Source organism: Nicotiana tomentosiformis, chromosome 6, assembly GCF_000390325.3.
Source record: "Nicotiana tomentosiformis chromosome 6, ASM39032v3, whole genome shotgun sequence".
Classification (NCBI taxonomy): Eukaryota; Viridiplantae; Streptophyta; class Magnoliopsida; order Solanales; family Solanaceae; genus Nicotiana; species Nicotiana tomentosiformis.
In genome coordinates this window covers 104,071,045-104,143,133 of record NC_090817.1, presented here as the reverse complement: position 1 = coordinate 104,143,133, position 72,089 = coordinate 104,071,045, and the positions used below count along the sequence as shown (strand labels likewise).

General features: G+C 35.8%; 3 protein-coding genes and 1 pseudogene across 5 annotated transcripts; 3 read left to right on the top strand and 1 right to left on the bottom strand.

Moving 5' to 3' along the window:
• The first annotated feature begins 24,787 nt into the window (after positions 1-24,787).
• Positions 24,788-34,083, top strand: LOC104085040 (sm-like protein LSM7). 3 transcript variants are annotated; one of them, XM_070177654.1, is made up of 6 exons: positions 24,788-24,940; positions 27,751-27,825; positions 28,178-28,259; positions 28,949-29,020; positions 33,005-33,057; positions 33,680-34,083. In XM_070177654.1, exons 2-6 carry the CDS (start codon positions 27,823-27,825, stop codon positions 33,767-33,769), a joined length of 300 nt encoding a protein of 99 aa, XP_070033755.1. In that variant the 5' UTR covers positions 24,788-24,940; positions 27,751-27,822; the 3' UTR covers positions 33,770-34,083. The 3 variants fall into 3 exon arrangements, with proteins under 3 accessions (XP_070033755.1, XP_070033757.1, XP_070033756.1); XM_070177656.1 differs by lacking the exon at positions 24,788-24,940 and adding an exon at positions 25,025-25,124; XM_070177655.1 differs by lacking the exon at positions 24,788-24,940 and adding an exon at positions 25,489-25,622.
• Positions 34,084-37,894: 3,811 nt separating this feature from the next.
• Positions 37,895-39,414, top strand: LOC138894520 (uncharacterized). The gene is made up of 3 exons (XM_070179221.1): positions 37,895-38,167; positions 38,300-39,153; positions 39,225-39,414. Exons 1-3 carry the CDS (start codon positions 37,895-37,897, stop codon positions 39,412-39,414), a joined length of 1,317 nt encoding a protein of 438 aa, XP_070035322.1.
• A 5,554-nt stretch (positions 39,415-44,968) lies between these two features.
• On the top strand, positions 44,969-60,947 carry LOC117279192 (TATA-box-binding protein-like; annotated as a pseudogene).
• A 1,144-nt stretch (positions 60,948-62,091) lies between these two features.
• LOC104098958 (2-oxoisovalerate dehydrogenase subunit beta 1, mitochondrial-like) lies at positions 62,092-68,104 on the bottom strand. Its single transcript, XM_009605814.4, has 13 exons — positions 67,778-68,104; positions 66,393-66,504; positions 66,130-66,165; positions 65,983-66,042; positions 65,851-65,908; positions 65,671-65,768; positions 64,223-64,312; positions 64,081-64,149; positions 63,897-63,983; positions 63,567-63,662; positions 63,403-63,480; positions 62,380-62,466; positions 62,092-62,297 (listed from the first exon to the last, which is right to left on the bottom strand). Exons 1-13 carry the CDS (start codon positions 67,966-67,968, stop codon positions 62,262-62,264), a joined length of 1,098 nt encoding a protein of 365 aa, XP_009604109.1. The 5' UTR covers positions 67,969-68,104; the 3' UTR covers positions 62,092-62,261.
• Between the last annotated feature and the right edge of the window lie 3,985 nt (positions 68,105-72,089).

Here is a 72,089-nt window from a genome sequence, read left to right as displayed (position 1 = left end):
TTTTGGGATGATTTTTCAATTCTTTGCTAAAGTCGTAGATTTATTAATTAAATTAGTTTCTTGTTGATTTTGGCTAGATTTGGGCCGTTCGGAGTCGGAAATTCGAGGAAAAGGCATTCTTATCGACTAATTGAGCGGGATTTGAGGTAAATGACTTGCCTAACCTTGTGTGGGATAAATCCCCTTAGGATTTGGTACTGTTATAACAATTTGTGATATGTGAGTATCGTGTATGTGAGGTGAAAAGTGCGTATACGGGCTAAATGTTGAAAATCTAATTCTTGTTGAGTAGTCTTCTTTTAGTTCTTTAACTGAGTTGCCTAGCATGTGTAGTTATCATGTTTAGCCTAATATCGCATGTCTACGTGTCTTAACTCTCACTTGAAATTTGTGCAACATTCTTAATTGAATTACCTGCTTCCTTAATTTTGTATTCAGTATTTAATTGTAGGGTTTCCTTGCTGTAAATTCGTTGTTCCATAAGTTATGAGTTATGTATTTACTTTTGGGACTATGAGGCAGTACCTCGGGAGCTCCCCATTGCATATTTACTTTTGAGACTGCGAGGCGGTACCTCGGGAACTCCTCTGTTATGTATTTACTTATAGGACTACGAAGCGGTACCTCGGGAGCTCCCTTGTCGCGTATTTACATTTGGGACTACGAGGCGATACCTCAGGAGTGCCCCATGTTGTTTATCTCTATTTGCTGTGTTGTTACCTTTCGGTAATTCCTCATTGTTAAATTCTCACTCGTTTCAGTATATTATTATATCCTCTGCCTTATTTCCTTTTTATTCCAGTAGGGCCGCAACCTGACCTCGTCACTACTTTACCGAGGTTAGGCTTGGCACTTACTGGGTACCGTTGTGGTGTACTCATGCTACTCTTCTGCACATCCTTTTTTGCAGATCCAAGTTCTTCCTATCAGGCCAGATACCAGTGAGATAGCCTGTACATGGAGATTTCAAGGTACATCTGCCAGCGTCCGCAGACCTCGGAGTCCCCTTCTATCCTTATTATGTTGTTTTTCCTTATTCTCTTTAGACTCTGATGTATAGAAACACTTAGTATTTTCTCATAGAAGCCTATGACTTATTTCTATCGGGTTTTGGGAGTTATAATTATTTGAATCGCAGTTCTCATTTATATTTCATGTGTTGAGGTTTGAGTTCAGTTTATATTCAGTTATTCAGCAAATGTTAGGCATACCTAGTCATAGAGACTAGGTGCCGTCATGATATCCTACAGAGGGAAATTTGGGTCATGACAAGCAGCACTATTTGTGGAGGAGGATAAAGAAAGACATAGTGGAGTTTGTAGCTCGGTGCTTGAATTGTCAGCAGGCGAAGTACGAGCATCAGAGGCCGGGCGATTTGCTTTAGAGGCATGAGATTCCATAGTGGAAATAGGAGCATATCACCATGGACTTCGTAGTTGGGCTCCCACAGACTTCGAGGAAGTTTGATGCTATTTGGGTGATTATAGACTGGTTGACTAAGTCCGCACATTTCATTCCAGTTGGGACTACCTACTCTTCAGAGCGGTTGGCTCAGATCTATATCTGCGAGATTGTTCACCTTCACGGTGTGCCTGTGTCCATTATTTCAGATCGGGGCACCCAATTCACATTGGAGTTTTGGAGAGCAGTGCAGCGAGAGTTAGGCACATGGGTTGAGTTGAGTACAACATTCCACCCTCAGTCGGACAGACAGTCCGAGCGTACAATTCAGATATTGGAGAATATGCTACGCGCTTGCGTCATGGATTTCGGGGGTTCTTGGGCTCCGTTTCTGCCGCTTGCATAGTTTGCCTACAACAACATCTACCAATCGAGTATTTAGATGGCTCCATATGAGGCTTTGTATGGGAGGCGATGTCGGTCTCCGATTGCTTGGTTTGAGCTGGGTAAGGCTAGGCTATTGGGTACTGACTTGGTTTAGGATGCTTTGGACAAGGTTAAGTTGATTCAGGATCGGTTTCACATGGATCAGTCTAGACAGAAGAGTTACGCCAATTGGAAGGTTCTTCATGTTGCTTACATGGTGGGAGAGAAGGTATTTCTCAGAGTTTCACCCATGAAGGGTGTTATGAGGTTTGGGAAGAAGGGGAATTTGAGCCCTCGGTATATTGGGCCTTTTGAGGTGCCTGAGAGGAGTGGAGATGTGGCTTACAAGCTTGCATTGCTACCTAGTCTATCAAGTGTTCATCCAGTGTTTCATATTTCCATGCTCCGGAAGTATTTCGGCAATCCGTCTCATGTTTTGGACTTCAGCATGGTTCAGTTAGATGGTGATTTGACTTATGATGTGGTGCATGTGGCCATTTTGGATCGGCAGGTTTGGAAGTTGAGGTCAAAGAATATAGCTTTGGTGAAGGTGCAGTGGAGAGGTCAGCTAGTTTAGGAGGCTACTTGGGAGACCGAGCGGAAGATGCGGAGCAGATATCCACACATATTTGAGACTCCAGATATGAATCTAGACCCGTTCAAGGGTGAATGGTTATTTAAGATGGGAGAATGTAACGACCCGGCCGATCGTTTTGAGTATTATAACCCCATTCCACCATTTATTGCTTATCCCATGCTCATTTATTGTTATGTGACTTGTCAGGGTGGTTGGTTCAGTTTCGGGGATGTTTCGAAGTGAGTTGGGATACTTAGTCCAAAGATTGGAAGCCTAAGTTGAAAGAGCTAATTAGATGTTGACATATATGTAAATGACTCCGGAATGGAGTTTTGATGGTTCTCATAGCTCCGTATGGTGATTTTGGACTTATGAATGTGTCAGAATATTGATTTAGAGGTCTGTAGGTTATTTTGGCTTGAATTGGCGAAGCTTGGAAAAGTTGAAGTTTGGAGAGTTGAGAAGTTTGATCGAGAGTTGACTTTGTAGATACCGAGCTTGGATTTTTGTTCCGGAAGTTAAAATAGGTAAGTTGTGTCATTTATGACTTGTGTGCAAAATTTGAGATCAATCGGAGTTGATTTGGTGTGTTTCGGCATTGGTTTTAGAAGTTAGAAGTTCAATAGTTCATTAGATTTTAATCGGGGTGCGATACGTGTTTTCGATGTTGTTTGAAGTGATTTGAGGGTTCGTATGTATGAAGTTTTAGGATGTGTTGGTCTATTTGGATGGGGTCCCGGGGGCCTCGGGTGAGATTCGGATTGATTATGGATTGAATTTTGCCTTGTTGAACTGTAGAAATTCTTATGTCTGGTTTCCTTGTTCGGGGAGGGTATCTGGGAGACATGTGAAGTTTGTTCTTCGTGTTCGCGAAGAAGGCCACACGTTCGTGAAGGTTTAAGGAGTTTGTTCATCGCAATCGCGATTGGGTGATCGCGTTCGTCTAGAATGATGAGGCAGGTGGGGAACCAGGCTTGTAAGCCTTCGCGTTCGCGGGAGAGGGGTCGTGTTCGTGTAGGCCTTGGTTCAGTGTTCAACGCGTTCGCGAAGGGTCTCTCGCATTTGCGTAAGAGGAATTTTGGCACGCTGGGTGTTTTTATGCTTCGCGAACGCGAGGCACTTTCCGCGTTCGTGAAGAAGGGCATCTAGGCAGCAAATATTTATTTCAAAATCGAGGGTTTGAACCCATTTTTCATATTTTGAGCTAGAGACCTCGGATTTGGGCGATTCTTGGAGGGATTTTCAAGGAATTGATTAGGGTAAGTGATTCTAACTGGGATTTGGTTGTTATACATGAATCTATCGTTATTTTTACCATTTAATTAGTGTTTTGGGTTTGAAAACTTGGGGAAGATTGTAGAAACTTCATAGAGTATAATTTGAGGATTTGAAGGTCGAATTGAGATGGGAATTAAGTGATTTTGGTATGGTTGGACTCGTTGTTGAATGGGTATTCGGATATAGTTAGTTTTTTCTGATTCCGAGACGTGACCTTGGGGTTGACTTTTTGACTTTTTCTAAAGAACCTAGTTTTATCATATGGAATTGATTCCTATAGCTTGTATTGATTGTATTAAGTTGTTTGTGACTAGATTCGAGTTGTTCGGAGGCCGATTCGTGAGGCAAGGGCTTGTTGGAGTAGAGATTTGCATGGTTTGAGGTAAGTAACACTTCTAAACTTAGTTCTGAGGGTTTGAATCCACGAAATACATGTTATGTGGTTTGTGTTGAGATGATGCACATGCTAGGTGACGGGTGTGTGGGCGTGCACCGTAGTAATAGTGACTCATTTGATTCCGTGGAGTTGTGTAGTCATCTAATCTTGCTATTATTCATGTTTATTCCATGTGTAGAGAATTTGAGTTGTGATTCATGTTAGAAATCATTTTTAGGTTATATGTTGGTACTGTTGGGACCCACAAAGGTCGTTCTTTTGCTGTTGAGTTATTTGTTTACATTGCAATTATATAATCAGTCACATTCATCATTTGCATATCATATCTCGGTCCCTGATACCATTTATGGTTACATCATGTATCACTGTTTTGGGCTGATTGGAATGAGTGTTGTGAGCCCGAGAGACTAGAGAGAGTGATGACCGAGTGAGGCCGAGGGCCTTTTGGTGAGTGATATTGATGGGATCGGGCTACGTGCCGCAGCGGGAATTATTGATTCATGATGGGATCGGGTTGCACGTCGCATTGGGTATTATTGATTCATGATGGGATCAGGCTGCATGTCGTAGCAGTTTTTATTAGCGCTAGGGTAGGATCCGCCCCTCCAGAGTCTGGCATACCAGCAGTGAGCGCAGGTATCGTACAGTGTTGAGTGACTGAGTGTGGTGAGTGAGAGTGGAGATAGTCAGATTGAGTACTCTGAGAGTGTGAGTACGTGAGGTTATCATTGTGATGCATTACATGTGGAATGCACTTTTGACATGTAGATATAGAGATGTAACATTCCTCATATCAGTCAACCTTGGCATATTTTATCCGTGTTGAGCTTAAACTGTTAATTACTTGAAAGCATGTCTACATTTCTGAATTGTCTACAAACTAATTATTGGATTTATTTTTGAGTTATTACTGTTATTATCTGGATTTGGACTATACCTTTCTGAGCTCGTCACTGCTTTTAGCCCAAGGTTAGTCTTGTTACTTATCGAGCATATTGGGTCGATTGTACTCATACTACACTCTGCACTTCGTTTGCAGATTTAGGTACTTCTGGACACAACGACTTCTACATTTGGAGTTGCATCTGTTTGGAGACTATTGAGGTAGCTTTCTTGGCATCCGCAGGACATCGACTCTCCTTCTTTTCTTTTATTTTAGCATTGTTCTATCTTTCTAGACAGTTGCTTTTAGCAGTTAGACTGTATTGTCATTTAGATGCTCATGTACTTAGCGACACCCGAATTTTGGGGGATTTTGTATTGAGTTGCGGTATTTTCATTATCAGTTAACTATGAGGGTTATTACTGTTAAACCCGTTTCACCTTTTTTTCAATTTAAAAATGCATAGTTATTTGTGGATGTTGGCTTGCCTAGTACCATGATAGGCGTCATCAGGACATGTTGAGTTTTGGGTTGTGACATTTAGTGCATTATGTTTCCTTGTTCAATGTAATTGATACTTAAGTATTTCCAAACTTTTAAATAATAAAATAAGTATTTTAAGGCATAGAATTAAACTTTAAAGTTTTAACTTTGAAATTTAAAATTTTAAAATTGAAATTAAGTGGTTACATAAAACTATTAAATAAGACCAATCTGTAAGGATCAAACTTCAAAGGCTTTCATTTCATATTTTCATTGCATAGTTATACTTCAAATTAACTTGTCTAATAAACTAACACATTAAGCTTAAATAAGTCTAACAAATTCAAAATAATACAAATTGTCTCAAATCAACTTAAATACAAATTTCTGGAGGATGCTCAAGACAGCCCTTGATATGCCTCCTTAAACCAGTTGTGCTCCCCCACTTTCGACGAACATTAAAGACTCGACTACAGTTCTTGCACTCTACTTTGCGTACTTTTTTTATTTTCTTCTACCACCTCAAAGTGTTCCCAAACATGTGAGCGTACTCTAGAAGCACGTGACATGATTTAACTTGAATCTAACAAAAATTGTAACCACACTTCACTAGATAATTATAATTTTCTAGTGGCTATCGTAAATAATTAATAAAACTTGAAATGCTAATTAATTGAAAACTTGAGAGCAATAAGCAACTCAATAATCAAGAGGGAATTGAGAGAAAATTAGAGTAGAAGAAGAGAGCAAGTTGTTGTGAGAAAAATATAAAGAAGAGGAGCGCTATTTATAGTTTTTAAAAAGCTAAAAATGTAATTTATTAATTATTATGGGTGGACGGATTATTTTAGTAAGGGGATAGGCCGAAATGGCTAAAAGTGCAAAAAATAATCATTTCCCAACAGTCATTTTTATTTTGACTGTTGGCAACAGTCAGAATTAAAAATAAATTACAACTTAAACCGGGCTGGACGGGCCGGAACACTGTTAAAATCCTTGAACAGGTTACTGAGCTAGTCGGGTTCCGGTGCACTGGTAGCCAAAAAAGGTCCGACCCTGTCCGGCACAACCCCTACCCTAGCCAACCCGTACCACCCCTTACCGGATCGGACCGGGCTGACCCGGGTCGAACGGGTTGTTAATTGGCCGACCCGGCCCGATTAACACCTTTACCCTACAGCACCTAAAAAGAAAATATTTATTAGTTGAACCATATTCCAATATAAGAAGTCCAATGAAAGCAATATTTGAAATGATAATTTATGGAAAAACTTACCAATACTAAAATCGACTAGAATGAGGTGATCACAAAAGGAATTACTGAATAACTAAAAAAGATAGATAGTACTAGTACAAATGATCCAATATTGAAAAATTAAGTATCTGTCATACATGTAATAAGATTCTCTTTCAAATAATAATTTTATCCCGTCTAGGAGCTTAAAGAGTTCATAAAAGGCCAGTGCATATTGCATACAAGTCCTACAATATTTCTAGCAACTTCTTCTCATGCTTCTTTCCTTCATTTTTTGGTTATCCCTAAATTCATACTTGACTAGGAATATTTAATTCATAATCCATAGCTACGATTAGTAGCACACACAAGACTTTCACCAAAGGTATCCAAAAGTGTTTTGCAGGTCTGAATTGGTACCTTAGCTCCTCCCACGACTACAACACCATAATCATAGGATAAGAATGGGTTACGGTGTCTAAACATTGGTTAGCTAGTGTTCGATTTTTTAACTATCTAGCTATCATCGTAAAAGAACAATAGATTATATGAATATGTCACGACCAAAATACATTATAGGTTGTGATGGCGTCCAATACTGCCGTTAGGCAAGCCAAAAATAAATCAACACGTCGATCGATAGTTCATAACACATTTTGAAACAAGTGACAGACTAAATAAACGGAATCGTTCCACTTTCATAGTAAAACACAGATATCATCTACAAGGTTTGAATATGAGCAACACATAAAATGAATGTCATAATAGAAAGGCAGCCATGAACAATGGCCTAAATCTCTAAAACCAGGTGTCACAAGTGTATGAGGAAATATACATTACTATTACAACAACTGTCTAGAATTAGAAATACACAGAATACAATAAATGAATGGTAAGGGGACTCTATCTGATGTGGATGTAACATAGAAGAGCTCACCGCAAAGTCTCCTCAGCAACTACGCCTATGCGCCTGTAAGACCACCAAATGTACATGTCTTAGTAACTGCACAATTAGTGCAGAAGTGTAGTATGAGTATGTAGATCAATGCGCACCTAGTAAGTATCTAGTCTAACCTCAAAAAAGTAGTAGCAAGGGGTCGACATCGACACTTACTAGTGATCCAATAATCAAAGTACATTAAAAATATATAGGTATGAAGCATAGAAAGTAGCAACGAAACAAATAAATGTGTATGACATGATCCTCAACAGAAGAATAAATACAAAATCATCAAATACCAAGTACTTCCTCAAATAAAATGCATTTGACCAATATCTGATGTAAATGTCAAATTCGAGTTAGGATACTCATATACGCATTGACTCCCTATCGAAATATTACGTACGATTCTACCGAGGAGAACGACTCGATCCCATAAGAATATTTTATAGTACTGCTGAGGCGAACGACCATATCCTATAAGAGTATTTCATAGTACTGTCGAGGCGAATGACCTGATTCATAAGAGTATTTCATAGTACTGCCAAGGCGAACGGCTTGATCCCATAGGAGTGGTGTTACATGATACTGTCAAAGTCGTACGGCCCGATCCATAAGTGTATTTCATAATATTGTCGAGGCGAATGGCTTGCTCCCATAAAATTAGTGCTAAGGCGATCAGCCTGATCCTATAAGAATGGTAAAACTTTCGACGGGTCATTAGTCCAACTCGCGATATACATATGAGTTAAGAAATCATGAAACTTCCAAAAAAATAATTATTACACGGTAGTAAATCCGTAAGAGAAGGTATAATTTCTGCGCTAATCAAGTAGCACACTAACTCTCTAGAATAGCAAAGCTCAGTACTATATACAAGTCTAGTCTCAGGCTAAAACATGAATTAAAGCATTTAAACAAGCAAGATTTAATTAAGTAGCACAACTAAAGCACGAAGAAAATCTAAGTCTACCCGGACATGTCAAAATATGGCATACGCACTCGTACATACGTAACTCCCATAAGACATAGCATGTAGCAAATATAGTACCTAGGGGGATAGGTTCCCTCTTACAAGGTTAGGCAAGAGACTGACCTTGCTCTAAAATCCAATGGTCGGCTTCAACATATCTCTAATACCTCAAACCAATGCGAAACGATCCAAAACTAGCAAAAGAACATATAGACCAATCAAAACCATACTCAAAATTCCCAATTTAACAATTAGAAATAATTTTCAATCCCACACGAAAAGTCAATAATGTCAACCTCCACGCCTATGTGTCTGGATTTCGAAATTCTAGAAAATAAATATTAACTATAGCACCATGAACTCAAATATACAATTCTTTTCAAATTCCATGTCCAATTTCTTGGTCAAAACTCAAAAATATCATTTTAGGTCAACTTCCAAATTTTCACATTTTTTACATCAAATCATGAATTTACAAGTCTAAATTCATATATGTTCATGAAATATAATCAAAAGTGTGTTAGAAACACTTATCCTCCATAGTTGGGTGAAATGGCCCTTCAAAGTCATCTCAGAATCGGCTCCAATTGACCCCAAATGAAAAATGAGAAGGAATCCCGGACATTACTCTTCGCGAACACAGCACGTACCTCGCGTTCGCGAAGCACAACTCTTCTTCGGCCAAAAATCCTCTTCGCAATCACATAGCACGGTTCACGAACGTGATGACTTACCAGGCTAGCACTACGCGAATGCAACCATGCCTTCGCGAACGCGAAGGCCAAAACTCCAGTCCAAGCTTCTTCTTCGTGAACATGACCTCCTTTTCATGAAAGCGTAGCACCATTTCCCTAATACTTAGTAAGTGCGTCTCACCCAGCATGATCGCGAAGCACAAGCTACCTCCAGCCCAAATCCTTCACTGCGAACACATGTTTCCCACCGCGTTCGCGAACATCAAAACTTGAACAAGCAACTAGCAGCAGCAAAATACTTCGACATGGTCTGAAACTACCCCAAAACATATCTGAGTCCCAATACCTTACCCAAACTTATCTAAGGGCTCGAAATGCCACGAATAACATCAAAACCAAGAGTTGGCGACCAAAATCATTCTCTTTCAAACTTTGACGAACGCATACTGCATCACACTTAGTCATTCTGGATTATGACTAAACTTCACACAAAAGCTCCAATCAACTAAATGGACAAATACAAGGTCCTGAAATGCCATTCGAATTTCGATAACACCAAAGTTAACTTCAATCAAACATAGCAATTTCAAAAATCTTCGAAATGCAAACTTTCAACATTAAGCGTCGAATCACTCTCGGGGTCACCCGATAATCAACTTGAGCATACGCTCAAGTCCAAAATTACCTTACGAACCTATAGGAATCTTCGAATCCCGATTCCGAGGTCGTTTACTCAAAAGTCAAACCTTGGCCAACTTCTACAACTTAAAGTTTCCAAATTGAGAATCACTATTCCAACTCAATCCCGAACTTCTCGAACATCGAAACTATCGATACACGTAAGTCCAGATGCATCATATGAAGCTACTCAAAGTATCAAACTACCGAACAAAAATACAAGAGTTCAAAATAACCAGTCAAGTCGTTACCGAATATGGCCAAATTGAATCTCTATATTATTTCATGACTAAATCATATAATCAATTGCATATGTTATAGTCATCAAACATGATTACGTTAGTATTGAGTTGAGCATGTGTTATATTTTAATGATTAATAAACCATGTCTGATTATGATAAAAGAACCACATTTAATAAGCTGGTTGGTATGCTACTGGACTGGTGTGCAGATATGATGAAGGTGATGCAAGAACTAGGTTCGTAGTAGATGAGTGCAGAATGCTAATCAGACGCAAATATCAGAATACCTAATGCAAGTTGAATTCCTCAAGAATTTTTGTCCGTACTCTATAAAGAAATTGTTAATTAGATGAGTTCATGGGCAAAAAGGATTTTGCAAATAAGGGAAAAAATTTGCATGAAAAGAAAATGTTGAAGAGTTCGAAACAAATAAGGAAACCAAATCAAAATAGAGAGGTTTTCCTTAACCAGAAATATTCTAGGTTTTGGAGCTTTAATTCAAGAGATTTTCAGCCAACTATGCAACTATATAAAGAGACTTTTTACTGAAATTCAAGGCAAATTCTATTGAGAGTAATACACTGAAAAAAATAGCTCCTAACAATAGCGATCACGGCAAGAAGGTACTCTTGGAGACTCAAGTTTCTCAACTAAAGAACTTGTTCCTGAAGACGAAGATGTTAAATTTCTTTAGTTGTTTAAGTTGAGTCAAGTGTTCGAAACTATAATATATTTGCTTTTAAGAAGTATAATCATAAGTTAGTATAGAAACTTTGAATTTTTGGCAGCTTCCTAGATTAGAGTTAGCTTGGGAAGGGGTAGCTTCAATTGAGTTGATTGTATGGATAGGGTACTAGAGTTAGTCCCCTTGGTTATAGAGCTGTAACCTAAAACAGCTCATTGAAGTTAAATAAAATTTGAGGTAAATCCTAGTGGGGTAGGTCGTAGTTTTTACTCTCTTGAGCAAGGAGATTTTTCACATAACAATTACTGTGTTATTTAATTTTTGCAATTTATTTTTGTTTGTGTCTATTTGCTTAAGTTCAAAGAACCAGGTTCTTTGAAATCGCGAAAATCGAGTAAGACACAATTCAATTCCTCCTTTTATATCTGGTTCAACTCTTAAATAACAATTGGTATTAGAGCATGTTCTTTCATAAGCGGCTAACTCCTTAAAAAATCTACAATGGTTGCTCCACCAGATTCTCAAGAAGGACAATCAACTGTTAGATCATCATTGTTTAATAGAAAATACTATGGCTGGTGGAAGGAAATGATGCGCGATTTTCTGGAAGGAAAAGAACTGGAGTTTTGAGATATTGTTGAAAAAGGACCAAAGATACCAATGTCGGTCGATGATAAAGATATCACCATTGAACCAAAGCTAAGATAAAAATATTCCAAAGAAAATGTTAAAAGAGTCCAAAAGAAAGCTAAAGCCAAGAAGATTTTGATTAACGGTATCGGTTCAGATGAATACAATAAAATATCAGTATGCAGAGATGAAAAACCAATATAGGATGCTTGCGGTATGCACATGAAGGTACGTCTCAAGTTAAACAGTTAAACAACATGTTAACTAGAAAATACGAATTGTTTAAGATAAAAGAGGGAGAAACAATTTTGGAGATGCATACAAGCCTTACATCAATCGTCAATGAGTTGATATATTTTGGAAATATTATCACACGAAGAAAATAGTGAAAAAGATATTGATCATATTGCCACCCTCATGGGATAGCAAGCTCATTGCAATTACTGAAGCAAGAAACTTTAATACAATGACCCTTGATGATCTTACTGGAAACCTGAAGACATTTGAGTTAAAGCTTAATCAAGATCGTCTAGATCGATAGTCTGCTAAAACTCATAAGGCCAAGAACCTAATTCTCAATATCACTCAGAAGCAGGCGTTGTAGAAGATGATATGGCACTGCTTACCAGACGTTTCCGACGAGCAATAAGGAAAGGTGAATTCCTTAAAAATGGTAGTTCATCCAAACCTAAGGCTATAGAGAAAAATAATAATCATGGATGCTACAAGTGTGGAATAAATATCACTTCATCAAGGACTGATTGTTATGGGAAATAGAGTAGAAAAAGAATAATCCTGAGAAGGTAAAACAATAGAAACGAGATCGGGAAATGGACGGAGGAAGACAAATAAGGCTATGGACAAAATTTTAAAAAAGGCTATGGTTCTTATACAATCATCTTCAACTGATGAGTGTGATGATGATGATGATAAAAGTGATAAATATGACAGTCAGTGATGGACAAGGAAGACAGTGATTCAAAACATGAAGATATCCTAGCATTAATAGCAAACTCAGATTTTGATGTTGACGAGGAAGAAGAACCCGGGGTAAGTTTTCAAGATATTAAAATTCATACTTACTCTAAAACAAAATTATTTTCCTTGTTTGGTATCTTGATTGATGCATATCAAAATATTTCTGCTGAAAGGAACAACTAATGAATGATTATGCATCATTTGGTTTGAGAACAAAGATCCTTGAAGCTTTCTTATTGATCTCAAGGACCAGGTTCTTGCTTTAGAAGATGAAAAGTCTGTCTTAGAAATTGATAACAAGAAATTGCTTAGTGCACCAACCAAAGGTAAAGACTTAGCCAATATATTCAAGAGAAACTAGAGAGTGAATCGAAGAAAGTTAATACAAACCTTCTAGTTGAATCTGAAAATACTAGGGTGCTTCAAGAAAATTTGGATAAGGCTAAATATGAGTCTGAACGAAATTTAAAATGGACCAGGTCTTCACATATGATGTTTACGCTGCATGAAAATCACAGTAGTAATAAAAAAGGTCTAAGACTCGCTAAGGTTAAAACCACATATAATCCATATAAGAAGTATGTTGACATCCCTAATAATCGCCTATGCACTCACTATGGTAATAATGGAACTTTAAGAAAATACGCACATCGAGGATCAAAGCAAATATGAAGAATGTTATATATGTTTAGAAAATAAAAATTAGTAAACCTGGTTCTTCGTGAAAAATGAAAGACTACCAGGATGGACTAAAAAGAGTATGATTCATCCTTTCACTCAAAGAAAGAGATCCAAGATTGTCTGGATTCCTAAAGCTAACCCTTGAATACTTTTGCAGGCTAAAGTGAGAGGAAGCAAGAACTGGTGGTATGTGGATAGTGCTTGCTCCCGCCATATGACTGGAAATAAAGACAGTTTCCTCCCACTGAGAGGATATCAAGGAGGGAGTATCGGCTTTGAAAATTGCAAAAAGGTAATACAATCGGCATAAGTAAGGTTAGTAAGTCTCACTCTCATGCAATTAAAAATGTATACTATGTTAAAAGTTTGAAGAACAGTTTGTTGAGTGTTTATCTCAAATGTGTGATAAAGGGAACCAAGGTTTGTTCACCTTTGGAAACTCCATGATTATGAATGAAAATCTGGAAACCTGGTTCTCAAAGAAAAAAGGTACAAAAATATTTACAAAGCTGATATTAGGTATTCACTGAAAATAAACTATCATGTCTTAGTATACTTGACATTGATTCCTTTCAATGATATAAGAGGCTAGGGCATGTAAGTTTTTCTATGTTGAACAAATTAATTACTAAGGTCCTAGTTTTGATTTGCCAAAATCAAAATTCAAAAAAGATAAAATTTGTGATGCTTGTGCTTAAGGAAAACATATCAGATTATCCTTCAAATAAGAGAAAGTGGTAGGTACCTCTCGACATCTGACACTGCTCCGCATGAACCTATGTGGACCCGTGAAGGTTCGGAGTAGAGGTGAAAAAAGGTATATATTTGTAACTGTTGATGACAACTATATATTTACTTGGATCATATTTCTTACGACTAAAAATGAAACATATAATATATGTGTAACCTTTGTAAAGAAATTACAAAAAAAAAGTGGATAGTCATGTAGCTAGCATTAGATCTGACCATGGAACTAAATTTAAAAGTGTAAACTTTATTGAGTTCTGTGTAAGTAATAGCATAGATCATAATTTCTTTGCACCTAGGACTCCACAACAAAATGGTGTTGTGGAAAAGAAAAATAGGATTTTAGAAGATATGTCAAGAACTATGTTCATTGCTAGTGGACTTCCTAAATGTTTTTGGGTTGAAGCTGTGAATACTGCATGTAATATTATCAATAGATGCATGATTAGGCCAATAATTGAAAAGACTCCCTATAAATTACTTAAGGGCAAAAAATCCAACATAACTCACCTAAGAGCCTTTGGTAGAGAGTGTTTTGTCCATAATAATGGTAAAGAGGCTCTAGGGAAGTTTGATGCTAAAAGTGGTGAGGGTTTTATTAGGTTACTCTCCACATAGAAAAGCTTACAAAGTGTATAATAAAAGAACCATGTGTGTTGAAGAAAGTATACATGTAATTTTTTATGAAACTAACTATGTGACTGAGAAAGGTATACAGGCTGACGATGATGGAGAATTTGGACCCACACAGACCAATGAAGAACAATCAAACCAAGGACATCCGGAGGATACTGGAGAATAGGTATAAGAACCGGGTCCTCTAGAAGTCGATCATGATATACAATATGCAGGGGGAACCGACCAAGGAAATAATGCATATATAAATGAACCTGGTGGAAGCAATGAGCTAGGGTCTTCAAGTGAGAGCTTGGAAGCATCATAGTACCCATCCACTTACCAATGCTCTAACACTGGTGGACTCTGGGATAGTAACAAGATCAAAATTCAAAAATATGATTGCGTTTACAACCTATATATGTATGGTTGAGCCAAAGAATATCAAAGAAGAACTTGAAGATGTAGACTATATAGTGGCTATGCAGGAGGAACTCAATAAGTTTGAAAGAAATAAGGTATGACACCTAGTTCCTATCTAGAAGATAGAATAGTCACTGCAACCAGATGGGTGTTTAGGAAGATGATCAAGGAAACATCACCAGAAATAAAGCAAGGTTGGTTGTGCTACAATCAAGAAGAAGACATCAATTATGATGAGATATTTGCTTCAGTTTCAAGGATAGTGGTAATTTACTCATTGCCTTTTCATTCTACATGAGTTTCAAGCTGTATCTAATGGATGTGAAGAGTGCTTTTTCTAAATGGGTATTTGAAAGAGAGTTGTTTGTGTGGCAGCCTATAGGATTTAAGAGTCATGAGTTCCCAGATCATGTGTTTAAATTGGACAAAGCATTGTATGGTTTAAAGCAGACTCTAAGGTCATGGTATGAGAGGTTGTCAAAATTTATCCTAGAGAACGGGTTCTCACGCGGTAAAATTGACAACACTCCGTTCTTGTTGAAAAGTGGCAAGAACCTACTGATTGTTCAAATATAGATTGATGATATCATTTTTGGAGTCATAAACGAAGCCTTATGCAATGAATTTGTTAAACTAATGAGGAATGAATTCGAAATGAGTATGATGAGAGAATTGAATTTCTTTCTTGGACTTCAAGTTAAGTAGACTGAAAAAGAACTATGATACATTAACATAAGTACATCAAAGAGTTGCTTAAGAGGTTTGGTATGGACAATGCAAATAATTAATACTCCAATCGCTATGGCAACTAAGTTGGATATGGATGAACCCAATACCTCCATTGATGAAAAGAAGTATAGATATATGATTGGGTCTTTTCTCTACCTAACTGCAAGCAGGCCGGATATGGGGTTGTGTGACAGATTTCAGTCCAATCCCAAGGAGTTACACTTGAAGGCTGTTAAAAGAATCTTGAAGTATCTTAATGGTAGTCAAGACCTAATTTTTTGGTACCCAGTTGGAGATTCATTTGATTCGATTAGGTATGCGGATGCTAATTATCCTGGATATTTGGTAGATAGGAATAACACATTAGGTATGAATCACTTCTTTGGGTCATGTTTGATCTCATGGGCCTAAAAAAACAGAACTTTATGGCTCTATAAACTACAAAACTTGATTATGTAGTTGCTGCCACATGTTGTGCTCAACTATTGTGGATTAAATAACAACTAGAAGACCATGGAGTAATGATTGAACGAGTTCCTATATTTTGTGATAATACAAGTGCAATGAATATGGAAAAGAACTTGGTTCATCACAAGAGAGAAAAACATATTGATGTGTGGCATCACTTTTTAAGAGATAATATAGAAAAAGGTAACTTCTCTATCAAATTTTGCTATACAGAGAAGCAAATTGCATATATATTTTCCAAGGCTTTAAGTAGGGATCACTTTGAAAGAAATCTCTTAGAGCTTGATTTCATCAAAATAAATTAGGACATTCATGGCTAGCTTCAATGATTGGTTGTCTTAATAAATTGTCTAGTGAGTATATATGTAGAAGAATGTTTAACTCAGTCTTATATTGTAACAGGTATGCATGCATGGACATTGATTCAAGGACATGGATTCTTAATTTGATGATAAAATCCTAGATTAGAAAAGGTTGCCGATAGCCACATTGAGGAAATCAGTCAAAGACCCTAGTTGTGTGACACTCAGGTATGTACCCCCTTTCCATATGATAGTTGTGCTTAACTGTTAAACTGTCACGTCATTAAAACCAGGTTCCTACTCAAATTGATCACATCCTATAGTAATGACTCTCTTCAACTCATGAAATCAAAAGGGATCGGGTTCCAAAGTTAAAAACTGTCATTCCGAGAGTAATCATGACTAGTATCAATCTCGTGAAATCAGGACCAATTAAATTAGTTGTACCCTCTTTCCATATCAGAATCGAATTAGGAGCAAGTAGTGTGATTGATTAAAAATGAGTAACTATCAAATAGTATTCCTACAAAACTCTCTCACACACTTTTTCTCTCTCATTCAATGAAAATTGCACATCATTCTCAAAGAACATAAGTCAAAAATTGAAATCCTAGTTCTTTAGTTCTTCCAAAAATTTTAAACCTTCAACAATGTCGAACTCACCAAGCCAATCCACTTCTAGTATCCTTGAACGAAACATCACACCTGCTGCCAATATACCTCTTTCCGCATCCACTCATGTCGAGTCTATCTAAGATCATTTTTTCTCCAAAAGCGCCTTAAAAGCCTTCACTGGTTTGGTCGGCTAGTCTAATGAAGAGGACAGTGAGAATTCTTACGGTGAAAATTTAACAGTGGAGGAGCCTCAAATTGAGGGGAAAGGAAACACTAAATAGGAGAAGGAGGATGGTAATGAACAATCAAAAGTGGATGATATTGTGGAACTGGTGATTCATGGGGAAGAAGAGGGGGAATGTGAGATAGTGCAAGAAAAGGAAAGTGATGTGGTGGAATCTAAAACTCAGGTGAAAGTGGAGGTAGTGGTGAGCAGATAGAAGAAAGGGAGAGTGAGCGAGGCATTAATGATGTGGGTGTGGATGTTGTGGAAAACATGACGAACCCTAGGGAAGAATTGATGCAGGAAAATGTTGGTATTGAAATAAAATTATCAAAAGCCTCTGGACAACAATAAGGTTCTTCTATTGCTGGAGAGGGAGAAGTGGTTAGAGAAGGAGTTGCTGAAGAACCTACTGAGAAAGTCATTTATCAAGCTCAAGAACCTGGTTATCTGAACGTTGATCCAGAGAAATCTGAATTCTTTGGCTGGGGTGATACTGATGAAGAAAGAGAAAAAATGGAGAGGAATAAGTGAGAAAAGAAAGCAGTGCCAGTAGTGATGATGAGGTGCTAGCAGATCTGATTGCTAAAATGAGGGAAAAGAAACTAAATGAGGCAAGAAACATCTCTGGAAGAGTGAAAGAAATAGAAAAGAAAACAGTATTACCTCAAAGGTCTGTTAATCTTGGGGGTGGAGCTCTAAATACAGGAGGGATGAGTAAGGCTGCATTTGAAAAGGCCTTGAAAGAAAGTAGGAAAAAGAAGAAGGAAAAAAAAGAGTTCAGTCTAGTGGATAAGCCTGATATGGAGGAAGTTGGCCTTGTCAGTAAGGGAGATGATAAAGAGGAGGAGGAGTTCCTCTTCGAAGGAAAGGAAAGAAAACGTTTGAATCATCTTTAGCTACACCTAAGGAGAAAAAGGGTTCTAGAAAAAGGAAGACTGTTGTTTCGGAGTCTGAAGGGAAATGAACCAGTTCCAAACGAAGAAAGAAGACACGCGAAAATTACCGTTGTAGTCATAAAAGAGTGGTTTGCAGGGGTGATGTTGTTAAAGGGCCGAGTAATCAACCTAGATACTGTGAACATATTTGGAATAAATGAGATAGGGGAGAAGAATGAGAATCAGGGGTGGACACATTTATTTTTATGCTCACTCCTAGTGATATATGGTGAAGCAATGCTTCATTTTTACAAGAACTTTAAGTTGATATAAGATGGCATAGTGAGTTCTAAGGTTAGGGGAGTGGGCCTGGTTTTTGATGTCAAGTTGTTGGGGAAGATACTGAATGTGCCCGTAGAAGGTTTTGATACCTATGTGCGTCGTGAGTGGCCAAGTTTGGGAGAGAAAGAAGATGCTCTATACTTGAACTCTAAGTACACACAAAAAAGGTAGCAGTTGACTGCGAGGAAGGTATGAAAAGGAGAGATAGAGCCAATTCACAAGCTTCTATTCAAATTTGTGAAAATTGTTGTCTCGATTAGAAAGGAGGCATGAGGCTACTTACTTGAACCTAGCGGTAATGGAAGTTCTGGACCAAAATAGGCTAATTAACCTACCCTCAATAATGATCAAGCATATGGAAAGGGCGGTTGATCAGGAAAATGCACTCATGCTCTACCATATGGGTGTTTGTTGACTAGGGTGTTTGAGCACTTTGAAGTCCCTCTAAGAGGACTTAAGAAAGGGACTAAAAAGGATATGTTTGATGAGGAAACTTTAAGGGAATGCGATTGTGTTACGCGACCACCAGTAACTAAAATAAAAAGCATGGTCATAAATCTTTGAAGGAATTGACTGATGTCAATGAGGAAAAGAGAAGATGATAGAGGAAATTTCCTTCTTGAAAGAGGAAAATAGGAAGCTGAAGGATAAGATGAAAAAAGAGCAGGAGGCTTCTGCTGCTCGATTTGACAAGCTTATGGGTTTTATTCATGGAGAACCATCTTCCAACAAAGAACTTGGTCTTCAGTTTTCTTAGATTTCCTAGTCTAGCCCTAGTTGATCCTTAGTCATGTCCCTCCTATGACCAGTTTCTGGATTTGTATTTTTTGTTGTTTTGGTTTTGTTGGCAGTTTGGCGGGTTTGTTCAATCGTCTTTTGATTTGGGCCTTTTGGGCTTAATGTGGTGCAATGACTAATCAATAAAATTTTTTTGTTTCGGGCTAAATTTTGTTTGCTGATTTTATTGGATTAAATGTTTGTGCTCTTGATAATATGTACATGTTAGTGTAGTCCCAGCAGCCATGAGTTTTACATTGCTACATTCTCATTGTTAACTCTACTGACTCTTTCTTTGTTTGATGATTCCAAAAGGGAAAAGTTAAGCATGTGCATATTCACTGATTAGTAAATATGGTTCTTAACCATTTGGGCTAATAAAGAGTGTTGTTATTTAGTTTGTCTCTTTGCAGGTTCTACATTGAATTATGCCTAACTATCTTTAAGGTTGTGATGAATGGAAGGCGAGTCATTTATACTTGTGCAGACATGGACAAATTGAAGAAGAGTGATGTCAATGAAACTGGTACTTATGAGGAAAGCTGATGAAAAATTGGGCAAGTTGTTGACTGATTTGCACATGGGTTTGTTATCATCGAAAAGAGGAAATTTGTTGAGCACGTGTTATATTTTGATGATTAATAAATCAGGTCTGATTATGATGAATGAACCAGGTTTCATGAGCTGGTTGGTATGCTACTGGATTGGTGTGCAAATATGATAAAGGTGATGCAAGAACCAAGTTCGTAGCAGATGAGGGCAAAGTGATGATCAGACGTGAAATATCAGAATACCAATGCAAGTTGAATTCGTCAAGAAGTTCTATCTATACTCTACAAGAAAAGTATTAATTAGAGGAGTTCGTGGTCAAAAAGAATTTTACAAATAAGGGAAAAAACTTGCATGAAAAGAAAATATTGAAGAGTTAGAAATAAATAAGGAAACCAAATCAAAACAGGAAAGGTTTTCCTCTACCGGAATATTCTAGGTTTTGGAGCTTTAATTGAAGAAGATTTCCGGTCAACTTTGCAACTCTATAAAGAGACTTTTCCGCAATTCAAGGCAAATGCTATTGAGAAAAATTACACTGAATCACTCGTGTCAATAGCGATCACGACAAAAAGATACTCTTTGATACTCAAACTGCTCAACTGAAGAACATGTGTCCTGAAGATGAAGTTCTTTAGTTATTTAGGTTGAGTCAAGTGTTCTAAATTGTAACTTATTTACTTTTGAGAAGTGTAATTATAGGTTAGTATAGAAACTTTGACTTTTTGATAGCTTCGTAGACTAGAGTTAATTTGGGAAGGGGTAGCTACAATTGAGTTGATTGTAAGGGTAGGGTGCTAGAGTTAGTCCCATTGGTTATAGAGTTGTAACCTAAAATTGCTCACTTAAGTTAAGTGAAGTTTGAGGCAAATCCTAAAGTAGGTCGTGATTTTACTCCCTTGAGCAAAGAGGCTTTTCACGTAAAAATTATTGTGTTAATTAATTTTTGTATTTTATTTCTGTTTGTGTTTGTCTGCTTAAGTTCAAAGAACGAGGTTCTTTAGAATCGCAAAATCGGGTAAAATACAATTCAATCCCCTTCTTGTGTCTGGTTCAACTCTAAAATAACAATTAGAAGCAACGTTGTCAGTTAGGACCTATTTCGCTATTGAATCTTTTCTCTTTCGAATTGTTTAGTCTCTTGCAGGTAGAGTTGCTCAGGAGCAATCGAAATATATATATATATATAGAGAGAGAGAGAGAGATTCATATTATATTTTTTTAGTTGTTGACGAAAACAATATATACATAGTAATTAATATTAATCAAAGATTCAATGTTATTTGTTTTTAGTCCTCTTGTATTTAGAAAAATATAGATCGTCTTGCAACTTTAAATAATTTTAATATAGACTTTTACTTTTGTGAGTTAAAAATTTTGTTTTCTATTTTTTTAGGACAAATACCAATAAAATTTGTTGTCTTCAACTTTTAGAAAATACAATTCCACCAACCAAAACTTAATTCATTTTTCTAGTAAACTTTGTGACTTTATTGATTACTGCAACTTTTCTACTAATAATCCGTAATTGTAACATTTACCAATTGATGAGATTTCTGACATTGACCAATTATTTGTTAGGTTGGAGTTATATTTTTGTTGTTAAACTAAATATTTCATAACACTAATAATTCATCATCTTTCTACCTATTTAAAGGCTCTTGAGTCTTGATTACTAATTCTTGAGTCTTGATTACTAATAAATATTTTTTTCGTCTTAAATTATTTGTCGTATTTCTCTTTTACACGTCTTTAAAGAAAATATTAATTAGAATAAATTTTTGACTATTTACCCTTATTATGTCTTTAATATAATCTCTCTTCATTGAACATTTACTTTATTTACGTGTCATCTCCATCTTCAAGAATAATTACTACTAAGGATAAAATGAAAAAAATAATTAATTTTATCTTAAATTTCTAAAATGATAAATAATTGAAACATCTATCTTTAGACATTATGATAAATAATTTGAGATAGAGTGAGTAGAAATTAATTCTTCATATTAATTGTATATTGGTTTATTTTAACTCTAATTCCCTGTCTAACTTTACTTTTAGAATAATAAACAGTACTGGATAAGAAAAAATGGAAGAACCAATATAGTATTTATTTTCTTCAAATTATAAAGTAATAGCAGTTCTTCATTTTTTAACTTTAATGTCTTGAATACAAATATAATGTTTAGTGGTTAGATATTAAACATTGAAAATTTGAATTCCTAAAACGTAGTTTAATGTCAAAATTAGCTGTTATATTTGGTCCTAAATATTAGGATTTTGAATTATAAAAGGAAATTTTTTGTTGATTTAAATGTCCTAAATATTGAGATTTTCTACTATAATAAATAAAGTGTAGTTGGTTTCAAAATACTAAATATTAAAAAATTAATAAAATGACTATTCTATCCAGTGCGAATTGTATTTTTTAAGGATAAAAAAGGCGAACGACATTTCGTTAAGGGTTTTCGTACTTTTAATATAGTATTGATAAAGTAAAATGTATTCATAGTGTTTCCTTGAATTTCATATTGTTGGAAATGGTTTATAATGATTTACATATTGTTTTAATCGTTGAGGTTAGATAAGTTTGAAAATATATAATCGCATTGAAACCAAGGTGTTGTGTTGGGTTGTTGCGGCTCATGCCTTATTTTAATTTTGTTGTTAGTTAAGTTCATTGGACTTTGCCTTATAAAATGCTGACAGTCAGCTTTTGGTAACTTGGACAAAAGTGACTTTTGGTATGATATAAAAAAAAAGACTTCATTTTAAAATTTTAACTCCAAAATTTCTCACATATAAATGTTTCATTAGATATTTGGTCATTCAATTTATTCGATTCTTGCTAAACATGTACCAACATATGACACATTATGTCTTTAGTTATATGTAGTAAATTAAATGGAATGAACTTATATTTCATGAAAAATTCAAAAAACAAAGGAAACTGAAACAAAAAATATCGACCATATTTGTTTTTTTGGGTGAAATATGAGAGTAGTAAACATTGGCATACTTAGATACTTGCTTTGCTAGTTCAAAGTTATGTTGGATTGGTGGATGGATTCCCCAACTTCGTCAGCCAAGACCTGCAAATAGAAAGTAAGTTATTAAGGGGGGACCATATATGTTTGGCTAAATTTATAAGCTCGTTAAACTGGCTTATAAGCACCGTTTGGCTTATCTACGCATTTGGTAAACACTCAAAATGCTTATAAGCTAAAATCAGTCATAAGTCATAAGCTGATCACCCCCAACTTATGCCTTTTCAGCTTATAAGCACTTTTAGTTTGACCAACCATTTTACTAGTTTATCCTTAATAATATTTTCTAATTCACAAAATACTTTTCCCAAAATAAATTTTTTGACTTTCTCTTCATTCCATATTCGTTATTAATTCTTTTCTTTACAAAGAAATTTTTAATTTATAATCTTTTGAAAATAATTCAAGGGTATTTTAGTCATTTTAACAAAAGAATAGCTTATCAGTACTTTTTAATCAAACACATCAACTGCTTATTATCAATTTTAGCACTTCTATCCTAACACGTAAATGCTTATTTTAAAAATCAGTTTCAGCACTTAAAAAAACTTTTCAGCACTACAAGCTTATCAGCTATTTACAATCAGCTAATCCAATCGGGCTCATTGTTTATGTATTTCCCAGACTGAGATAGTTAATCTGATTTCAATTTAAATAAAACTCGGACCAAAGGAACCATGAACATACTATAGCTGATTCAAGAATAAGATTTGATACAACACTTAATATTAAGCAAGCAAAATGGTCCCTCTGAGAAGATCAAATAAGTATTGCCAACCTATTTTATGTTTTTGGATTTCTCATTCTTAGTCATATATAACTTCAACAAATACCTTTTTGATCTCTACTATTAACGCTTCATTTCTATTTCTATGGTCGATAGGACCTTTGTTCTACGTAATACGTAATACCAGTGTTTATCTCCAATATTTATGCCATATTTTTTTCTTTTCTTTCTGCGACAAATTGAACACGAGTAATCTTGTATCTTATCTTAAATATTTTTAACCAAGAAAGCTCTTGATCTTCTGACCATTATGTTATGCAAATTTCTATCATATACTTTGAACCTTCTTCGTTCACTATTTCTAAATTGAGATTTTTATATTTAACATAGCTTCTTTATTTTTATTATCATTATTGTTTTATTTATTTCCTAATGAAAAAGAGGGGGAAAAGTGAGTGAGGGAGAGGAAAGAGTAATTAGTTTTCCAAAATTCATCACAAAATGAATATTCTTACCTAAATACCGTACTTCTAGGAGCAGATGCATCAGACAAAACGAGGGAGAAGAGTAGCATTAGAAATAAAAAAAATAATATGGAAATTTTGCCTAAGAAATTTTTTAAAAATATTTTCTTAAAAAATTGTATTCGTATGACTTTTTTTCTTCTTCGAAATATTCATGAAAAGCAATTATTTCTTAATTTTACGATTACCAAAAGAAGAACAAAGCAAAAATTAGACATGGCCAAGATTTCATCTAAGGCACCCTAATAATTATTATTTCTGAAATTAAAGTGACGGTGTAATAAGCTCTCGTTTGAACATAACTGTTTTTTCTTACTTTTTTTCAAAAAATAATATTGAAAATATTTCTTCATACAATTTGATTAGTTTTTAAAAAAAAATTTAAGAAAAATTTTCAAGTTCCAAATTTTTGGTTGAAAATATTTCTTTCACTCATAAAATATTAATATTTTTTTCAAGTAAAATGTATATCCAAATATATTTTAACTTTCAAAAGTTATTTTTAAATGTATTTTTTTTTTTTTTTTAAATTTCAATCAAATCTATACGGATATGGGTAACTAAGAAGTCAATTTTATTGCCAAAAAATCATTGTTGTCGAGTAAAAAGGAACTTCCAGTTTGGGCTTTTACTTCTTTCTTTGCTTTCCACAGTTTCGAAAGGCCAAATCCGACCCAAATTTGATTTATATATTATTTCCGCCCTAATTTCAAAATTAGGCGAAGGTTTCTTCTTTCTCACCATTTCTACCCAGAACTTGCTATCTGCAGTGTAATCGAATCGAATCGAAGTGTAAGTTCCTCGCTTTCTCTAATTCTCTCGCTTGCTCCGTTATTTTTCTTATGATAAGTGTTCTCCTATCTCTCTTCAGACAAATGCTTAAAACCCTTTTTTCCGATGATTCGTAATGGTGAAATACTAATTTAAAATTGGAGGGGTATGCTTCTTGTTTGCTCTCACGGCGTTAAAAGAAAAGGTTAACTTCGATTCCTAGTTGTTTGCATTTTTACAAACTAATAATATGCATCTTATTGGCTTCCCGTGTGATAATGGCTCCAAATTTTCTGAAACTTTCTATTAAGAAAAGGGAAAGGGGAAGAAGACAATTAAGATGAATTAGTTATCATTCTACTAGACATGAGGGGTTGCTCAGATGGTCAGCATTCGAGTCACCAAAGGAGCAATTGCTCCAACAAAAGGGGATCAAAGGAGAATCAAATGGGGAGGGGAATAAAAAAAAATAGTTATCATTCTACTTAGAGTCTATTAAGATAACTAATTATTGGTTTTCCATGTGATAACGGCTCCAAACCGGTGATGGTGTACTCAGGGGTGGAGTTAAAGGGAGGCTAGGGGGTTCAGTTGAATCCCCTTTGCTAAAGATTGTACCTTGCAAATAGGGCAAGAACAAAACTTTTTTAGTGGAGAATTCTCAGAGGTGATAATGTCATGATTATCAGAGGAAAAGATAAAGGTGAGACTGGTACCATTAAGCGTGTCATACGTTCCCAAAACTGTGTAATCGTTGAGGGCAAAAACCTGGTTAGCATTTTTCTTGGCACATACTTTATATCCTTTAAACGTGTCTTGTCATAATTTAGTTCTTTTTCACTTCTTTTTTTCATTGTTTCCAAAAATCCTGTTTTAATCTGTTTACTTGTTATTACTTGTTTCCAAAGATTTAACATCAATTTGAGAATCTTAACTCCCAAAGTTCACCTAATTCCAACTTTGAAGTTGCAACTTGCAAACAGATTTCAAGTCTTACAACTGTTTTTTGTTTCCCCACTTTTGTGTCTCGTCATCTATGAGCATTATGCTTATATTTGGTTGTATTATTTTCAATGCAAGGGTTATGCAAGATGTTTTTTTCAATGCTTATGCTTATCTTCGAGTTATTTTATTGCATGTAAATGAAATGTGGAACCATAAACCGAAATCGAGTATTTTTTGGATTCTTTATTTTATTTTATAATTTTATTACAAGGCTTTGCGCCTTTCATCTAATAGCTCCAGGCTCGTACTCATGGCCTTGTCGTTTGATTCCTTTGTCGCATATGTTCAACTAATTTCATTTCTGCATAACAATGTATATATCTAATACATAATTTAGAGGTGAAAAGTTATCCGTGAAAAATGTTGAATGAATTGATCATAAATTATGAGATTTAAAAAAAAAAATCCCTTTGAAAGAATATATTAATGGTAGAGAAAACGGAAAGAGATTGTCTCTCAAGTTTTGAAGACATTTCTATCTAATCTTATGCAATCTTCAGAAAAATTTGGAAAGTACAAATCTACAATGAAAATTTATGATTCTCTTAATTTTCTGTCTTTTGTTGGTATAATGATTAAAATATTACTTAGATCACCTATTCTTGTTCCATTCCCCCATCATGTGTACCTGATTTTAGCTTAGTACTTCAGAAGCCTGAGAACCTGATTGTTATGGCTTGAATCGAGAATTTTGACAGTTTGACCTTTGGGGTCATCTAAAGGTTCACTGGTAGTCTTCTGGGAACGATTTAACATTATGAGCCTCTTAGTAAGTTTGCAAGTATAAAATGGTTGTCTCAAAAATAAAATCCATTCTTAATGATCAAAAAGTTATTGCTTTTCATCTATTTTCTGGTTCTTATGTCGTCGTTATTATTTCTATTGTTTCTGTTGATGGTATTGATGTATTTGTCTCTTTTCGTCTTCTTGAGCCGAGGGTCTTTCGGAAACAACCTCTCTACTCCCTCGGGGATAGGGGTAAGGTCTGCGTACTCACTACCCTCCCCAGACCCCACTTATGGGATTTCACTGGGTTGTTATTATTGTTGTATTGTATAAACTGTTGAATCCCCTTTACATAAGGAAGATTCTAGTATGGTGGTAAAGCGGTAAAAGGGGTTCAAAATTAGGTTTAGGTCATATGTTCAAATCCTAGGTGTGATACTCTAACCCCTTGTATGAGTTTCTGGCTCTACCACTATGTACCGATATGCCCTTTTGAGTATTAGTAACCAATTCTCTGAACCTTGTATGAGTTTCTGGCTCCGACACTATGGACTGTTATTCCCTTTGAGTATTAGTAACCAATTCTTTGAACATTTCTATTTAGAAAAGGAAAAGGGGGATAAGACCATTAAGATTAATTGTTTATCATTCTCCTAGAGTTTCCAGCACGGTGGATGAAAGTCATAAGCTCAAACGAGTCTATAGAAACAGGTCCTTGAGTTAAGCTACTATGTTAGAGAATTATGTCATTAAAATCTTTAAGAAATACTCCCTCTGTCCCAAAAAACAACACAGTCACTATTTGGGGAGTCAATATTTTCTTACAAGTGACTATAAATAATTGTAATCTTTTCTAAACATGTAGATTTTATTTTAAAAGAAAAATTAAGAAATCAATGTCTGGATTCATCTTTTGTGTGTTGACTCTCGTACTCAAAAGTCAAAACTCCTACATTCTTTTTAGGACGGAGCGAGCGATAGGTTTTTGTGTATTAAGACTTAAGAGAGTTATTATTGGAGAGTAGATTTGTTTCTACTCTATACAAGTAGTTTTGGTGGCATGTCTGCTCATTGTTCTACTTCATGTTTTTCTATTGCAGAATATAGCCACCTTGTTGTAGCAAAGTTTTGCTGTTAGTTGGAAAACCAAAGCTCTTTAGATCCACAGAAGAATGGTAAGTTCTCATTTACACCATAATACGTCCTTCCTAAGTTTGATTTTAGGAGGAAAAAGGTGTAAAGGACCAAGAATCAGCATTAAAGTAGAAACTGTCTGGTTATTACTTACTTTATTTTCTTAAAGAAAGTTGGAAACTGTTGAGAAAGGAAGAAAAAGGACTAAATTATTTGTTGATGAGACGGAGGTCAAAGGGTTAAACGTTACCTGTTAGTAAAGGTGCAGTTCCATCTTTTGTATGCATGAGCAGGAAGGAAGAAATGTGTATTATTTTAATTGCCATAGTTTCTTTTAGAAACCTTTTAATTGCGATAGTTGTTTTATACAATTTCTTGTTTGTGCTGTTTCAGTCTGGCAGAAAAGAAACTGTTTTAGATTTGGCAAAATTTGTCGACAAGGGTGTGCAGGTCAAGCTTACAGGTGGAAGACAAGGTGTGTCATACAATCTTTTTATTGAGTGGTTTAGATATACTTAAATCTATATATATATATGGGCTGCATTGACATCCTGTGCTAAAATATATATGTAAGGTTAGTTATTTTTACATTTTAACCCTGTCGCCAAACCAATTCATTCAGTTATTGATGGCTGGAATATTTGGAAACCAAGTAGCTATAGCCTATATGTTCCCCTGAAGTTAGAGGATGCAAGTCTGGTCAACCGAGTTTGATCCTTTAGATCTACTAGAGTCTCGCATTGGTTGGAGGGTATGTATTGTATTCTCTTCATAATATTTCGGACAATCCACACCTCATGAGCTAGCTTTTGGGGTAGAGTTGGACCCAAGGTCCATTTTTCTTATCAAAGACGTTGACCCTCTCAATTAGAACTTGTTTAGTGAAGAATAATCTCTGTTGGTTAGGGAAACCTTATCTTGTCAGTAACCCGGTCAAGTGTAATCATTGGAACTTTCATCCTGTCAATCATGTTCTCTTGCTGTTAAAACAACTTATCTTTGTCTTTAGCTAGTTTTCGACTTCCCTTTACGTCTTTGTAATCATGTTCTCTTGCTGTAGCTTACGGGGTTGTATTGTTCATACCTCGCCATATCATGGTCAGGGTTGTAAAAGCACAAATTACAATTTTTTTTCTGACCTGCTAATTAAATTTCTCTTCACAGTGGAAGGAACACTTAAAGGCTATGATCAGCTGCTAAATCTTGTCTTGGATGAAGCCAAGGAGTACCTTAGAGGTAACACAATTACTCATAGCAGTCTTTCCGTGTTTTATTGAGTTCAAAATACTTTTGGTTTTGGTTTATGCTACTTCTGAAAATCTTATTTGCCTATCACTTTGTAACTTTTGAAAATTCTATTTTTATTATCAAGTGGTGGTCAGTCAATGAAATGTATTCTTTCCAACTTATTTTTCTACATCAATGTAACATCCACAAGTTCAGTCTTGCCTTCATTGATACTTTATATTTTCTTTATCATTTGGTCAAAGAGAATTACCTTTTCCCTGGAACCCCATTCGCCAAACTTAGCTTGTACCAAACTCAGGGAAAGGAGATGGATTGTGATAGGTTGACGGCCAGTCTGAAAATAGTCTGCCTGTAATGAATCCTTTCTAATATGGGATTGAGCATAGTTAATTGATGTTGCTGCTGTTGACGTTTTAGTTTTGATTGGGGTGGTTGTTATAAATCCTCTCTTCTTTGCTGCTTGTGACATGTCATCTTTACACCCCTTTAGATATATCTGGCTTATGTTCCGAACTTCTGATATTCTGTTTGTCTTGAACTGATGGAGTTTTAATCTTGTAATGCATCAATAGACATAGAAAGTAGAGTCTTTGTTCTCTGACGTAGGAGATGATCAACTATGCTCATTTGATAGGCTTTAGAATGTTAGTTGTCAGGAAAGTGCATCTGTAGATTGCTGAATGCCAAGTCAAGACTGAGATACTTGGAATTTGCCCTTAAATAACTTTCCCTTGCTTTAAAATGTGGCTTTTGCCCTAGTTTTCTGAAGGCACATTAAAATCCACTTTAGTACAAAGATCTCTGTTCTATTTCTGGAATTGCGTTTCTTTTTTCTTTTTTGTGGGAAACCACCTAGGCTCCAAAATCGGATATCTATGTGGGAATTTTATAAATATCAAAAAACACCTGCATAGAAAGAGGACTATGCCTTGCCTTCTGGATTCTACCGCAGAATTGAACAAACTCAATCCTGTAGAAAAGGGGATTCGGATGGGGTCAAATATAATCCAATGCCAAAACTAGATTTCCTGTCCTGTCTAAATGTGAATACAGTGTTACATTAAGTCTAGCATGACGGGCTCCTTCGGATTTACACTTTGGTTAACACAAAAAAAGAAGTTAAGAGGACTCCTCCTTCATACAAGTATAATCACTTAAGCTTTAAAAAATAAGTGTATTCAATAGGCTTGACTTGTCTGATTCTAAAGTTTGGCATTTGCATGTTGTCCGACCTGTATGGCCCTTTAGCCTCCATAGGGAGCTTGCCCTAGGCATAGTACAAAGCTATCTCACTACATGTGGCGCCCCATTTAGCCAAGGCATCCCATACTTCATTGGCCTCTCTATAGTAGCGTTGATCCTTAAAACCATTCGGGAGCATAATCTGTCGAGTGCCTTCAATGTGCTCTTTGAGATTCCAAGTTGTATCGCATCTAGCATTCAGCATGTTCACCACCAATTCTGAATCACACTCCTTAATCACTTTTCTGTAATATTCCAGCACCACCAAGTACCATATCAGGCAGCTCCAGCTTCTGAATTATTATTGCTTCCATTTCTTACAGGGAATGCAACAGCCATAACCATCTCTCCACATTTATCCTCAGCATCCACTTTGCGCCCCAGCCCCATCTCTGGCCATTTAACTCCCATCAGCATTCATTTCAAATTCCCCTTTGTTAGGATACTTACATTTCACCTTTATAGTGGTTAATCTTGGTTTAAATAATTCCGCCACTTTACAGATTTCAAGTCAAGGTATGATTCAAATAATTCTGGGGAATTTCTTAGTTAGCATAGTGCTAACTTGAAACATGATCTGATGCTTCATGTTTGCCATTGAAATTTTGGTATTCCCCTGTCTGATCGAGCATCTCTGTTTCCAAATCTTCCAGCAATGAAGTAATGGAACTTTGTGTAAAAATCAACATATGCACGTGATTTCATGGTTTGGCACTCTACCAATCCTTCAAAATGTCCCTGTGACGAATATGGACACAGTTCATTCCCAAGGGTCCAGCAAGAAAGGACCACAGTTCCTTTAGCTGTTTCACCTTCTGCAAAAACATGTTAAATAGTCTCCCTCGCTGGAATTGCACTTAGTTTTGCATAAGCCTCTCTTGCAACACATAAGTTATTTAGTTGTTAAAATTGATGGTCTCATCGGATATCCTCTATCAATGTGTTGCAAATATCCTGCTCAGTTTCTTAGTTTACTAGTTTTTAGTTAAGGGGGTTGGTAAACATAAGATTGTCATTGCTATGTAGTAATGAAAAAAATTAGAGGGATGTCAATGCAGCTTTTATCAAACTGAAATGCTGAAGCAATTTACCACTGTACTCTGCTCTAGTTTCGTGTTGAAAAATAAAATATTTTTGCACTTCTACTACACCTATATTATCATATTTGGGTAGCCCTAAGCGTCAGAAGAGAGAAATTGCCTCTTCTGCCCTCTTAGTAAGGATTCAGAATTTGCAATGTTGCCCTACACTTCCAAAGCATTGTTTCAACTTAGTATTTAGTCATATCTTTTTACATGCTGCATTCATGTGTCTTCCTTTATTTGTCATTTTAATGTTCTATACCGAGACGAGCTACTTCCTGCCCCTTCTTTTTCCTCTATGTTGCATCTGTGGGTCTCAACCATTAATGTAAAACGAGATTATTACATACTTTTCCCCTGTGGGTCTCAACCATATATGTAAAACGAGATTATTACATACTTTGCCCCTGTGGTTCTCAACCATTAATGTAAAACGAGATTATTACGTACTTTACCAGTTCGCGCATCTTCATTTTGTTTTGAATTATTTCATTAAAAATTGAACTTAGCACAAAGATAGTGCTAATGGAAACAGACCCTAGTTACAAGACTTCCAGAAAGACAAAAACAAGGCAAGACTTGTGTCAGTTACAAGGACCCAATGAGATCAACTAGGGACTCTACATCTTGCACTAAAGCTTCTTTACACCAAAAGTGAAACAAAAATATGCATTTCATTTTGATCTTCTGTTCAGAGTTGGCTAAATCTTCAAAACACCTGGAGTTCCTTTCCAACCAAACTGTCCCCCAAATACATGCAGGAATGATGCTCCACCACTTCTTCTGACTTGTTCCAGCTGCTAAGTTGTCCCACACAAACAAAAGCTCCATAGTATCTCTTGGCATTGCCCAACTTAGACCTTTCATACTCATGAACAGCTGCCATAATCTACTGGTGACCTGACAATGAAGGAAGAGATGACTGTTTGTTTCATTGGCCTTGCCACATAGGAAACATTTGGAACATAGGAGCATTCCTCTATCATTAAACTCTCGTGAGTCAAGACAGCCTGTTTGACCACTAGCTAACAAAATACTGCAACTTTAAAAGGAACCTTCAAACTCCAGATATGCTTCCATAACCAAGGCCCTTGCTGCTGGACTGATCTGTTAAGGCCCTCATATGCAGATTTAACAGTGAAAACTCCTCTGCAATTGCTATCCCATGTCAGTTCGCGCATCTTCATTGGAAGCCTGTTATTGTGAACTTCATGTAAACTTAGTCTGTTTTGCAAAATTTAGTAGAGTTTTGTTTATAAGAGCTCTTGGTTTGATCTGGCACATGAAACTAGTTTGCTAATGTATCAAGTTTAACTTGGAGTACTCAGGGTGAATTTGGTAATTAACAATCTTCGAGAAGGAATAGATAATGCGCAATTAATGTACTGAATACTTGCTTTTTCTTGATGTGTACTTGTTGGAAGCAAATCCAGCCGACTTCACAGATTGTCCTCCCTATCTCCATATTCTTTATTTCAGTACAACGGGACAGCAAATTAGTTGATTAGATATCTTAGCAGCTACTCATCATATTGATCATTCTAATGTTTCCAAAAAAACCAAGGTTACCTCTCACAGGACATGTTAATCGTTATTCTTTTAATCTCTTTCATTGTACAGTTGATGATTTCAAATTGTTTTGCTGTAGATGCTGATGATCCCCTGAAGACTACCGAGCAGACACGAGCTCTTGGCTTAATAGTATGTGTTCATTAATTATCATACATATATAGCAGTTTTTTGCTTTCCACTAATGCACATAATTTGCAGTAAGCTTTTCTAAATGCTCTGCTTATATGCAACTACTGCAACCGTCATTAAGCACACTTATGAATTTCTTGTATTCTTTTTTCCATTTGCTTTTTATTTTTTTAACGGGCTGGGGAGGGCAGAAGTTATACTTGAGAAGTCATAGCATTGTTTTCCTAAATTGTTTTATCAAGTGTTCAAACTGCATCAAAACAGTCCTACTGTTATCTATTCATCATGTTGACATAAAAACAATCCCAGCTTGTTCTTCCACAAGCTTTGACTGATGACACTGTTAAGATTTAAAGTAATAAAAATTGCTCCAAACTTGTAGGCATAAATAAGCACATCTGATAGTTTCAAGCATATTCTAGAGGTGTTTTTATGTCTGAATATTAGTATTCATTTGAATTTTGAAGTAGTTTCAATCATATGTCTGTCAAAGAATATGTGCCTTTCAGAGAAGTGCCACAACTTTGGTTGAAGAATTTATTACAACTATGGTGGCTAAAGTGGAAGTTAACATAATATGACCACTTTCCTCTGCTTCTAAAAGCCTTCCTTTCTTGTGCAGGTCTGCAGGGGTACAGCAGTAATGCTAGTGGCTCCAACTGATGGTACAGATGAGATATCCAATCCATTTGTCCAGCCAGATGGGGCATAGACGGATTATCGTTGTTATTTCAATTTAGCTAACTCTAATGCTGTAAACAGTCTGCATCTTTGCCTTGTGTTAGCCCCACCTAGTGGTTAAAGACATATATATACTTTCAGTGAAGATGGAACAAATGCCTGGATTAGTCTGTTTCTATGCTTGAAATGTTGCACCATTCAGAGCGTTAGTGTTCTATTTCTATTCGAGGCGACTTAGAATAATGCTTCTAGTTGAATTTGAGATAAGTTCACACTATATGGAAGATCATCTGTAATTTATCCATTTCCTTTGATGTGAAGTGATTTTAGTTTCCTATTCGCTAATGTCAATGTCATCGACTTCTGTTTTTTTTTTTTTTTTTTTTTCTAGCTAAACATACATTTGGACTATTTCCCAATTTGGGCATGTCATCCTGTAGGTTTATGTTAATTTTTTCTTCGCATTTTACTTGGCTAATCATAAAAGCACATCTCCTCCCGCGCCCCCTTTACAGGGAAAAAGGAGAGAACAAAGTTAACGACGAAAGAATGAGCAATCTGTTTTCCTGTGAATGACGGCGTTAGCACTACATTCTTTAGAACTAAACGGTCGTGTATTCCTATTTTTTCCTGTAATAATGCCATTTGGGTTGTTTCCCTTACAGAAATAAAATTTGACAATTCCTCGTGTTCAATGAAAATGGTTATCTTTTTGTTCACATATTGTTATAATAATTTTTAGAAATATTCGTCTGCAGTCTTTATTTGGAATGGGCTGACTTGGCTACTGTTTTTGCCTTCAACCTGAAATCGGGTTTTCGTCATTATTATATTTATAAAAACTAACAACTCACCTCGTTTCTGAATGAGGATTAGTGTTTGTTTATTTTTTATGTAAGTTGTTAATGATCTTTCTTTGAAATCAAACTCGCCTGATATTTGTTACTAGAGAATGACGCAAAAAATATAAAAAAGAAAAAGAAAAAAGAGGAAAATAAGTAAGATGGTAATATAGTACGTTTAGTTATCTATCTAGTATGAGAGACTAATAAGTGGAGATTTTGACTATTTATTAACGCCTTTTAACTTTTGTTTTAGTCAAAGCATTGAATTGTGTTCCCGGAACTAATGAAATTGTGCAAAATTGCACGAATGCTGGAAATTGGGCTCCCGAGATGAAATCCAACTAAAAAAGGAGAAGTCTAAGCACAAGGCAATAAAATGGTACAGAAGCACAAAATGTGCGGTCCGCAAAAGAAATTGCGAACCGCAGAATTCCATATGCGGTTGCAACTAAAGAAGGCAAAATCTGGAGACAATTGTGCAAATTGCGGACCGCACATGAATTATGAAGCCGCAAAAGCTGGGCTAGGAGCCAAGATTATAGAGTATGCAAATTACCAAGTCCAGAACATCAGTGCATTGCGAGCCGCATAATATTTGTGTGGCTGCAACCTTAACATTGCGGACCGCAAAATAATGTCTTGTGCCCGCAATTCTAAATTTGCGGACCGCAAAAAAGTTGCTTCGCGGCCGCAGTTCAGAATTGTGGGGCCGCAGAACTCCAGCTCCTATCAGACTGCACATGGAATTGTGCAGCCACAGAATCTCCCGAGGGGTATTTTTGTTCAGCCTTGTATAAATAGACGAGTTTCACAAAATTAGGTCAAGTTTGAACATCAGCAATTACTGTAGCCGTTTTTCTTTACCATTTTTAAGTTTACTTTGCTTTGGTATATTTTACAATAGATTTAATCATTTTAAGCTTTCATTATGAGTTTAATTAATCTTTCTTCTTCATTTTCTTCAACCCCAAGTATCAGTAGCTAGATTTTTACTAGGGTTGTCACCCAACCCTAGTGCGTAAACCTTATGGATATTTAATTTAACGTTTGTTTATAATTGAGTGTTTATTATTTAGCTTAGTCCATGCTTTAGTTTGAGAAATTAATGGTTGCAAACATTAGTTCATGACTATTTGACTTAGTCTCTTCTTGAGAAAGAGAGACCTAGTCTAGGATAACTTGGCTAACAAGGAATTGGATCAGTTGAGAGATTGATTTACCCAATTAAAGGGTTCAACCTAGAGATAGTAATAACCCGACTTGAGTTTTTATCAACTGTTTTGTGTGATACCCATTTGGTCTTGAGAAAGCCAAATTGGGCAAAATCACTCTCTGACCAAGAGGTATTGAGTGGGTAATTTAGAGTTGATAGTTATAATACACCCTCGTCAACAGAACAAGCATTAAAGTCTTTATCCCATTAGGCAAATACCTAGGTAATGGTCACAGCCCTAAGCTTTTTATCAATTTGGATAAACCTCAAAAAACAATTATCTCTAGTCTTCTTTCTTTATTTTGCAATCAATAGAGTAAAATTAGAATAGAAAATTAATCTTTTTGTAAAAGTGCAATCTCGATAATTTAATCACACACATTAAAATATTTACACCTAGCTCCCATCTTAGCTCCCTGTGGATTCGACCCCGACTCTTAAATGGGTTTCTATAATTGCAAACGACTATTTCATACCTCTTCTGAGGTGTGCATTTGGACGTGATCAATTTTTGGCGTCGTTGTCGTGGAGTTAAAAACGATGTTAGCTATATATTTGGGTGTGTTTTTGGAGTATCTTCTTTTCTTTCTGTATTACTAACTTGTTTGAAAAATTGTAGGTACAACCATGGCAAACAATGAGCTCGAAAATATTGCTTTGGGGGATGTGAACGTTGAGGATGACCAAGTGGATGAGGTTCCTCTTGAACCTCAAGCCAATAGGAGAGGCTGAGTGCCTCATGACAATGTGCATGTTCCACCTTCACCTCTACCACGAACGTCTCCACACCGGGTGTTACTCAATGAAGGATATGAAATTGCAATAGTCCTTCCCCGTAGTAGGGCGGGCAACTTTTAAATCACCAACGTGATGCTCACTTTTCTAGAGCAACGAGGTTTCTTCACCGGTGCTCCAAGTCAAAATGCATACAAACATTTGAAGGGGTTTGTGGACACTTGTTGGGAGAGCAAACAAACAAATGTCTCCGAGAAAGCATTGAAGCTAAGGCTTTTTCCCTTATCTCTACGGGAGAAGCTTTAGATTGGTTGGAACGTTTGTCGAACCATTCCATTCACACTTGGGATGAGTTGGTGGAAAAGTTTATTTCTAAGTTCTTCTCTACGGGGCACATTGCTACACTTTTGGATGAGATTTTGGCATTTAAGCAAGAGCCAAATGAACCACTACACGAGATATGGGAAAGCTATCGAACAATGGTCAAGGAATATCCCAACAACGATATTACGGAGAACATAATTCAACAAACTTTCTATTATACGATCAACACAACCAACCAATGTGTAATGAATCAACTTACCAGTGGGAACTTCATGACTACGCCTTATGCAGATGTGTGTGAGATTTTAGATAAAATGGCGGAAACATCATCGGCATGGCAATCCCAGGCTAATGTTCCACAAGGTGATCCCAATGTGATCCACCTTCACAAAGAGTTGCATGACTATAGGCAAGCCATTGCTGAAGTTACTTCCACCATGAATCAACTAGCAAAGGCTCAACTTCAACAAGTGCAATATCCTAAGCAAGTCAATGTCATGGAGGGAGTGAACATGATGATGCACAAACGAAGAACAAAGGGTCCACAAGTGCAACATCGAGTGGATAATTTTGTGCAAGAGAATAGTAGTTTTGATCAAGATGACTCTTACAATGACCAAGAAGAGGTGGTGCAATATGTGAACAACTTTCTAGGGCAATGAAATAATTTCCAAGGCCCAAACCAACAACAACAATAGCGACCTCAAAATAATCAAGGCAATTGGAATTCTAACAACCAAGGAATTTGGAATGGTGGAAACAATCAAGGGAATTGTCATAACAACAATCAATTAAATTGGGGGAGTAACAATCAAGGCGTATGGAACAATAATCAATACAATCGGGGGTCGGGTTTTCAAAGTTCCCCGATGTATCAACAACTGAACAACCCGCCTCCTTATCTTTCTCATGGTTCTAGTTCTTCAACCAATGAGATGGGCATATTGATAACATGTTCAAGCAAATGATGGAAAATAATGTCAATTCGGATGCCCAACTTTCCTCACACAACATATCGATACGCAACTTAGAAGTGCAAATGGGGCAAATCTCTCAAGCTCTTAATTCTCGTCCTAAGGGGGCACTACCAAGTGACACGGTGGTGAATCCAAAGGGTGAGAACAATACGGGACATGCCATGGCCATTACTACAAGAAGTGGAAGAGGTGGGAATGCACCCACCTCAAGTCAAATGCAACTTGTGGATGATGAGCAAGTGGTACAAAGAAAAGAGGTCTCGAACAATGTGATGCAATCAAATGATGAAGTTCGGAATGATATTGATGATAATGTGGAAGAGACTCAGGAGGATGTGAACCCGTCTAGGGATCACATTATTGGCATACTGGAACCGGTAGTGCAAAAGGCTTCACCTCCATATCCTCAAAGACTTGCCAAACAAAATGGCGAGAATCAATTCAAAATTTTCATTCAAATGATGAAGAGTCTCTCAATCAATGTGCCATTAGTTGAATCTTTGGAACAAATGCCCGGTTATGCCAAGTTTATGAAGAATCTCGTGACGAAGAAGCGGTCAATAAATTTTGAAACTATCAAAGTCACTCATCAAGTGAGTGCAATTGTGCATTCAATGGCTCCTAAGTTAGAAGATCCTGGTGCTTTAACGATTCCTTGTACAATTGGAAGTGCCGAGTTTGCTAAATCTTTTTGTGATCTTGGGGGGAATATCAATTTGATGCCCTTTTCGATTTTTAAGACCTTGGGAATTGGGCAACCAAGACCCACCTCTATGATATTACAAATGGCCGATCGAACCATGAAAAAACCTTTGGGGGTGATTGAAGATGTCTTGGATTGTGTTGATAAATTCATTCTTCTGGCGGATTTTGTCATTGTTGGTTGTGAAGTTGATTATGAGGTGCCGATTATTCTTAGAAGACCTTTCCTTGCTACGGAAAAGGATCTTTATGATGCTGAAGCCATAGAACTCACTTTATGGGTGGGAAATGAAAATGTGATATCCCATATGTGCAAGGCCATGCGACAACCAAATAGCAACGAGGTGTGTTCTTTGGTGGACTTGGTGACCGATATTATTGTTGATGATAAAAATGCCATAATCAATATTGGTGATATTTTGGAGGCCGTCTTGCTCAAATTTGATGTTAACGAGGATGGCTTCATGGAATGTGTAAACTCTTTGAAAGGAATGGGGTCGTACAATTACGCACCCCGAAAACTATCTTTGGATCTTGAAAATAGGAAAACTTCTCCTACAAAGTCTTCCATTGAAGAGCCTCCTACCTTGGAGTTGAAGCCATTGCCTCCACATCTTCGGTATGAATTTCTTGGCCCTTGTTCTACTTTACTGGTTATTCTTTCTTCTTGTTTGACTAACGTGCATGTAGATTCTACATTGGCGGTGCTACAAAAGAGAAAGAAGGCTATTGGGTGGACATTGGAGGATATTCGGGGGATAAGTCCCGCATTTTGCATGATAAGATCAACTTGGAGGAAGGTGACAAACCATCTATCGAACATCAAAGGAGACTAAATGAGACTATGCAAGAAGTTGTCAAAAAGGAGATTATCAAGTGATTGGATGACGGGGTTGTCTACCCCATTTCCGATAGTTCGTAGACTTCTCCGGTTCAATGTGTCCCAAAGAAGGGGGCATGACGGTGGTCACCAATGACAAGAATGAGCTGATTTTTACAAGAACGGTGACCGGTTGGAGAGTGTGTATGGACTATCGCAAGTTCAACAAAGTCACAAGGAAGGATCATTTTCCACTCCCCTTCCTAGACCAATGCTTGATAGATTGGCCGGTCATGCTTTCTATTTCTTTCTTGATGGGTATTCGGGATACAACCAAATCCTTATTGGTCCATATGATCAAGAGAAAACAACATTTACATGTCCATATGGTACATTTGCTTCAAATGGATGCCATTTGGTTTGTGCAATGCACTAGCGACTTTTCAAAGGTGTATGATGGCTATGTTCACGGACATGGTGGAGGACTACCTTAAAGTGTTTATGGATGACTTTTCGATAGTTGGAGATTTTGTTTATGACTGTCTTGCAAATTTAGATAAAGTGCTCGCAAGATGTGAAGAAACGAATTTGGTGCTCAATTGGGAGAAGTGTCATTTCACGGTCGAGGAAGGAATTGTCCTTGGCCACAAAATCTCAAAGAATGGAATAAGTTGACAAGGCAAAGATTGAGGTGATTTCTAAACTTCCACCTCCAACTTCGGTAAAAGGTGTGCGGAGTTTCTTAGGCCACGTGGGGTCTTACTATCATTTCATCAGAGATTTTTCTAAGGAGGTGAACCCATTGTGCAAGCTTCTTGAGAAATATTCTAAGTTTAACTTCAATGATGATTGCATGAGAACCTTTGAATTGTTAAAGTTCAACTTGACAACCACTACCATCACCACCGATCCAAATTGGAGTGACCCCTTAAACTCATGTGTGATGCTAGTGACATAGCGGTTGGGGCTGTTTTGGGGAAACACATCTACAAGATTTTTCATCCGGTATACTATGATAGTAAGACCATGAATGGTGCCCCAAGTCAACTATACCGTTATGGAGAAAGAGCTACTTGCCATTGTGTTTGCAATTGAAAAGTTTCACCCGTACTTGATGGGTGCGAAGGTTATTATCCACACGGATCATGCGGCAATTCGTTATCTTATGAGCAAGAAAGATTCCAAATCTCGGTTGATGCAATGGGTGCTTTTGTTGCAAGAGTTTGATATTTACATCCAAGATAGAAAAGGGACTGATAATCAAGTGACAGACCACTAGTCTCATTTGGAGAAGGAGGGTAGGCCGCATGATGGCCTTGAAATCAATAACTCCTTCCCCTATGAGCAACTCTTGGCTATTTCAATGAAGGAGGTTCCATGGTTCGCAGATCTAGCAAATTTTCTTGTGTGTGGAATCATCTTGGAGGAGTTCTCTTCAAACCACATGAAGAATCTCAAATGGGATTGTCAAGATTATTATTGGGATGAACCATACCTTTCCGGATTTGCATGGATGGGGTGATTAGAAGATGTGTACTGGAATAAGAACAAGGTGAAATTCTTGGGGCTTGTCATGCTTCGCCATATGTTGGTCACCATGGTAGAGCGAGAACGGCGGCCAAAGTGCTAAGTTGCGATTTCTATTGGCTCACTCTTTATAAGGATGCAAATGATGTAGTGAAAAGATATGATGAATGTCAACGGGCCGGTGGAATCTCGAAGAAAAATGAAATGCCTCTCACTACTATTTTGGAGATTGATATCTTTGATGTGTGGGGTATTGGCTTCATAGGTCCTTTTGTGAGTTCTTGTGGAAACACCTACATCTTGGTCGCAGTTGATTATGTGTCTAAATGGGTTGAGGCCGTTGCTCTACCCAACAATAAGGCGAGAAGTGTGTTGGCATTCTTGAAAAAGAATATTTTCACAAGGTTTGGTACTCCGCGGGCTATCATAAGCGATGAGGGGTCGTATTTTTGTAACAAGGCTTTCGACATTTTATTTAGCAAGTATAGTGTTACTCATAAAGTCACGACTCCTTATCATCCACAAGCTAGCGGTCAAGTAGAAGTCTCCAACCGGGAGATAAAGAGTATTTTGTCCAAAATAGTGAATGCTAACCGGACAAATTGGTCAAAGAAGCTTGATGATGCATTATGGACTTATCAAAGGTCTTACAAAAACTTATCGGAATGTCTCCATACCAGTTGGTGTTCGAAAAAGCTTGTCATCTTCCGGTGGAACTTGAGCACAAAGCCATGTGGGCTCTAAAGAAGTTGAATCTTGATTGGGATATAGCCGCTAACTTGAGGGTTACACATTTGAATAAATTGGATGAGTTCTGGTATCATGCTTATGCAAGTTCGTCCTTGTATAAAGAAAAGATATCCATGACAAATACATTTGGAACAAAGAATTCAAGGTATACAATCTCGTATTGTTGTTCAACTCGAGGTTGAGGATGTTTCTCGGAAAGCTAATGTCTAAATGGAGTGGTCCTTTTAAAATTGTGGGTGTTACGCCTTTTGGTGCATTAGACTTGAAGAACAAAAATAATGAGGTATTTTGAGTCAATGATCACCGAGTGAAGCACTATTTGGGAAAAGTTGGAGATGACCATGTCGTGGCGGTGATTCATTTCAACTGATGGTATTTTATGTCGTGTCGCCACATTAAATCAAGCGCTTCTTGGGAGGCAACCCATGTTTCTTTTTCTTTTCTTTTCTTCTTTTGTAGTTAGGTGTTATTTTTATGCTAACTTGATTTGAAGTATGCTACAAGGATGAGTGTGCCTTACAGGAATGGTGGACAGAAATCTGGCTAAGTGTGCAAAATTGTGCGGACCGCACATTTACTATTATTACAGTAAAAGCGTTTTGCGGCTACACAATTATCTTGCGGACCACAGAAATAAAAGGTGGAAATTTCCAACTCTCTAAAGTTGGTCTGTAAGAAAAATGGTCGATTTGCGGCCGCAACAAGGAATCTGCGGCCGCAAACACAATTCTGCGGACCGTAGATGGACACCATAATTGAAGCATCATGTAACAGAGTGCGGTCCACAATTGAAATTCTGCGGCCGTGCTCGCTCTTCTTTCACTTAGAGAATCGATATGTATACATAGAGGGCTAGGGTTAGTGTTACCCTTTTCCCTCTTTGAGCAAATATCACAGTAATCTTTTGAAGTTCTTGCTGAGTCTACGTGTGCATTCATACAACATCTTTGATCAATCACTCATCACACTCATTCATTTGGTATGCTTCACAATCTTGTTAATCATTTTCTTTTAATTTTTAGAATTTTAGTCAAAGTTTAGGCCATTTGTTAGTAGAATTGTACAACCATGTGGGGGTAAATATGTAGTGGGTTATCTAATACTTGCTTATAGGGAACTGGGGCAAACGTGTTTTCATGCTTTTATGTTGTTTCCATGTCAAGAATTGCTAAAAAATTGCAAAACCTAGTTAGTCATACTAGCATGTCCGTAATTGTTTGAATTTTGCGGCGCAAGAAATTTGTACGGTCCGCAGAAGTTGAGTCTAGGGAAACTTAAGTAACGATTGGGTCGGCGGCCGCAAGGAAAATTGTGCGGAGCGCAGAATTTCCATTGCGGACACAAAAAAGCTAATTCTCTGTCATCAGAGAATTGTGCGGATCGCAGAAAACATGTTACGGTCGTACATCTGTCAATTATTTGTCATTAGAGAGTTGATATATTTTTAGTTCATGAGTTGCGGCAGCAATGAAAAATGTGCAGACCACACTTCACATGTGCGACCACAAGAGAGAATTTTGCAGGCTGCAAGGCCCAATCTACGGCCACAAGGAAAAATGTGTGGATCGCAGATCCCTATCCTGCAAGCATGTTTCAACTGTGTTCCTCATTGTGTCTTCTGGTGTGTCCTTACATATCTCATTGTATGTCTGAACTTGAATTGCAACTAACGATCGCCTTTGTTTGGTACAAAAAAATGGTTCGATCTAGAGGCAGAGGCGACACTTCGAAAGGAAGGGGTGAACTTTCTCGGGGACCAGGCAAGAGACCCTTACCTAGTTCCCAGCAATATGAAATTATAAAAAAGATAGCAACCGGGAGAGGGAGAGGTGCAGATCTCTCCGAGACGAGTTCATACGCCCCGTCTGGGGACGTATCAGAGGAAAACTCAGTCTCCGTTCAGGAACAACCAGCAGTACAGTCCAGGTCGTCAGAGAGATACCAACTGAGGGACGAGCCATCATCATACCACAGCACTTCCAAGGGTTCAGAAAGTGCTAGTCAGGCTTCTGATCCATCTACTACATAGGTCCCTGAGGAACCAGATACATCAGTTTAGGACATCCCCGATGATGGTAGAGAGAGAGATGATATAGTTATCGGCCTTGAAAGGACGAAAAAGAAAGAGGTTTGGGAGGACCGGTTTGTCAGTTTTGCCGCCTTCACCATCTTCCGTCAATGGTGGCCAGTGAGGTCACTTACTCTTGAGCAGCAATTTCAGTTGAAGGATTTGGAGAAATATAACCTGACAGTGCTAAGACAGTTCAAGGAACGCAAAGGGTGGATGCGGTTCACCCATAGTGTGGTGGATGCCAATGAACATCTTGTCCGGGAATTCTACACCAATGTGGCTCATATCAAGAAGGGTACAAAGGTAACCAATGTGCGTAACCTTAAAGTGAGATTTGATCAAGCTACTCTCAACACGTACTTGGGTTTCGAAGATGTTGAGCCGATGGAATATTTAGAAAAGTATGCAATGGAAGATGAGAACCGGCCTTGGTTAGCATAGATTCTAGCAGCTCCTGGGCCACCACCGCCATAGATCACAACAGGGGTTCCTATTCACATGAGCACTTTGAGCTTTGAGGCAAAGGGGTGGGAAACCTTTGTCTACAACAAACTAGACCCGAGCCAGAATGAGACCTATATCCCGATCCCTCGGGTAGTTTTAGTTGCTTCGATCATGGAAGGGTACTCTATCAATGTGGGTGCTGTGATGTCGGCCAACATCTCAGTCATTACTCAGCAGGATGACTTGTCCTACCCATATACCAACACTATTACAGAGTATCTCACGGATGCTAGGGTAGAGCCAAGGGATTATGATACAAATGTGCAGTTGAAGAAGCCTTTCTCATGGTACTCACTAATGTATGCGAACAACCCCAAGAGAAAAGGTCAGTCGTCTACCACCACAGGACAGTCTGATGAGCCAGCGGGGGTAGTTGCAGAGGCAGTTGATGTTCCATCTACTTCGGCCGAGCCTTCCTCTAGTGCCGCAGTTATGCCTCCACCATCATCCACATCCCCTTATGCATCTCTTGCCACAGTCTCCACTTCGTCTTTGAAGCCGATGCCCATGGCTATTGCTCCACTTTCTGTGCTGCGAGTCTCCTAGACATTGGCGAGCCTCAACAATTGGATGCAGACAACCACTGTAAAGTTGTCTGACCTATCTAGTACTGTTGCAGCACAATCTTTACTCCAGGCACCTTTGATTCCCCCGACAGTTGAGGAGACATTTAAGAAGCTCCTAGAGAACCAGAACACCATCATGGCTACCTTGGTACAACACGGGTCAGTGATCGAAGAGTTGGGCAAATAAGTAAAGAAGATGAGAAAGTCCTGGGGCAGTAAGAAGTCAGTGGACAAGCTCCGAAGGCAGGTGACCAAGCTTGTTGCAGTCGGAGATATCCCTTTTGACATGTTGATTGACCCACACCCTTCATGCCCAGATCCTGCAGCACCATCAGCACTAGCAACACCAGCTGGCCAGTCTGAGGGGCCAGACTCTGCTGCCGACACTGCCGAGGCAGTGCGACAGATGTTCACCAACCCAGTCACACCGATAGCTGAGGATGATGAGATCCATTTAGATAAGACTGAGGGTGGTGACCTTGATGTGGACACAGAGATGTCCAAGGAGCCATATGGAGTTTCCTTCACTCTTTCCCCTCTCTTATTCTTATTTTGCTAAGCATTAGGGACAATGCTTATTTTATTCAGGGGGTGGAGTGTATTTTGATGATATTTGGTACATTCTGAGACAATTGGCTTGTAATAACTTGATATTATTTTCTTTGTCTTTCGTATTCTATATATATATTCTCTAGCTTTCTCTCATTATGTATATTCAATAGTTTTTGTTTAATTAGCTTCTTTATTTTTGGTTCTATTATTATTTCGTAGTTTGAGTTAGTAGCTTATTTGTTTGTTTTAGTAACTTCTTTTTATGTTTTAGTATACACTAAGCCTTTGGTTTTCTTAATACCACGGTTATTTCCAAAGGTAGTTGCTATGTGAACCGGGTGACTCGTCCCAATGATGGATGGCGTGATAACCTTCTTAAGGGAATGAGTCAATTTTTGGTGTTTAGGTATGAATAGTAGTAGTAATAAATAAAAAGACCCAATTAAGTCATGCTCGAAGAGTCAGCATGCTTCATTTGGTACCAACACACTTAACTACGTGCTTATGGTTAGAAATAAGATTTTTGAAAGAAATAACTCTAGTTAGTGACTTTGTGACTATTATATTGACTTTGGCAACCATCGAGTGGTTTAATTGAGCCATAGTGATTTTCAATCTTGAATGTGGTCGTTGTGGGCCCTCGACTCTATCATATTTAACAATCCAGTTCTGTAAGGGGTGAGATGCTTTGTTGCTAGTCCAAGTACCCGTGCGAAAGGTCTAGAACTTGCCCCGAATATGTTTCAAGGCAAAATCCTAAGTGTTGCTTTGACTGAGAAGTGATTGTAGGCTTTCCTTGGACCGTTTGAATTTTCTATTGCCTACCAATGTTGTTATCCCTGGTTAACCCATTTAAGCCTCGAGTCTTTCTCATTTGATAACCATGTTACAAGCCTTTACCCGTTTTGTTGTGACCCTCTCTTGGCACCCGGACTTTTCTTAACACTCTTGTGAAACAATTGGATAAAAACGTAAGTTTGGGGGAGAGACGAGAAAATTGAAAAAGGTATTAAGGCACAAAAATAGAAAAGAAATGATGATAAGGAAAGGCAAGAAAAGAAAAGAAAAATGCAAAAAAGTGAATAAGTGGAAGGTTTGAAAGGATTCAAAGAGAGGTAATGATTACAAACATGGAAAAATCAAAGAGGGAGAAAATGAATGTAATGATAAAGAAAGAGTGAAGTTAAGTCTCTCTAGTTCCCAAAGGAAAAGAAAGTGCCTCAAAGAACTTGCAAAGTGTGAGCCGAGAATAAAAAATAAAAAAATGGCGTGCTTAAGGAACAGTGTAACCACTCAACCATATTGTATCCAACCCTAATCCAAAAGCTTTCATTACATCCCGAAAAAGTCCTATTTGATCTCGAGCCGAGTGAGCTTACATTATTAGCGATCTACATGGGGGAAAAGCCTATGGTACTTGAAGCCGTACTTGCGATATTCTCTTGAGAGAGATGAGTGAACCTTTCATAAATATTTGGATTGAGTGCTAAAATTTTTAAGTGAGCCATGCAATCGGAAAGTAGAGGAGGAAGAGTTTGGAATCCACGATGACCTACATGATTGAGAAAGAGTCCTTGATGAGTAAAGATGATTTTTGATGCTCAAATGTCACTCTAGAACTATATGTGCACAAATGTTTAACTTGTCGCCTTGTTGATAATACATAAGTAGTGTGGGAAATTGTTGGTCCCAACTAATGTGTGGATGACTCACCTTCGACTCGCTGAAATGAACCTTAACTTTTGGAGGTGGGAACTAAATTGTTTGCTTGAGGACAAGCAAAGACTTAAGTTTGGGGGAGTTGATAAGTGAGGATTTTGACTACTTATTAGTGCCTTTTAACTTTTGTTTTAGTCTAAAAGCATTGAATTGTGTTCCCGGAACTAATAAAATTGTGCAAAATTGCAGGAATGCTGGAAGTTGGGCTCCCGAGATGAAATCTGACTAAAAATGAGTAGTCTAAGCACAAGGCAATAAAAGGGAATAGAAGCACAAACTGTGCGGTACGGAGAAGGAATTGTGCGGCCGCAACCAAAGAAAGAAAAAAACCCGACTTGAGTTTTTATCAACTGTTTTATGTCAATTGAGGGATTGATTTACCCAATTAAAGGGTTCAACCTAGAGATAGTAATAACCTGACTTGAGTTTTTATCAATTATTTTGTGTGATACCCATTTTGAAGTTTATTCTATTGTTCTCAATAATATTGTCTGAATCTGAATGAATAAAAGTTCTATTAATTGAAGGGACTTATATAGTTATCGAATAACTTTTTTGTTATGTATATTTCGTTATTATATTATCCAATTATTAGCATTATTTTATTGTTAATAGAAATTTTTATTAGCATATTACATTGTTTAATATTTTTGTCTGCTTCTTTCTTTTTGTAATATAATAGAAGAAAAATATTTTATTACTATTAAAATAATTTTTAAATTTTAAATTTTATTCTACTGTTCTCAATAATATTGTTTGAATTTTAATGAATAAATATAATTTATATTATTTAAAAAATAAAAATGATATAAACAAAAGAAACAAATAAATTAACTAACCTAAATCAACACTCACCCATGTTTGAGTAGGTAATTTTAGGTAGTTAATTTTTTATATCTTTTTTCATTTTTTCTTTTCTTTTTTCTTAAATATTTTTTGAATCTCCAAATTTGTAGGAGGTTTGTACTAAAATGTGATACTTATTAAATTTTTGTTGTTACACTTGACATCATTACATTGAATTGCTTTTCCTATTTTATATAGATATATAGATAGATATTGATATGGATATAGACTATCATATTCAGAAAAAATTACTCCTAAGTTTGAATTGAAAGTTGTTTATTTTTTATTTTAAAATAATTTTAAAACTCCAACTTGAAACTACTCCCCAAATTGAATTGACAATTTTTTTTTCTTTATGTCCTTTTTTTTTCAATTCCTTTTTTCTTTGTTTTTAAATAATTTATGAATTCCCAAATTTATAGAAGGTTTGTCCTAAAATGTGAAAATTATTAAATTTTTGTTGTTACACTTGGCATCATTACATTGATTTGCTTCTCCTATTATATATATATATATATAGATATTGATATGGATATAGACTATCATATTAGGAAGAAATTACTTCCAAATTTGAATTTAAAGTTTTTATTTTTTAAAATTTAAATAATTTTAAAACTCCAACTTGAAACTACTCCCCAAATTGAATTGGCAATTTTTTTTAATTTTTTTATGTATTTTTTTTCATTTCCTTTTTTCTTTATTTTTAAATAATTTATGAATTTCCAAATTTATAGGAGGTGTCCTAAAATGTGAAAATTATTAAATTTTTGTTGTTATACTTGACATCATTACATTGATTTGCTTATCCTATTTTATATAGATATATAGATAGATATTGATATGGATATAGACTATCATATTAGGAAGAAATTACTTCCAAATTTGAAAATAAAGTTTTTTATTTAATTTGTTTTTAAAAACTCCAACTTGAAACTACTCCCCAGATTAAATTGACAACTATTTTTTTCTTTATGTCTTTTTTTTTCATTTCCTTTTTTCTTTGTTTTTAAATAATTTATGAATTCCCAAATTTATAGGAGGTTTGTCCTAAAATGTGAAAATTATTAAATTTTTGTTGTTATACTTGACATCATTACATTGATTTGCTTCTCCTATTTTATATAGATATATAGATAGATATTGATATGTATATAGACTATCATATTAGGAAGAAATTACTTCCAAATTTGAATTTAAAGTTTTTTTTAATTTTAAAATAATTTTAAAACTCCAACTTGAAACTAATCCCCAAATTGAATTGGCGATTTTTTATATTTTAAAATTTTATTTTTTATTTTAAAATAATTTTAAAACTCCAACTTTATTGGAGAATTCTCCTAGAAATCTACACTTGTCATCGTATGGTTATGACACTTGGCAATTAAACTCCGACTACCAACTTAATTTCAAAATCTACACTTGTCGTCGTCTATATACATTATTAGGAAGAAACTATTCTCCAATTTGAATTGGTAGTTTTTTTTTTTTTTTTTTTGAAATTTATAGATATTTAAATTCAAAAATAATAACCAATAACTAATTTTTAACTAAATAACTAATTATGCCATGTGGCTCTTTTTTAGTCTACCACTTGATTTAATGTGATGTCTTTTTCTTTGATTTTTAATAATATATAGATTTTATCTCATGCTTTCTAGTTTTAATGCATATTTTCAAATTTTCTTTTTAATTTGTATACCAAAATACTACATCTTACTTTGTACTACTAAAATAAAAAAAATCAAAGTTTTTCTTCCATCGAAACCAAAAATTTTAAGTCTCGCCTAAAACTAGCAATGAAAATTATTCTAATTAAAACTTATTCCCATTCACAAAAGAGGTTTTAGGTAGGGCTGCTTATCGGGCGGATTGGACGGTTAATTACTCTTAACGGTTTGGCTTAACGGTTATCAGCTTTTAAATGTATTAATCTTCTAGCCACCCGATAAGATATCGGGCGGATTGGTATCGGTTTAGCTCTTATCGGGCGGTTATGGGACAGTTTATCGGCCTAAAGCAATCTATATTGCGTGCATTAATTGTTTGTTGACCGCCTAGCATACAAATTCAGAATAGAAAATTACACATTGAGTCCAGACATACATGTTTGTTAACGCTTACATAAGAATGATGTAGTGTGTCATGTATTATAGAGTGAAAAAAATAGAACATATTGTATGCTACATTACATCCCAAAGCAGACTACATATGAGTCCAGACATACATATCTGTTAACGCCTACCATTAAATCCCAAAGCAGACTACATTACATGAGTCCAAACATACATATGTCTGTTAACGCCTTGCATATTAATTCAGAATAGGAAATTCCAGTCTATATTCAAAGTGAGTCCAGAATAGATATTTCAAAATGATTAATCCATAAGTGAGCAGTCTACACATAAATGTTTGGCCTGCAGCTAACGCCTAACGGTGCTTGAATTTTTGCAGCTTCAAAGTTCAAACAACAACTTCAAATTTCTAACTTAAACTCTCAACCAGGCATTTCACGCTATATCATTAACCATACAAACAGCACCGAGCAAAAGGCAGTTATGTATAGAAATATGGATGGATTATAAGCAGTAAATAATTTACAGGAAACGCAAATGCGCTCTTTCCCCAGAACATAATTCAAGACAGTATTATCGTCACTATTGTGGGATAAAAGTTGTGGCACAACACTACTGTTCTTCTATTAAACATAGACAACATGCATTAGTTTAAAAAAATAAAAGCAGAGGTGAACCATAGATAACAGCTTAAACAATCTTGTTGTAGGGTGGGAGAATAAGCTAAGCTAATAGCTGGAAGAAGTAGAAGGGTTTTTGATATTTAATATATATATATATATATATATATATATATATTCTTAACGGGTTAATGGATTATCCGTTAAAAAAATTGAATAATCCGCCCCCAAACCGATAAGCCGTTAATAAAAAAATTTCAATCTGTTCCCCGTCCGTTAAACCGTTAACCCGATACCAATAAGCCATTAAGCTTCGATTTCGGTTCGATTTTCGATTTCGGTTCGGCTTTGAACACCCCTTGTTTTAGGCCTTCTTGGCTTTTTACAATGTTGAATTTAAGAAAATGTCTTTTTTAGATCTTTTATGTGTAAATGAAAGATCTCTCATGTGTAAAAGTAAATCTTCTATGTGTAAAAAAAAAAGATAAGGTCATAAAACTAAAAACAAGTTTGTAAAAGGTCAAAAAACTCATATTATGAGCAAAATAATTTCCCCACTTCCATAAGAAAAACACATAAAAGGACACGTGTCATGATCTATTTAGCCATTTATAGCCTTTATTGTCTATTGATCAAAGCTTTATTACTATTCTATCCATTCGAAACATGGACCATCTGTTAGCCACATGAGGTTAATTCCGTAATTTAATACCCATCACACAAATACTCGAATCTTTTTGGCATTCACGCGCCTGTATTGAATTTAATTACCATTCTACCCATCAAGACATTAAACAACATTCAGCCATACAAGGTTAATTAAGTAAATTACAACCATCACCCCATCACACAAATACCCAAATCCCACACGTCTTCGCATAAGCTCTTCAAATCGTTTCTCTTTTCCAACTCTCTTTTCTCCCCTCTATATAACCTCTACCTCTACAAAAATCTTCCTCTATCATATAAAAGAACTTCTCTTTCAAATTCTTACCGCTTCAATTCCTATTTTTCTTTCTGTACACCTTCGAAAATCAACTTTTCGCTCCAATTTTGAGCTCTGAATCAGCAGAATTTAAGCAAACCCTAGGTTTAGATTTTACACTCAAAGGTCTGAATCTGAACCAATTTTTTCATCATCGTCTGATATTGTTTCATTAAGCAAGTTGTAAACCTCAATATTCCGAGTTTTATTGCAACGATTTCTTATATGAGTTGAATCAAAGTCTATGTCTGAATTATGTGCGAATTTGCGCTACATTATAGTCATTCTTTTTCCGTGTTGAGTTCGATTGAAAATCTTACACACTCGCACATACACTTGATTTTGCATAAGCAAACTTGTCCTAATTCTCCTGATTTGCTTGAATGGGAAATAACAATTAATAAAATAAAAAAATTGGGGAGGGTGAGACTGAGGGTGCAGAATTGATATTGGATTTTTCTTCTTTAGGGGAAGAGTTATTATTGTTTTATTAGATTCTTTTAACTGTCTTGTGTCACTTACACTATTTCACTGGCACCCTCACTACGGTCCGGCTTTGTGTACCAAGGAACCTCTGGTCTTTTATCCTTTAGTTCTAGCTGGAAAAATTATTATTTTTATTATTGATGAAGGAGATGTATTGAATTTGTAGAAAATATAGATAACTTTTAGTGTTAGTGAACTAATCTTTTGAATGTTGAATTGAGATGGATCTAAGTGGAGGGACTTGGATAGTGAGTATTCATATAGTCGACCCAATTAGCTTGGGATTGACGTGTAGTTGTTGCTGTATTAGTATACTTTATGAAGGAGATATTGATAATATCTGCTACTTTAATCCATTTTGTAGAGGTTTGTGTAGGGAGTTAAAAGAGGAGTGGCGGATCAGGGATTGGAAGGGAGCCAACCAGTGGATCTCACCAAGCACCCTTCTGGAATAGTCCCTACCCTCCAGTAAGTTATTTCTCATTACTTCTACTATGTTTATCAGCAATAAATGCTAGTAATAGGGCCTACGAATTGTTTACAAGTCATTGGTCATTAACGCTTACCCCGAAAACATAGTATTTATTGCTTTCTAAACGATCATTGGAATGAAATATTCAGACTCAAAGAGTTCTATTAACTTGTCAAAATTATGTTTGGGAAAACAAATATTTATATTAATTGCATTAAGACGGATGGAGCAGAAGGGAGAAACTGAAAACGGGGAACTGAAAAGAAGAAAGTTTCGTTCATAAAATTTTCGAATTTCAAATAAGATATGTGCACAATTTTTTATTTTTTATTTTATTTTAAAAGTAACGTGTGTAAGAACTTTTATAATATTATTCTCAAATCTTTTTCAGTCTTGTTAAACGAGTAATAACATCGAAAGACAGAAATATGTAATTAGTTAATAATTCTCTTCTATTGCCTGGCAAATTTTCTTGTGTTGCTTACGTTGCCCTAAACATACTGCACACTTTCGGTTTACAAAAGTTGAACAACAAGTGATAAAAGTACTTTTGGTGGTGAATAACTTTAGTGGTGCAAGCTCTCAGTAGTTTGGATTTTGAAAGTAGATTTCCTCTAAATGACCTATGTGTCTGTCATACTTTTTCACTGCTAGGAATATTGTGTCAACAGTAAATCTGGACTGCAAGTTGGACCTCTTAAAGCCATTGCACTTCAAGCTCGAAATGCAGAGTACAATCCAAAGGTATCTTTCTGTGCCATAGTTTGTTATAATTGTTTATAAGATCATTGATCCTCTTAATGCACATTCACAATGAGTTTTATCTAACATGTGAATGGAGTTCTGTGCATTGAGATCTCCTTATTATGAGATTGTCAGAGATTTGTTACGTGTGCTAACCTGTTCCTTTGCAAAATGATTTATTTTAAACTTAATGATTTTGAAAAAAAAAATTAACTTTCACTTGTTGCTTTTTTGGCGGTGAAATTTGGGGAGATAATAGGTGCCTCCTGCAGGATCAAGTGAACTTTGTTTGAGCATGTGACTGTTGTGAGGCCATTCTCAAATTTTTCCCTTTAGCGGTTTCCTTGCAAATGACTTGTTTTAAGATCTAACTTTGTGAATGGATTCATTTCTTTTTTGCTTTCATATTTTTAAGATTTAGTGCTCACAAAAAGAAGCGTAAGCGAGTAACAGAGACCGGAATAAGGACTTGTGAACAAAGTGGTCTTATTTTTTGAATGCTTGGTCACCAGTAGCACGTCTCAGCTGAGGCTTGTGCTCTAGTTCGGCGTAGTTCCAAAACTAAGTTCTGAGATCAGCTCGATTAATTAAAATTAAAGTACGAGCTGTATTCATTCAGCTTAGTTATTGACCAACTTGAGTTCGATCAAGGCCTTGGTCTCTTCATTTATTGTAACAAGCTAAGGATGAACCCCCTAAGAATGAAATCAATTGCATCTCTTTCATTCTTTCTCTACATAAAACTGGAGAATGTCTAATTTATTAGAATATTTCTTGTGGAATCCCAAATAAACAGAATGTCTTTTGCCACTGTTTGTGCTGATATAGAAGTCTTTATATTTAAATATAATATATATCGATGTGTTTATGCATATGGGAGTTATCCTATTATAATAAAAAAGATATAGGAGTTATTCTATTTCCACATCTAGAAATTGTTTTCAACACCAGGGCCAGTTTGATTAGATATGAAAGTATGGCACTGGGATGTCACATCTTTATGTATCTGATATTTTAATCAGTGCCCTAAATGCTGAAACTGTTTTAGATTCACAGTGCACTTAAAATTCCTCATTAACCTTATCTCAGTCTCGGGATCAAACATACTTAGAATAAGCTTCATTATGGCAGTTGCATGATATTTATGGTTGAAGAGAGAAGAATGAGAACAAAATGAGATGAAGAAAGTGAACTATCCTTTTGAGAGATCTTTCTTCTTCACAAACAATACTGGTGCACCCCAAGGATAAACATTTGGCCTAATAAACCCCTTATACAACAACTCCGGTGGGGAGGGGGGAAGGTAGAGTTTGAAATGGACAGATAAAATGATGGATATAGGGGAGAGTGGAGGAGATAGAGAGAGAAGATAAGAGATTAAGAAGAAAAGAGATTATTAGTGAGATTGAATTGGGAGAGTTCCGTTTGGAGGTTTTTAGAATATCTAAAAGAATATTTAGGTATCTTCTTTATATGTACACATAGTTGATCATGGGGTTTATATATTGTACACGCATATATGGCCATGCAATTTTAACTAGTTGAACTTGGTTTGCAATAATTTCATCAGAGCATGAGTCAGCTTGAGTTTTGCTTAAAATATGGAGCTTGATCTTTTACAAAAACTGGGTGCTCGTGAGCCTTAGCAGCTTGGTTTGCTTGCGTCCATTATTTTCCCCTCTTTTCCATTTTGGTTTAGGTATTGAGGGTTGTTTTTTTGGGGGTGGATGGGGGTACCACAACTATGATCCGCAAATCATAAGTCCAATTTGGTGTTTTTTTGGCACTTAACAACTCACTTTATTTTTAAGTCTTATCTGATGGTCACCTAGTCTTCAATGTGGAGTATCTTTGTTACTTATCTTTGTCACGTATCCAAGTCTTATCTTTGTTACCAACTTGCCCATGTCAGCTAGGAATTGCTCACCATTGTGTAATTGGATCTCCTTAGTCAGTGATATCTCCTATGTTTGTTTTTCCCTACTTTGTTCACTTGATTTTTGAGCTCTAAGATGATATATTTGATATTCCTATTTATGGTTTGACAATATATAAGATTGTATCTATTCTCAGTTTCATACGAAGTAATCCATGAATCATTAAAAGTAGGTATTCTATCATTAGTATGAGGCATCTATGTAAACTGTTTACTATGACATGAATCTGTGTGTAGAGCAATTGAGTAGTAATTGTTTTATATTTGCTTCCAAAGTTATACTGTGTAACCTCTTTCGTAAACCTGTATTCCACTTGAATCTGCTGAACCGACTAGCTATGGATGTTTGTTGTTGCATCATCCGTGCATCTTTGTCAAGCAATTGAGAATGAAAGTATATATCGTTTTAACTAGTTATTGTGTTTTCAGCGTTTTGCTGCAGTGATCATGAGAATTAGAGAACCAAAAACTACAGCACTGATTTTTGCTTCTGGGAAGATGGTAAGTTTTAAACGGTTTTTGATGGGTTTGGTCTTAGCAAGTATTGACACTGTCACTGATCTTGTTGATTGATTCAAATAATTCTGGAACTTAAAATTTAACCTTGTTCATGAACTTCTCATCTATGTTGCTCGGATAGGGGTGTGGGCACCTGACAGGGGTTCGGATTTAGAAGTCGGATTTGTCATCACCCGACTTTTGGGATTCGGGGATACATGTAGGAGTATGGGTGCGGGTGTTAAGATGAAACCAATAAATGTATATTACGATATATATATATAAGTATATATTTCGTCAGTTTATTGAAATTATATAAAAGCTAGTATAATTAAATTCTTTGTTAAGACTTAAATATTTTATTCATAAGTTATCTGGTAAAATAGTAAAGTGTTCTAATATATATATATATATATATATATATACACACACACACACACACACACACACACACACACACACACACACTCTCCCTCCGTTTCATAAAGATTGTCTTAATTTGACTTGGCACAAACTTTAATAAGGAAGGAAAGACTTTTGAGATATGTGGTCTTAAATAAGCCATAGCATTTGTGTGGTTCTAAAACTTTTGAAACTTGTGGTCTGAAACTTGTCATAACATTTGTGTGGTTATAAATGCTTCTTATTAAGAAAATATTGAAAGGTGTCATAGTGCCAATCTTTTTGAAACAAACTGATAAGGAAATAGTGCCAATCTTTTTGAAACAGAGGGAGTATATGACATAACCTCAAAAGTCAAACCAAATACCCAATCAACCTATACTTGGCGATAGGTGAAGTCAAACACCCAAGTTAGGTTGACTAAATCGAGTGCAGATCCCACACCCACTCCCACACCCACACCCAAATCGTGTAGGATCGACATGGGTGCGGCAAGACTATTGAAGGATCTGAGCAACATAGCTTCTCATTGCTATCCAGAAATACTCATTTTATTATCTACTTTCTGCTTAAAACTCATGCCTTCTAATTGTGAATTTATTTGTCTCAGGTCTGTACTGGAGCAAAAAGTGAACAACAGTCAAAGTTGGCAGCACGGAAAGTATGTACTAGTTAATAGCTAGTATTGTATCCTTTGTGATGAATCCAGATGCTTATCTAAGTTCACTGAATCAGACAAACTTTATCAGAAAGTTCAATGAATCAGACAATACTAATTTGGATTTAGCATCTGTCTAGTATATTTCTTGAAAAGGTTCCGACTGTTCAGCAGGCTTTTTATGTCTTCAGTAGTTATTTTCATAAATTGTCAAGTTCTCATTTTCTTTTTATTTGAAGTGCCTATCTTTCTTACTTTGATGTTTTCCTAATCTTTTACAGTATGCTAGAATCATTCAAAAGCTTGGTTTTCCAGCCAAGTTTAAGGTAACCACTTTTGCTCAGTTATTCAGTTTATTGAGATTTTATAGAAAACTATACATATCCCCTTCCCTTATCCTGGATGTGAGAATGAAAATAAGGAATAGGAAAGGAGAAAAACTGCCTCTTCAGAAAAAAAAGAGAGGGAAGAATATGTTTATGTTTCCATCCTGATTACTGCGTTCTTTACATATTTTGGAACATTTGTCCATCATAGGGTGCAAACGCTTTTCTAAAATTTACCTCATAACTACCCTTGGATCTAATCCACTATAGCTGGATGGACCTAACCTGTCAATGCCGGTACCTATTTTCACGTGAATAAAGGATTTTCCCATATACATAAATAAGAAGACATTAAGTATATTAATGATATCACTACAAAAGAAAAATCAGAATATCGATTTGAGCCTTCAGAGGGAGTGATCTATTCGACAGGCTAGTCTGGTGCTTTGATATTCCCTAGAACCAAGGCCAAAGGTAAAATTACATCCTCAATCAACAAGTTGTGCAGAGAAAACTTTATAAACGTTGTGAGCTGGGATATGTGCTTGAAAGCCTTCAGTACGCAGTTTGCAATGTTCTGGAAGCGGCTAAGACATTATATTTGTTTTTTCAAGAATTGACACGTGCTTTGAAAATGCTTCAGAATGACTTAAAACGCTTCTAGGCAAAGCTTCTCTTCTTTGTTCCTAGTTTTCTGGAAACAATACACAATTATAGGAGAAGTTGCCAAATAATCCTAGTCTAGCTGCAATTTTGTTCTTTTTGCTGTTTCTGCTATATGTTTCAGTTATTTGAATTGTTTTGCTCCATTGTAGGATTTTAAGATCCAGAATATAGTTGGTTCTTGTGATGTTAAATTTCCTATTCGACTTGAAGGCCTTGCATATGCCCACGGTGCTTTCTCAAGTCTAAGTATTGACATATTATATCACTATTTCTTAGTATTCATAAATCTAGTGAATATTGTAATTGCAATCCTGTTATACCTATAAGGTATAAGCCCTTCATCTGATTGATCTGCGGTTATTTGGTTGGGTTACTCTGTCAGACAAGAATCAGCTTTTGCCTTCTTTCTATTTTTCAGTCTTCTTTTGTATTATCCTCTAATTGTATCTGTAGCAGATCAAGTTTTTGAAATTTCGATGTATCATTTCTCTTGAATTTGTTGGAAGTATTACTGACCTTTTTCCTCGATATGTCTTCCTATTTATCAGTTTTCATATGCAGTATCCTGCAATTGTAATGGTAACAGATAAAATTCTTAGAATTTGATGTATCAGTGGTTTGAGATATTAGGCATTGTTGACCTCTTCATGTCAATTGCCTTAAAACGTATGTTATTTGAAATGCACGGAACTTCAAAGGACTCTGAAATTTTATGTGAAACTGTGAGGTCAACAATGCTTTTGCTAGCATAGAATAAGCAAACAAGCTTGAGAACAAAAATCTATTCCTCGAATTGGTTGGGTCATTATCAACCAGAAAAGTCACTAGTGATGGTCTTGGTTTAACCATGGGTTAGCTGCAAATGGTGCCGAATTGAAGTGACAAAACCTGGGTCATGAATGATAATCGTCCATTCCCAATTGATGACATCCTGTGCTTTGACAAGTCTGAAGTATTTGACACACTGTAGAACTTCAGATCTTCTACCAATTATATCCATTAACAATTCAAACTTAAACCATGGTTTGATGTTTCCTCATCACAATTATTTATCAATTACTACTATAATATTTTTTCCTACTAAATAATATAGTTATGTCAGTCAATTTAACTTCATTTACAAAATATGGTATGTGTACTAAGATCGATTTGTTTTCTGTAATTATTATCACCCATTTTTAGAGAAACCATTTAGTTAACTGAATTTTGATGAAGATAGTTAAAGCTGAACTTAGATCTTGATTTGTGTCCAAGTAGGCTCGAGTCCACTGATTGGCAAAGAACCTTTCAGCATGTGTTTTGGATCTTCTAATGCAGCCTGTTAGTATTTGTTACATATCGAAAGTTTGCGACCTTCCTGATTATATTACCAGTGATGTTGGTGCTATATTCCCCTCTTTTCTGCATGTGTGTGTGTGTGTGTGTGGGGGGGGGGGGGGGGGGGGGGTAAGAAGAACGGAAAGATAAATAAAATCTAGCTCCAATTCTAGCCAATCGACACACTTGCTTCCTTTCTTTATGGTCAAACTACTGTTGCTATAACTATGCAGTCCTCAGTCTCTCTCGCGGTCACTGCATTCCCTTTTGCAATATTGTAAACATGTTCCAATTTTGGTAAATAATTAGTTCATGGGATAAATGTTGTGTCATAATAGGGAGTGGTTTGTGCTAAGTTCTAGTGATTTGTGGTAAACTGTCCCTTGTGCATCACTTATTATTTGTGATGTAAAATGAGTTTTACCCTTGTTTCTGACCAGAAAAGCAACTGGTACATAGTTCCGAGTGGTTGGCCAGGTGGCAATGCTCGAGTTTCAGTACCTTGATATATTCATTAGAATCATGACATCTTAAATAGAATGTCGAAAGAACTGTTTAGTGGGAATTCTGACAGATATATTGACTTTGATATTCCTCCCTGTATTTATCATCTTCCATTTTTCTTGGTACAGTACGAGCCAGAACTATTCCCTGGATTAATATATCGCATGAAACAACCAAAAATAGTGCTGCTTATTTTTGTTTCTGGGAAAATTGTCATCACAGGAGCTAAGGTAATACATAGTCTCTGCCTTCTAATGGATTCTTCTTTAAATTTCTACATGTTATGCTGGTGGTTTACCATGCTCAGCATTTTATATGAATTTCAGGTTAGAGATGAGACATATACTGCCTTTGAGAACATATACCCAGTTCTTACTGAGTTCAGGAAGAATCAGCAATGGTATGGCAATCGGTTGTTTGTATGTGCACAACTTTTGTTTTGGGTGATAAAATATTAGTCCATTACTCAACAACCGGGGGGGGGGTTCGGGTTCTGACAGCTGTGATGAGCTGGCTCAAATCCAGCTTAATGAACTGTAGTTTCGCTGTCAATTGGAGGGGTATTCTGATGATAGCCTTTTAAATATGTGATAAAGGGGTTGGTACTTCTAAGTGCTGGGGAACCGCTAGTCAGTTATTTAGCATGCATTAATACACGAGGAGTAATTTTCTAGTTCTTATTTGTAGTTAATGCATTAGATGCCACGAAAAAATGATTTTGTATGTCTTGCTTTTGGATGGAATAGTGAAACCATTTATTGGTGAGAGGAAAACCGAGATGCTTGTAGCAGAAAATGTTTCCCTTTCCCTTTATGTTTAAAGAGAAGAAAATTTATTTGTCTTTGCCATGCAATGTTGAAGCTCCTGTGGCGTTAACTTTTAGCTTTGAGAGGAACTCAAAAAAGAAAGATGAAATAGTTCAGAAGGACAAGATCATTAGTTTTAGAAAAAAAGAGAGGCGGGGTATTCTTTATTTGAGCACCATGTGCAATTGTAGGGAGCTCTGTTGCACTAAAGTGATTTATATCAAGTAAATGCAGTTTGTTGCTCTATATTGGTAGCGAACTAATCCTCATCTTTATATTACTGATGTTGGTTGCTCGCAGAGTTGAGAGACTGTTACATGCAGTGGAGCATCTGCTATGACTGACTGCAGGGTGGTTCATATTTGGAGACTTCTTTGTTTTTCTTTAACTGTAGATATTCTATAAATGAGGCATCAGCTTTTATGGACGTTTGTTTAAATTAAAACTGATAGGGTGGAACTTTAGGAGGATCCCGATAACTGTATTACTTCACTTGTAGCATATCATAAATTCAATTGGGGGAGAGAAAAAAAAAGGGAGCTGGTCGTTGGTTCCTTATTCTCGTAGTTGTTGAGTCTTAATGTTTTAAAGCGGTTTTTTGATTTAGTTCTCCTCAGTCGGACCTGAAAAGTATTTGTATTACTTGCCTTCTTTGTCGAAAGTTTTTCCTGCTCCTAAATTATAGCTTTATGTACAAAAATATAGTTGCCTCTCAACCGGGAATCATCAGCCAACCCAACTTTGAATGAAGTGAGGAATACTTTCTCAGTTACTGTGCATAGACATGTTAGCTTTATATATACTGTGTGTGGGTGAGCCATTCATTTGTTGGACTATGGACTATATTGATATGATATTTTTCCACAATTGTCCTTTCCCTGAACTTTGGCCACATTGATCCTTGTTAATCTTGTGATCTTGTTCATGTTAATAGTTCCTTTATTTACTGCTAAAACAGTTAGCTTTTAAGCTTAGCTTTCGGGGTGCCTTCTCGTCTCTTAGTCCTCGATGATCCGAAAAAATGTAAATCAACAGTCGTCGATGAAGTAGCTTGAGTATATGAATCTTCCAAGTCATTACCCCTAGTTTATCATAAGGGGAAGTAAGCTGTGCGCTCCAACCGGAGAAACGTCCATACTTTTCATTAAAAATGACTATCATACCAAACATATGGGTAAATATTTTCTAGCAGTAAGTTGTTTAGTAATCAATATACTATTTAGAAATAAAGTACTCATTTTTTTTTTTTCGAGAATCAATTTGATTAAATTTTAAATCTAAATTGGATTAATTCAACTTAGTATTTTAAAATAAAATTTAAATATTCAAAAACTATACAAAACATATGATCAAAAAGTATATTTTAAAATATTGGTTAAAATATATACAATTTGACTCTTAATAAGTAAAATATGTCATCTAAATTAAAATGGAAGGAGTAATTCTTTTTTAAACTTTAAAAGTTGTTGAAAGAAAGAGGGGGGGGGGGGGGGTGGGAAACAAAATTTGATAAAACTACTTTGGATGGCCAGGAGTACCTTTTGAGAAACTCAAACTGTGTAGTAAATGACTCTTCATTTCTCTTTTTCACCAATTACCTTTATAATGATGGGTCATACGAAAGCTATGTAAGATGGACAATCTAGATTCAAATAACGCAGCTTATGTACCAAAACAGATAGCAGCGAGCCAGTACTAGAATGACAGGGGTAACCGAATATAGATTTTTCTTTGAATTAATTGTTATTAGTAGTAGAAATAACAGGGAATGTTGTGTACTTGTATGTTAATACAGGACACCCAATCATGAACTACACAATGCATAAATTAGTTGAAATAACAATCTAGTGTGGCACTGGCTCCACATGAGTGGAAGAGCATTAGTAATTCACAGTAGATTTGATTGCGTCCAGTATCTGCAAACAAAGAAGGATCAGTACTTTAGTCAGACTCTGGGTTAAATCTTTTAAAAATGAAAGAAGTTTCAAGACCAGTTACCTTGTTCTTTGTAGGCAAGTAAAAGGGTTCGAAGACAAGAGGAAAAGGGGTATCTAACCCACATACTCTGGCCACTGGAGCTTCTAACTGCAAAGCAACTCAAATATTGAACACTTATAAGTACTTCATTTCGTAACGTCTTAACAAAATATTGGAACATGAGAAAAACATAGGAATATGAGAATACACAGATGCAGATGGAGTCTATGTTTAACGGATTCAACTGAACCCAGTATTTCGACAAAAAACCTTTATCTCTGTGTGTGCGTGCATGAAACCACTAAGATGTCACCAAATATTAAATTTTGAACCCATCACTTCAAAATTAAAATGAATTCAGTGTTAAGAACTTTAAAGGTTAGATTCATTAAGTTTAAATCATGGTTCTGCCTCTTCGAACATAGGACATTTTCTATTTGATAAAAAGAGATTGGAGAACTAAAATGCTCATACTAGAACTGCTAGCTTCTTGCAGCATGTTCATGTTTATGCTATTATTGACATCCTCAACTAACAGAAGGGCCTCACTAAAACACCCCTATCCAAGACAATCACCTCTAATACATAAATTATTCATGTGCACAGCAAAGAATATTGATACCCACACAAGGTTGCGATTCATTAAGCACTTCTGGTTTTAAACAGGACCTAGTAACTGAACCTGAGATAAGGCATGTGGCAAATACTTAACTTTTAGCTAACCCAGTTACCCAGATGCTAGACAACACTGACAGGTTCAGTAGCCTCACCCACTCACACAAGTAAGATATGACGCCAGTCCAATAACCAGGAGTATAGCAAAAGCTCTAAGCTGTTTATATTTTTCCAAACAACCTAGGTACCACTCATTATTCCTTAAGACTGCTTACTTCAACTATGTTTCACAAATCCAAAAGCACAGAGGACATATGACCTTGCCTATGAGATCTCATATAAGGTTTGACATTTATAATGGTGATCCAGGAAAGAAAAAGGAAACTAACAGAAGTCTACAAAGGAGACCTAAAATAAGTAAATACTTACTCTTGTAAAGCAACGTTCAACTATAGATGCAGAAATTTCAGCACCAAATCCACCTGTCACAGGAGCTTCATGACTAACCTACAAACAAGAAAACTTCCTGTAAGTTATTTAATTAGGATGAGATTACCTCTTCAATTCCATAAAGCATTGCTTAGAATACTCACCAGAAGCCTTCCTGTCTTTTTGACGGAAGCCTCTACTGTTTCCTTGTCCCATGGTATTAAAGTTTTAAGGTCTATCAGTTCGCATGAGATCCCTTCCTATAGAATATACGTATTTAGAAGCTGATAAGTAATCAGGAGAAGTACATAAGAGGTACAGCTGAAAGATTAACTGATAGATATGATACAATACCAAGCGTGAGAAAGAAGTTTGAGCATGCAAAACCCATGGACAATAAAATGCATTTATACTGGTAAAAAGAACTAATGGAATGACAAGAAATCTATTCAAGGCAACATATTATAACAGATCTATTAGAACCTAGTATTCACCTTTGCAGCTTCAATGCATGCCTGCTCCATAGTAGATAGCTGAGCTCCCCAACCAACTAATGTGATATCACTACCTTCCCTGATGACCTGCATTTTTGCATGCATCAGATTTTTTTGATAAGATAATGGTAGCATGCTCTTCAGCTTTCAAATTCATAATAAACAATTAAACAAAACATCATACCTCTGCCTCAGAGAGAGGCAACATATAATCATCTTCAGGAACTTCTTCAACAGCCATCCGGTAAAGCATCTGAGATTCATCCAGACATATTCAATGATCTTCCTGCAGCAAAGAGTATTACGAGGAAGGAAAAAGTGATTACCTTTGGCTCAAAAAAGACTACAGGATTTGGGTCACGTATGGACGACAACAGCAATCCTTTTGCTTGATGTGGACTGCGTGGGATGACCACCTTACACAAATAATTGCACAAAAAGTTGTCAAAGGTATGCATTCAATTCTATAAAGAAAAAGGAAGTGCATCTGGTTTCTAAAGAAAATATATCAAGAATTTCAGGAAAAGTAAATATAAATAATTATTCCCAGAATCCTTTAGGAGGAGAAACTATAAGCAAAAAGGTGACAGAGAGGGAAAACAGAGTGAGCATATAGAAGATACTAATGGAATCACGGAGCTTGGTGCTTCACTTTAAATCAAGAAAGGAAACAAGCAACCTCGAAAAATAATCAGTCAACAATCCAACCAATGCCCATGATGGTGATGGCTCACGAATGGAGAAACTCAATATATATACTGTATTTGGAGAATAACGATTTTTCTCATTTGAAGGGAAGAACTTGACAAACAAATATTGGATGTCCATCTTGTAGAGACTTATCAAAAGAAAATAGAAAAAAAGAATGTCCACCTTGTAGAGACGGAAAACTTTGCATGTGTTTGCTAGCATCCTATTTGAACTCACATTGCCAGTACTAAACCCACATAAATGAGGACTGGGGTAAGGCAACGACCAGCTAAAAGAAGTCAATTTATGATAATTCCTCACAATACTAAATGGAGATGTGCTCTCCTGGGTATATGCTACATCGGCACCTGGGCGTGATGAAAAATATAAGGAAAAGTGTTCCATCACCTCACCACTTGGATGTGAGCAGTGGCGGAGCCACCTTCATCCAAGGGGTGTAAATTGACAACCCTTCGCCGGAAAATTACTGTGTAGCTAGGTAAAATTTCTTTTTATGTATATACACTATATGTAGAATGCCCTTGGCTTTTTCATGTGTTTACTTGTTTATATTTTGGCTCCCCTTAGTGAAAAATTCTGGCTCTGCCACTGGACGTGAGGAAGTATAAGTAAGGGTTCCAGTTATGGACGGTATGGGTAAAGAAGTCGGTCCATCATACTTGCCACGTGAATTCAGGTTCATTGACAGAAAATAAAATAAAATTACTAGATAGCTTAACGGGGAGAATTGATATTGCAATTTACATAAGACTACGTGTACGGGAAAATGCTAGAGTGATTAACTACAGAGGTTATAAATTACGGTAATGTGAGATAGGAAAAAACAGAAACGTATGAAAATCATTTTAGCACCAGAACTTAAGAATAAAGTTATAGAACTAAAAGGATTGGTGATAGGGTTATTTCAGTAACACTAGCACATGGAAAGGAGTCAATCACATCAATAGTGCCGATGCTCCATAAAGAATTAAAGAGGAAACTAAACATATAATATGGTAATTTTGAGAAAAATCATGCAAAAGAAACCTGACAAGTGTAAGATGCAAAGAAAGACGTGGGATACCTTTATACCAGGAACATGGCAGAAGAAAGATTCGGGGGATTGTGAGTGGTAATGCCCGCCATGTCCAACAGCTCCATAAGGTGCTCTTATAGTTAAGCCTGGAAACCATGAGGTAGCTCAGCATCTTCAAACTTAGAGAAAATGGTGAAGTGCAATAAAGTCATGTTTTCCTCCAATTACCTCCGCAGTTGAACTGATTACCGCTCCTATATCTGAATTTTGCAGCTTCATTGACGATCTACAAAATGAAAATCTGACAGTCAATAAATGGCATGCCAATATGCTAGTACATGACTCGGCGAAGATGCATACCTGATCAAAAGCAGGAAAAATATAATCGGCAAATTGAATTTCTGCTATAGCTCGATTGTCCTGAAATTTAAGGAAGCAGAAAAATAACAATATCAGCAAACAGTTAACAACTATTTAGCTTTCAGTATTTAGAGCTCAGAAGCTGACCATTGCAGCCAGACCAATAGCAAATCCAACTATGCCCTGCACATCAAAAACCATTAGTGGATACACTTCTTCACACAAGAAAGTAATTTGAGATGGCGGAGCAACCAAATGGTCAGGTTCTTATGCACCACACATTGTGTCAAATGAAATATATGCTGAATTTCTTATTATTAAAACAAAGAAACAGCTGGTATTAGCTCAGGTCTTTCACCCAGAAAGGGCTAGAGCGGATGTGGAATATAGTAGATAAGCTACAGATATACCTGCTCACATAAAGGAGTGTTAAAAACTCTCTGTTTTCCAAATCGGTCAGCTAATCCAGTAGTGCAACGAAAGACACCACCGAAACCAACATCTTCTCCAAATACATAAGCACTGAGAAGAAAATTCATCTTTCATCAATGAACCATAAACAAGCACATAAAAATTGCAAGTAAAAGAGAACAGGCCGGCAAAAGCATAATCTATTATTGAGCATGAGTAGATCCAGCTGAAATGGTCAGCATTACTTGAAGAAGTTTGGATGCTATTTAGATGCAATCTAAACAAGTATACTGGGATTTGCGTGTCTGTGTCAACTAATATTCCAAAGTTAAGCTGGAAGCAACTGGTAACTCCTATGAAGGTAAGGAGTCAAAAGCTGAAGGCTCAAGCTATCATCCTTATACTTCTGGAGAAGCTTAACGCAAATGCATTGTTGCATTACTCGTAATACTGTTCTGGGAAAGTAAAAGAGGTATTCTTGGGATAATACAAACGGTACAGTTATTCTGCAGAAAAGCAACGAACGAGAATGTTGTGGGAGCAACATCTCCTTCCCCCCACCACCACCCCCTTCTTCATTCAACCATTCTTATCCATTCATGTGTCGGTGCTTAAAATTAGTTGTTATGCAAAGTACATAGCAAATGACAAATGATGCATACATGAGATTGGTTTGAAGTACTCACATACTGATACAAAAACATGATGAGAATAGATATCCAATTATAAAGCTTCTGTTGGAAAATTTATCAAAAAATAAAAAAAAATACAAAAAGAATGGACTATTTCTGTTTCTTAAGGACATTTGACCAGTCTTTGACCAGCATAGACTAGCTAAATCATGTTTAAAAAAATGGAAATTTTAAATATTATACCAAATATCACATACTTATGACCCTCCAAATGAGAATTGAGAGGTGGTATAAAAAAGAATCATTTCACTTTAACGAAAAGATAGCTTCTTGGCTTTTTACTTAGAAACTGTATTTGTACAAGGAAAGGAACTTGCTTTCTCCACCTTCTCCAACTTGAGATTCTCATTATGAAATCTTTGTAGACCATTCAATTTATCCATCAGTATTATTCCCGAATAACTTAAAGATTGTATTTTTCTTTTTTCTTCTTTTTTTCCCTTTTCCTCCATCCACGTAGTTTAAAAGTACAGTACTAGTAATACTTTTTCCTTTTGTTAATCAAGCAAATTAACAACAATAGACTGATCTAGGGACAGGAAAACTTCACAACTTTTTCTTTTCCCGCTTTGCTAATTTCTAATTCGTGATTGAGCGATAGACTGATCTAGGGACAGGAAAACTTCACAACTTTTTCGTACACTTACCAAAAAAGGAAATTGGAAAAAATACATATACAATTAAAAAGATACCGAGGATCAGAGTCTAAGGCGATGTGAAGAGCTTGATTAATAGCAGTAAAAAGGTTGACAGATTTGCTCGGACTGATTCCTTCACTTTTTTTAAGCGTCTGATCAACTGTTGACGAGAATCCCCTACTTTGATTTTTGGAAGAAATTGAAGCCAATTTTCCAATTCTTCTGAAACTGCTTGCCATTTTCATGTAATTTTTACTAGGATTGAAATTTTCAGAACAACAATATGTTTATTTGGAGAAAGTGGGAGTCTGCAAAATATATTGAGCTAAATATCTGAGGAAGAAGAGGAGTGTTGAAGTTGTATTGAAGAGAATTTATTAGAGTTTGGTATGGGACAAAATGAAATTAATAAATCTACACATGGTCCACGTTGACAGAGATTATCCTATACACTTAACCGGTTTATTTGTACTATAATGTTAGCCGTCAAATCATTTTGATTTGGTTTTAGTAGAGAATTTCGTAATGGATAAAATTAAAGGAAATAAATTTATTTCAAAATTAAAATATATGGACTATAACATTACCATAACGAATGAGTTCCGTACTTTTAAGTTCAATCTCAATTTGTATGTGTGTGAGTTAGTTTGACTCGACGCGGATTTTAAGAAAAAAGAAGAATTTTTTTAAAATTTGTGGTTTTAAAAATTTAAGGGATAAAAGTTTTGTAGGGCCATGATATTTGTGTGACTATAAAAACTTTTTATAAAAGTAAAATAAAGAGTTTAAATTGAATTATTTCTAAATTTAAAAATATGTCATTTATTTTGGAACATAGTATTAAATTCACGTTAGTTTTTCAAAAGGTACATAATATTTACAAATTACTACTATGCTTAATTTGGATTCGGCTTTCAACAAAAATATTAAAAGACGGATGGAATACTATAATGTTGTCTTATATTTTTATCAAACATATAAATAAGATATCTTAGAAAGTATACACTTAATGAAACTAAAGTATGTAAATAAAGAAATTTGTATCTAAAAGATGTCATTCTTTTTTATACGAAATAAACATGAAATAGTATAACATTAAAGGAACAAGAGTAAACCTTTTAAATTATTGGCATTCAATTTTGTATAAACGTCCACAAACATTACGATATAACTTTTCGATTTTTTTAATTTTAAATGATATGTTTAGTTATGAGGAATTTCATGAGTTTCCTATTATAATACAAGTGTAGAAATATAATATTGTTGATGTTTCTTTAATGTTTTTTAAATTAAAAGTGGCAAGAAAACACAAAGATAAGTTATTAATTCAAGATTTTCTATGTAGCTTCTAACTAATTTATTTACTTATGATCGTGTATATCGCGTTCATATGTTTGAAAATTTAACCAATCTCTCTTGAAAGATGGCACTGTTTATATGTAAATGTTTGAGGAAAAGAGCATAAATGCCATGTTTCTAAATACGTTACACCAAAATTTATTTATCAAATGACAAACATTGTTGCAATGTATAAAGATTTATCCAATACCATCTACATGATAAAACTGCTCGATGAAATTTTATATACCTACTTTTTTGTATGAAAAATATTATTATGATTTTCGATGTGTATAGTAATTTTACAAAATATAGTTGCCACCTTTTTAATATCAAATTGTCTAATCAACTCATCTTTACGACATCACACTATAAATCTCATTTTATAATGTGCATAAGAATTTTTTTCATTAGTAGAATCAATTACCAAATTAAAAGTTGAACATCTAATATTTTACTTGCTAAATTCTTTAAAATAAAAATTAGAAAACAAAAAAAAATTGACAGGTCAAACAGGATTAACATGCTAAGACTCAGTTGGTCTTCGAGAACTTATAGGAATATATATTTTTAAAAGTCAAATAAAAGTTCAAAGTAAGAAAATGCTCTTGCAAGTTTTAGTTTTTGGAATTAGGCCCGGGCTCAGTACGGGCTAAAGTAACTAGTGATATAATGTAACTAAGGTTTGTTTGACTTCGGCTTATACACAATGGATAAGTATAATTTTGACAACGGTGAAAAAGTGTTCATACTCAGAGTGTGTTTGGTATGAAAAAAATTATTTTTATGAAAAATATTTTCACGGAAAATAAATGGTTTTATCTAGTAAGGAGTAAGAAAATGGTAACAATCTAGTAAGCTGGTGGATTAAGATAAACACTAGACACGTGGCGAACTCAAGTGCTAATAAAGAGTTTAGTGTTAATTTAACTCTAATAATTTTTCATCTAGGAATAAGGGCGAATATGTGCCATTTTCGTAATAGCAGGGGTAACGATTGACCCCAATTTTTAATGGTCGATAAATATAAACTATTTCGCAAAGTGCAGTGACAATTTGTATCTTTTTCCTTATTACACAAAGTACTTTTGGTTTACATGTTTACTCTACATTATTAAATTTATAATTTTTGTTCCTATTATTTTCTTGTTATAGAAATCAAAAGCGATGAAAGAAAAAAGGATGCAGTAAAAGCAACCAGAAATACTTTTAATTCTATGATGCATTAGGTACGTAAAGTAGTTAATTTTATTCGGTTTTAGGATCAGTATTTATGCAAATGAAGTGATGTGGCCGGCTCCGCTTTTAGCTTAGTTGAAATTTATGAAATAAACTTACTTCATTTGCTAATTCCATAATTATGATGAGCAAATTTGTTTTATATCTGCAACCAAAGATATAATTATATCTGCACGTTTAGATTGAGAAAGAAATGTAATAAAAATGAAGAACTTCAATTTACTACATGAAAATCTATAATTGACATTTAACAAATGAAATCATTAGTTCATTCATTTCAGCATCTATATCATGTGTTCAGTTCTGCTTAATTATTGAGAAGAAATAAAATCTACATGAATGTACCCCTCAGTTTTATTTTTTGTGACATAATCTTTTTGTTAGTCCATCCAAAAATAATAAATAACATCTTTTTATATTAAAAGTAATTTAACTTTAATTTTCTTAATTTATTCTTAATGATATATCTTTAAAACTACAAAAATCTCACTGCATATTTAAAATAAGAAAGTTCAAAAGTCTATCTTTTCATTCGTAATCTCAAACTCAGGAATAAAGGGAATATTAATTAAAGGAAATGTTTAGGCTATAGAAGAATCCAATTGATTTAAGGCCCAATGGAGGAAAGGGAAAAATAGAATCAAATATGACCAACAGACACACAAACAACAGAGTTGTCTACACTTCGTTTATTTCAGATTAATTAATTCAACTTACTTTATTAATATTAAATCGAATTAAATAGATTTTCAAGTTAATATTAGATCATACTCAATAAAAGAATGAATCAATTTATCAAGTCGATTTTTTGTCTCTTTTTTTTCGGGAGTCGGATTTTGTGAGATCCTATTTTAAATTTATTGAACACCTACTACTTGTATAGATTACAACTATACTACACCTTTACCTGATCCTAAAACTAGCCATTTTATTCCCATACGACTGTACTGTCCCCGCTACTTTGGAAATACCTCCCATCTTTTTTTATTCCCCTAAAACTAGCTTTTTGGCTTGCCTTTGCTACGGAAAAAATGGGTTTTACATCAAACTAATAGGTGTATAATATTTATTTGTAAATAAGCTCATTTTACTTAATCATAATTAATTAATACATACTTTTACCTAATAAAATTAATTAATCATGATAAATTTATATAATTTAACATAAATACATGATGTGGATAAATTTTTGCCCTTGCCACTCCCAAACCTAAAAGCTAGCGTTGTTTGTGGGCTACACTTAGTTGAAACCAATATTCTTCTAATTGTTAGTTGGAACAAATAATATGAAATATAAAATTAAGATAATTGCAAAAAACCTAATATATTCATCTAAATGGGAAGTCTGTTTCCTCAATTTAGGAAGGATAATATTTTCTGATAACCAAATTAATAAGACAAACTTTTATTATACTAAATGTTATTCCCGCCAATATTGCTGTATTTGTAAGTAATAATTCTGCAAAATATAAGTTAGCGTAATGAAACAGTAATTAATTCGAGCCCACTGAATTCACAGTGTTTCCTTAAGGAATTTAATCCCCTCCTAGTACCCAAGGCAATGGATTATTTCCTCCCAGGATAGAACGAATCACACACTGGTGTAGCGGTACTTCAAACTCCAGTGTTTCAGCGAACACAAAGTTCGGTAGCAAATCACACTTACAGTTGCGTTGTTTGAAGTTAAAAACAATGCAGAACGAAGGAGTATAAACTCAGAAAATCGTATGGAAATGCTGAGAGGAAGGAGTGCAATGTATAGCCAATTTGTTGAGCGAATTGTGTGTTG

What these genes read in the sequence shown, in the direction of transcription:
- LOC104085040 (XM_070177654.1), top strand. An exon ending in AGCCAAGGAGTACCTTAGAG is followed by an intron (nt 29,021 to 33,004) that starts GTAACACAATTA and finishes GTTTTGCTGTAG; the next exon opens with ATGCTGATGATCCCCTGAAG. An exon ending in CACGAGCTCTTGGCTTAATA is followed by an intron (nt 33,058 to 33,679) that starts GTATGTGTTCAT and finishes TTTCTTGTGCAG; the next exon opens with GTCTGCAGGGGTACAGCAGT.
- LOC138894520 (XM_070179221.1), top strand. Translation starts at nt 37,895, where the DNA reads ATGGGGCAAATCTCTCAAGCTCTTAATTCTCGTCCTAAGGGGGCACTA. An exon ending in TGGAAGAGACTCAGGAGGAT is followed by an intron (nt 38,168 to 38,299) that starts GTGAACCCGTCT and finishes CAAATGATGAAG; the next exon opens with AGTCTCTCAATCAATGTGCC. An exon ending in CCATTGCCTCCACATCTTCG is followed by an intron (nt 39,154 to 39,224) that starts GTATGAATTTCT and finishes ACGTGCATGTAG; the next exon opens with ATTCTACATTGGCGGTGCTA.
- LOC104098958 (XM_009605814.4), bottom strand. Translation starts at nt 67,968, where the DNA reads ATGAAAATGGCAAGCAGTTTCAGAAGAATTGGAAAATTGGCTTCAATT. An exon ending in GCCATGTTCCTGGTATAAAG is followed by an intron (nt 64,313 to 65,670) that starts GTATCCCACGTC and finishes TATTTGTGTAAG; the next exon opens with GTGGTCATCCCACGCAGTCC. An exon ending in ACTTGCCTACAAAGAACAAG is followed by an intron (nt 62,298 to 62,379) that starts GTAACTGGTCTT and finishes CTTTGTTTGCAG; the next exon opens with ATACTGGACGCAATCAAATC.